We start from the raw sequence: 72,089 nt of genomic DNA on the forward strand, positions 1-72,089 counted from the left end.
ACATAATGAATGGGAAATTGCATACCTCGTTCTTTCCGGACTAGGACTCCACTTACCGCTACCTCTGATACTTCCAAATATAAGTAAAGTTGTTCGTCTGCCCTCGGTGTGTGAAGCAGCGGTGGGTTCAATAAGTACCGTTTAAGCTCTTCCAAGGCATGCTGGCATTCCGAGGTCCATGTGAAATTATTTTTCTTTTTTAGTAACGAGAAAAAATGGTGGCCTTTATCGGAGGATCTTGAGATGAATCGCCCCAGGGTGGCCATGCGCCCGGTTAACCTCTATACGGCCTTTACGCTATCTATCACCATGATGCCATCGATAGTTTTGATCTTGTCAGGATTAATCTCGGTTTCTCGGTTAGATACCATGAACCTGAGAAATTTTCCTAACCCGACCCCGAATGCACATTTTTTCGGGTTTAGCTTCATATTGTACTTCTTTAATATACTGAAAGTTTCCTGCAGGTGCTTTAAATGGTCCTCTGCTCACGGGGACTTAACTAGCATGTCATCAATGTAAACTTCGATAGATTTTCTTATTTGTTCTTTGAACATCCGATTTACTAGGCGTTGATAAGTGGCACTAGCATTCTTTAATCCAAATGGAATTACATTGTAGCAGTAGGTACCATACTTGGTGATAAACGAGGTCTTTTCTTGATCATCCGGGCTCATTTGTATTTAATTGTACCCGGAATAGGCATCAAAAAAATTGAGGATCTCGTGGTCGGTTGTGGCATCGATCATTCGATCGATATTAGGCAAAGAGAAAGAATCCTTGGGGCATGCTTTATTTAGATCCTTGTAATCTACCCACATTCTAAGCTTGTTTCCTCTTTTAGGGACTACTACTACGTTTGCTAACCATTCGGGGTATTTTACTTCATGGATTGACCATATTTTAATAAGTTTGGTTACCTCGTCTTTGACGAAAGCATGTTTGACCTCGGACTAGGGTCTTCTTTTTTGCTTCACCGGATGGGACTTCGGATCCAAGCTTAGTTTATGGGTGGTGATTTCCTTTAGGATCCATGTCATGTCAAGATGGGACCAAGCGAAACAATCCATGTTAGCTATAAGAAATTGAATAAGCTTTTTTCTCAGCTCGGGATTTAACCCCGTGCCTAGGTATACCTTTCGTTCAGGCAGTTGTTCTATTAGTGTGATTTGCTCCAGCTCTTCGACCGTTGATTTGGCAGCATCAGAATCATCGGGGACTATGAAGGGTCGAGGGATCCAATAATCATCATCTTTGTCAGACTCCTGTTTTTCTAGTTAGGTCAAGGCCAGCGTTTGTGATTGCTATTTGGTCTCCTCCTTCAAATTTGACCCCTTTGTCGATGAGAGTGATGATATCGGAATCACTTCGTCGACGACAAACATTTCCTTTGCGGCGGGTTGCTCCCCATAGATTGTTTTGATTCCCTCTGGTGTTGGGAATTTTAGAACCTGGTGAAGGGTAGAGGGTACTGCTCTCATGTTATGGATCCATGGTCTCCCGAATAGGGCGTTATACCTCATGTCTCCCTTGATCACGTGGAACTTCATTTGTTGGATAGTCCCGGCCACGTTTACTGGCAAAGTTATCTCGCCCTTAGTAGTTTCACATGCCATGTTGAATCCGTTTAGTACTAGGGTCGCGGGCACAACCTGGTCCTGTAGACCGAGTTGCTTTACGACCTTCGATTGAATGATGTTGGCCGAACTACCTGGATCAATTAACACACGCTTAACTTGAATCTTATTCATGAGTACATATATTACCAGTGCATCGTTATGGGGCTATATGATTCCTTTTGCGCCTTCGTCGTTGAAGGATAAGGTTCCTTTCGGTATGTAATCCTGAACTTGAGATCGCTTCTCCTTTACGATCGAGACCTTAGTGCGTTTAAATATTGGCCCTTGGGGAACATCGATCCCTCCGATAATCATGTGAATAATGTGTTTCGGTTCTTCTTGCTCATTTTTTCTATTGAACTCTCTGCTTTTGAACTGATTCTTGGCCCAATCACTTAAAAACTCCCTAAGGTTCCCTTCATTGAATAACCGGGCTACTTCCTCTCTCAATTTCCTGCATTCTTCTATTTTGTGGCCATGGGTGCCATGATACTTCCATACTTGATTGGTATTTCTTTGGGCTGGATCGGTCTGCAGAGGTTGAGGCCATTTACTATCTTTTATGCGTCCGATAGCTGATACGATGGCGGATGCATCAACATTGAATTTATACTCCGACAATCGCGGCGCTTCCTTAGGTCCGGTGTGCATGTCAAAACCATTATTGCTGATCAACCCTAGGGAGCCTTGACCTCGATCTCTTCTCCTCTTACCTCATATGGAGTTGTGCCCATGTCCATTTCCCCTACGATCTCTATTACACGACTGGTATCGATACATGTTCATCCTCAGTTCTCGATCGATGTCTCTTTTGGTAGCGGAACCAGAAGGCCCAGCTCGTCATCTTCGACCCTAATCTTTGATTGATATCGATTATGTATATCGGCTCAAGTAACAGCCGTGTACTCAATCAAGTTCTGCTTCAACTGTTGTGAAACCACTGAGCTTCATTCATTTAGTTCTTGAGTGAAAGCTTGAATGGCCTAATCATCTGTGACCGGTGGTAGATCCATTCGTTCCATTTGAAAACGAGATACAAACTCTCTTAGCATCTCGTTCTCTTTTTGCTTTACCTTGAAAAGGTCCGACTTCCTAGTCTCGACCTTTATGGCTCCGGCATGTGCTTTTAGAAAAGAATATGCAAGCATGGCAAAAGAATCGATTGAGTTAGGTGGTAAATTATGATACCATATCATTGCTCCCTTTGACAAGGTTTCCCCGAATTTCTTTAGTAATACAGATTCGATCTCATCATCCTCTAGATCGTTCCCTTTAATGTCACACGTGTAATAGGTGACATACTCGTTGGGGTTGGTCGTTCCATTATATTTAGGAATCTCGGGCATGCAGAACTTCTTGAGGATCGGTTTGGGAGATGCGCTCGGGGGGAAAGGCTTTTGTACGAACTTTTTGGAATCTAAACCCTTCAATTGGCGGTGCCCCCGGGATTTGATCAACCCTGGAGTTATAGTTTTCCACTTTCTTGTCGTTTGCTTAGATCCTTTTTTCCCCTGATTCTATCCTCTTTGTCAGTTCCTCGAGCATCTTTATAATTTTGGGGTTAGTCCCCGATTCTTGTTCATTTGACCTTACCACAACTGGATCCGTTCTGTGGGTGACTTCTTGGGGTGGACCGGGCTCGGCCCTGCTCGGTGCCTGGATTTGGCTCTGTAACTGAGCTATCGCCACCTGTTGAGCTTGCAGTATTTCGAAGATCATACGCAGATTGATCCCGTCTTCTCCAACATTTTGGGTATTTCGAACTGCAGATCGGATTCCGCCATGGATGCTATTTTCGGGACCAGAATGTTGGTTCGCTTCGATGGCCACATGCTCATTAACATCAATCGGATCCATGGCCCGAGTCTCAACGGGGTCAGTGGGTGGCCTTCCATCCCTTGGCGTCTCGTTGTTATTCTCCCCTTGATGGCCATATTCGTTGTCAATATGTAAGGGTATTAATCGAGAGTTCGTCATTTTTAGCATGAAATCAAAGATACTTCCAAGAGAAAATGTAAAATAATGTGTTTTACAAAGATTTGTATCAAATAACCACTATTATCCTTAGCCCCACGGTGGGCGCCAAACCGTTTAACCGAAAAACGAATAATCAATGAAATTTATACGTTGTTCTAAGGATATGTGGTATAATTCGGTACAAATTGAAAAACGTATATAAATGAATATCGAAATTAATTGTGAAAGAGATGAATGCAAACCGAATGGATTAATTAGCCTAAGCCTTCAAGTTTTATCACCCTCAAACTGAATGGAGAGTAACCGATAGAAGAACAAAATGACTAGATATCAAAACCAGAAGAAAGATAGTATATTGCTTTATGTTCTATGAATCTGAACGAATCTGCCTTATAATTCTCTGAGATTCTCGCCCAAATGCGGTTATTCTGGCTTTCTGTTTTTTGGCTCGATAAGCTTTCCTCGATCGAGGCCGATCTTGGCCTTGACCGGTCTCTATTTAGCCCGATCTCGATCTTGACCGGTCTCTATTTTGCTCGACCTTGATCTTGGCCGATCTCGATCTTGACCGGTCTCAAACTTGCTCGACCTTGATCTTAGCCGATCTCGATCTTGACCGGTCTCTATTTTGCTCGACCTTTGGGTCTCGAGAACAGTAACCTAGCTTCGCATCATGGCTTGATATTACACGAAGTTGAACCTTGATCTATCATATTCCAATCTCGATTATTCATACGGAGCGGTTTTGACCGAATACACAACTTTTATATTCTTCCTCCATGTTCTCTGTGTCCATGACCTGTACAAAAATTTCAGCCATCCACAACTTTAGCAAATCGGACACTGGAAATGTGTAGTCTTCTGGAAACAACCCCATGTAAACAAGGATAGACTTTAATTGATCTTCCAGATGGTCGTAGCTTGATCCTATTATCTTCATGCTTTGCTCTTCTAAAGCATGGGAACTTAAATCGTTTGCGACCTCAAACCATAAATAGGCTTGCCTTTTTCTCTGCAATAATTCCAGCAATCACAAGAGGTAATCCTTTGCAGTTTTTGGCAACTCGTTGTCCTGCTCTGAGTAGCTCGGGGGGACAGATCTCTCCTTGAAATACTTTCTTCTGAAGTAATTCCCAACTCTCATCCACCGTGAGAAATCTAAGAGAATATGGATTACTATGGTGCTTAAGCTGCCAACCTACTTCTTCATTTCGAGTTGTTAATCGAAAATCTTCCCATGCCTTAACTTCCCATATATCATCTAATACAATGAGGTATCTCTTGCGCATTAGACTCTTGCGCAACTTGTCAGGTATGTCTTCCTCTTTGATATCATCCAAATTGCCTATGACTTGTTTAAGAATCTCCGAGAACACCTTCGTCAAACTATATTCCTTAGATATAGAGCACCATGCTCGGACGTCAAAGTGTCTATTATCAATAAAATGATTGAACACCTTTCTAGCCAAAGTCGTTTTGCCTAATCCAGGCATTCCAACAATAGAGACGACGTCTAGTTCCTTTGTTCCTCCAGTCAATTGTTGAACTATACTATGTGCATCATTCTCAAAACCAACTACTTCATCATCAATTGATGGAAAACAACGTTGGGTGGAAGCCCTTGCATGAGCAGGAGTTCTTTCAATGTTATCCATGTCAATTAGCTCGTTATCTTTACAGCTGTTGGAAGTAAACATAACAATGTTAGAACTGATTGCTCGCCTTAGATTTAGATAGATTGCCAATTCTTGACCTACGAAAGTTTTTGTTTCAAGTTAACGAGGATTTCTCAGATATAACAGTCCAAATATGCATCTTTGTCCTGCAACTTTCAATTAACGTCTTTTAACTATGTTAGCAATATTAGACTCAATAGTAGGGGTACTCTGTAACACAGTTGTCCATACAAATTCACCAGAGGAAACCAATCTTTATATATAGAAAGAGAATCTAAGAAAACCTATCTTTTTTTCGTCCTTGTTCTTCTACATCAGAAGTACGAAGACCGAAACTACTTAAGAAAAAAAAATATTTATATATAGACAGCAAAACCCAAAAACAAAATGTCTAATTACCTTCAATTACGAGAGTGGTTGCAGATGATTAATTGTTGGGATAGGAAAGCTGGAGATGGTGTGGTGATGGCAATGTTGAATAGTGAAGAGTGATCAAATGATATAACTTTACTAGAATGCTCCATCTTAGAAAAAGTATACTATTTTACTTAAAGGTCTAAGGAGTTGTATAGAATAACTATACTAAAGTTATGGTTCACTTTAATCATTCAGTAATAACTTTTGTGCTGGACTCAAATTAGGAAATATCACTCTTTTTTTTAAACACATTTTCATCATACTTATCCAAAAAAAAATCACAAATGGATTCTGGACTCGCTTTTGAAATACCATATTTTTTCTCAAGACAAGTCTATTTTACGTTTACCTCACTTGTCCAATCACCTTCGCCTTCTTTGTATTATTCACCAGATGTCGTTTTACAAACATAGCTTTCTGCATACCTTTTGCATTATTGCTTACATACATATGTCTTGTCTTATCAAACTTGACACTTAGAAAGAAATTTATCCATTAAAATATTATGTGGCAGGTAAACTTGTTCTTTTTTTTAAAATTTTTTTATCGGTGTCAAAAATACACTGATTAAATTAGTTTGGATTCTCATAGTAAATATTCCCTCCGTATTTCGTATGTCCATTTATATTCTTACGCTTTATTGCGTTACGTGGTTTTGTTCGCCCCAAATATTGTATTCCATGTTATTATTATTTGTACCTACTTATCCTTTATCTCCCTCCTTTTCTTCTCTCTTCCTTTTCTTGCTTTTTCCCTTCTTCTTCTTCCTCTTCTCACCCTTTTTGTGGCGAGGGTCTATTGGAAATAATTTCTCGACCTTTATTAACTAGGGATAAGGTCTCCGTATAAACTACCCTCCCCAGTTCCCACCTGATGAGAATATACTGGATCGGTTGTTGTTATTGCAACATGATTTTTCTTGTGTAATTGACATGCCAATTGTAGAATATTTTTATAAACTCCGATTGGCCTGAATTTTCGTAGATCCATAGAAAACGACCTATTAAATAACACTCATTGCTTCCTCATGACTTTCGGATTCATTTTATGGCGCTTTATTATTATGCAATACAAATTTGTGATTATATACACTTTTTCAAGTGTATTACTACATGCTCATTTTTTGTAGAATTTTGTTGACGGTCTCTGGTTCGCCTGGAATTTCGTAGGTCCACGAGAAATGGTCTAATGACTAATACTTGTTGCTTCTCCATGACTTTCGGGTCCATTTTATAGTGTTTCGTGGTCATGCAATACGAATTTGTGATTATATCCACTTTTTCGTGTGTATTAGTACATGTTAATTTTGTAAAAAAAAATTGACGGATTTCGATTGGCCTGAATTTTGGTAGGTCCACAGGTAAAGGCCTACTGACCAATAATTATTGCTTCACTATGACCTTCGGGTTCATTTTATGGCGTTTTGCGGTCATATAATGTGAATTTATGATTATATTCATTTTTTCGTGTGTATTAGTATATGTTGATTTTATAGAATATTTTTTACGGACTCCGATTGGCCTGAATTTTCGTATGTCTTTAAGAAGGGGCCTGGTGACCAATATACATTGCTATCATGACTTTCATGTTCAATTTATAGGTGTTTTGAGGGTTATGCTACACAATTTTATGATTATATCAAATTTTTCCTGTGTATTAGTACATGCTGAATTTATTTTTGATCTTCCACCCTTAAGATCTGCATAATAGTTGAGTACTTACCGCCATAGCACAAGCTTTGGTGGTAATTAATTAAACATCCTAGTATGTATATCTTTCCAATTCATTTTTCAGTGCATGTGCAGTGAATTTGTTATAAAGAATAGTGTAGAAGGATGAGATGACAACATTTGATTGGTTAAGGAAAGAGAAAGAGTTTTGAAGAAAATGCCAAAAAATGGGAAGGCACGTGAATATGGAGTAAAAATAGAGAAGTGGGGACCACTTCCAATTTTCTTTTCTTGTTTTTCCATTCTTTGATTTCGTTCTTTCCCTTTTCGTTTTTTTTTTTTTTTGATATAATGAAATAAAATAAAAAAGCTCAAAAATATTACTATCTCCATTTCAAATTAGATGAGCTACTTTTACATTTATAAATTTAAAAATAACTCAACTTTAAACTCTTCATTTTACCTATTTTACCTTTAATAAAAAACTTTTATAACCACACAAATGTCATGACTCCATAAAACTTTTACCCCTTAAATTTTTAAAACCACAAATTTCAAAAATCATTCACTTTTTTTTAAATTCATGCCGAGTCACGCCAGGAGTAATACATCTAAGTTGAAAAGGGAGTAATAGCTAAAATCCTAGTACGGGACTTCTTCCTTTCTTCTTTTTGTTTTCTTCCCAAAAAAGTAAAGGATCTCCAAGAAGTAGAGAAGGTAGTAGCCATTATTCTAGTGTTCCTTCCACAGAAATTCTAGTCTTAGATTGAGCTAAAATGGAGCTTGAGGTTTCGTTGGTTCTTGATCATTGTCAAACCGACTGCAATCTTTTTCTATTTGTGAAGATACCACCATAGCGTTTTCTACTTCTAATGAGCCATGATCTAGATATTGGAACCATTCTCTCCAAGTTCATAAGGAGTAATTCAATTGCTTTCATTGGGTGCAGATAAAGAGCAAAGATCTTGAATTTAAAGAAGTATCATTTATCTCCCTTGTGCCTACATTCTTTTTAGTTTTTGGAATTCAGGCAGACCTAGCAAAAAATAGGGGACAACGGAAGAAAAAGGTTTAGAGTAATTGCTAATACTGAAGGGAGCCTTAGGACCAAAGGTTGCCTCCGTGTGACCGTCAAATCGTGGAATCAGCTACTTATGCAAGCATTAGTGTAGGCCGCCTGCATTACTCCTTCTTGGGTACGGCCCTTTCCCGAACTCTGTGTACCCGCTGGATACTTTGTGCATCAGGCAGTGGCGGAGCCACATGTAGCCAAGGGTGTCAACCGGCACCCATTCATCGGAAAATTATACTATGTAGCTGGGTAAATTTTAAAAAAAAAAATGTATATATACTATATATTGACACTCCTTGACTTATTGGTGAGTTTATTTCTTTATATTTTGACTCCCCTTAATGAAAATTCTGGTTCCGCCGTTGACACATGCCTGCCCTTTTTTTGGTAATTGCTAATACTAACGATTTTTGTGATCAAGAAAATGTGATTTGCAGATGAAGGGGAAACATGTAATAGTAAAAGAAAATGGAACTTCTCTACTATTTCTACTAGTAAAAGATAATGGGAATTATATACAGTTGAAAGTAATTACTGAGTTTACATCATTCTCCTTGTTCTGTGATTACTGTTTTAGAAGAGCTGCTAATTACAAAACTGAAAAGACACTGAATACAAGTATTAGTTTGCAGCCAACCTGACAATAATGCAGAATCTTTTCTTGTAAGAATGTTTCATAAGATAGACACAAGTGATGCATTCTATGTTGCTATTGTTCGATCGGCACATAATTTCCTAGATAGTAAAGGTTTAAAAACGATGAGAAACTAACAACATATTCATTGATCCATGATAGGAAATAGTTACAATAATGCAGAATCAAGCAACCAACAAATTAGGCAAAAACTCCTTTCGGCTCTGCATCTATACATGTGGCTATTGAGAAAAACAGATATAAGAATTGAGACGATATTAATTAATGGTATATAAAGTATAGCTGCTATGGATGTCTCTTGTATCTGAAGAACGTCATTATATAACAGCTGTTGGAAAAGCTATATCTGCAACTGAGAAATTGGAGGAGAAAATTTTTATGAAGAAAGAAAGCAAAATACAGAAAAACTCAAAGATGCTATGCCAAAACGTTATATGATGACTAATTTTCCTGAAGAGTGTATAATTCGATATGTATCACAGTGCACATAATGTAAAAGATTTGCTTCGTTTACGTTAACGATAACTATCTAAGAAGCCATCCAAAAGCATAAATGGTAATTTATGAAACTGTCTGAATTGCTATTTGCACTTTACTATGCTAAGAAATTACGAAAAATAATGTATATTCATGTCCAGAAAAACATAGGAAAGAGGTTATTCTTCTTGCATGCGTATCATAAATATGAAATCACTTACCATTATATTTTATATATGTACTGAGCATGAACTTGGAGACTATCACATCCTGTGATTTCTTCTACTTCTTTTTTAATGTCCAGAGCTGAATCCAGAACGTGACTTGCTGCAATAACCCAGTTTAATCAACTTCAGTGTTGGGATATCCACAAAGCTAGAAGGGATACCGTGAAGCGTGCATTCATGTATAACTAGTTTCTCAAGCACAGGGAAGGATGCCTCTGACGAGTGCCATACAATCATATGAACATTCTGTAATTTCAAGTATTTGAGTGCTTGGAACTTGTAATCACTGACATCCCAACATATGCTATATTTGCCATTGAAGTATATCCTACGCAGTTTGAGTCTCTCAAGGCTTGTCAATCTTGCAATATTTGAAACCATTTTCTCTGTTAGGAAAATGCTATGAAGGAACAAATATTTTAGATTTGAAGGGAATGCAAACCAACTGCCGAATCCAACGCCTTCGTGGTCTGTACTTGAAGGGTTTAAAGTATCTTATATTTATGTTTTGATGATCTAACAAACTTATTGTTAAGGAACCAGATAAAGGACCTGATGTACACTTGGTATATATCTCCATCAACGGACTCAAGCTAATGTGTGTTGTATGACTTTAGAGTTCAGACAGAAAAGAATCAACTCAGGGACCTGATCCCTTTGAGTTTCCCTAACAGCAGTACGAAGTCAACTCTACAGTTGGAAAGTGATTGCTTGCACTGTACATGCTACAGTGCAGCAGTCACTTCCCATTGGGAAGAGCTTTTTTACCAACCAAGTGTTTACATCATTCAAGCACTCAAGATCTGATAATCAAGCATTGAAGTCACAAGTGCATCAAGAACAAAGTACAACACTACTACGGACCAGTTCCTATAACAAGTCTTTTGTATTTCCTTAGTTGAGTTGTATCTTTGTATTAGTTTTTCATTATAATTCCTACTTTGCTTATTTAGAAGTTTTAACTAAGAACTTCCAAAAACTATTAACCCTTAGAGTTTGTGTCGTGACTAGAGTTAGTCATGAATTGAAGTCTTTGTAATAGGTGTATTGCAAAGTGGCTTGTAACAGGTGTATTATAAGTTAGTGAGGGATTAAGAGTTTAATTCCTAGGTTGTAATCTAAAGATTGCTCAAGTAGTGAAGTTGAAATCCTACAAGTGTAGGTCGTGATTTTTTATCTCCTTGAGCAGGGATATTTCTACATAAAATCTCCTGTGTCATTTACTTACTGGTTCATTAGCTATTTATGTGGGAACTGGTATAGGACCAAGTCTCTATACAGTTTGGTGGACTCATACATTCTATCAATTGGTATCAGATCAGGTTCTTTCTCAAAGGTTAACACCTAGAGAGGATCCTCACCATGGTTGCTCCACCAAACTTTGAGGAAGGACAATCAACCTATAGGCCCCCGAGATTCAACGACCAATACTATGGCTGGTGGAAAACTCAAATGCATGACTTCATAATAGCAGAAGACTCCGAGTTATGGGATGTTATTTTTGATGGTCCATACGTCCCAACATGGACCAAGTGATAAGGATGCCTGTCATAAGTGTGGTCCTTATCACTTTGATGTTATTTTATCACTCCGAGTTAGCAAACCAAAGAATTCTGACCTCTGTCATAAGTGTGGAAATCCAGGGTATTTCATCAAGGATTGTCCTCTTCTGAAGCAAGAACATTTCAAGCATAACTCTGATAAACCAGCCAAGAGGAACTCGGTTCCTAACAAACGCTTCAAAAGAAAAAACGCAGCTCACAATGTTGTGAAGCAAGCTCTTGCAGCATGGGGAGACTCCTCCAGTGAGTCTGAAGAAGAAAATGATGCAGGTGATAGCTCCATGTTGGCAGTTAAAAGTGAAGCAAATAAATATGATTCAATATTCACCTTGATGGCTTAGTCAGACGATGATGAAGACAATGACAATGATGAGGTAAATTTTAGGGATGTTCAGAGAAATTTGAAATCATATTCTCCTAAAAAACTCATGTCATTAGCTAATATATTGATTGATGCATATCATAGTCTGGTGAGTGATAAGGATGCCTTAACCATAGAGTTAGGAGATGCTGAGCAAACTAGAGATGACTTGGTTGTTTGTATAGTTGACCTGAAGGAAATCATAGAAAATCTAAAAAATAAAAAGGAGGTTCAAACAAAAATAATTGCTAATGTAGAACATGAAAGAGATGATTTGATGGTAGTTGTAGTTGACTTGAAATAAATCACTGAGAACCTTAGTAAAGAAAAGAATGCCTTAATGGAGAAAGTTTCTATCACTGAGAAAGAAAGAGATGATCTCCTAGTGGTGATTGCAGACCTAGAGGAAACAATTGAGGAACTTAAAGCACACTCTAGGCCTGAAAATTCTAAAAAAGGAAAGAAAATTGCTAGTGAGGTACCTATTAAACTTAAAAATGATCTGAATATTGTGAAAACTGGTTTATGTGCTGAGCTTGAGAAAAATAGGCAGCTTCAAGAAGAATTGGAAAAAGTAAAAAAATGAGCTTGAGAAATCTCTTAAGTGGACCTAGTCCTCATATGCTATTACTGCCATGTATTTTAACAATGGTAGAAACAAGCAGGGAATAGGGTTCCAAAGGGAGAAAGTTCCCTATAATCCTCATAGCAAGTATGTCATTGTACCTGATAACTGGCTTTGTACCCACTATGGGAATAATGGGCATTACAAGGAAAATTGCCAAGCCAAAGTCCAGTCTGTTAAGAAAAATAAAGTTTTTGCTGAAAAAGTAACTATTGTAAGAGGACCAGGTGCCACTCACAAAAAATGCATGTTACCTGCATGGACTAGAAGAGCTCTCATTCATCCCTTTTCTTATTACAAGGGACCCAAACTTATTTGGGTTCCTAAATCTAACCCTTGAATTCCTTGTGCAGGGAACACTGAGAGGAAGCAGTCAACAATGAATCATGGACAGCGGATGCTCTAAGCACATGACTGGGAATACCATGAACTTCCTTTCACTGAAAACCCTGCAAGGAGGGAATGTATCCTTTGAAAATGGAAAAAAGAGGTATATTTTTGTGTTGGAAAAATTGGAAATTCTCTCTCACACTCAATCAAGAGCATGTATTATGTCAATGGTCTGAAGTACAGTCTCTTGAGTGTTTCTCAAATTTGAGATAAGGGAAACAAAGTGGAGTTTTTTGTCAAAGATATGCACAGTTACTAATCTGGTAACTGGTGAAGTGGTACTTGTGGCCAAAAGATACAAGAACATCTACGTAGCTGATTTCGAGTCCCTACAAAGTTGTGACATGAGCTGCCTGAAAGTTATTGATGATGATGCCGAGCTGTGGCACAGAAAGCTGGGATATGCAAGCTTCTCTCTTCTGAACAAGCTGATACAGAAGGACCTGGTTCGTGGCTTGCCACATTCAAAGTTCAAAGAGCACAAAGTATGTGATGCATGTGCTAGAGGGAAGCATGTAAAATCTTCATTCAAGCCAAAGAAGGATGTTAGCACATCAAAGCCACTTGAACTACTTCATATGGATCTATGTGGCCCTATGAGAGTGCCAAGCAGGGGAGGAAAAAGATATATTTTTGTGATAGTGGATGACTACTCAAGATTCACTTGGACGTTGTTTCTCAGAACAAAGGATGAGACCTTCGAAGTATTTGTAGCCTTTGTGAAGAAATTTCAAGTGAAAATGGAATCAAAAGTGGCTTGCATCAAATCCGATCATGGAACTCCATTCAAGTTTGATGAATTCTGCAGTGAAAATGGCATCACCCACAACTTCTCAGCTCCAAGAACTCCACAATAAAATGGAGTTGTAGAAAGGAAGAACAGAACCCTTGAAGATATGGCCAGAACAATGCTTATTGACAGTGGGATAGCCAAAAACTTCTGGGCAGAAGCCATAAATACTGCCTGCTACTTGGTGAACATGTGCATGATCAGATCCTTCTTGAACAAAACTCCCTATGAGTTGCATCAATTTGAAACAAGCTTGATGAGCATGGAAACACTACAAGGAACAAGGCAAGGCTAGTTGTTCAAGGCTACAATCAGGAGGAAGGGATTGATTATGATGAGACCTTAGCTCCAGTTGCTCGTATGGAATCCATCAGAATTCTCATTGCCTTTGCATCACATATGGAATTCACCTTGTTCCAAATGGATGTCAAAAGTGCATTTCTGAATGGTTTTCTCAAGGAAGAAGTCTATGTTAAGCAACCTCCAGGTTTTGAATGTGATGAACATCCTAAATATGTGTTCAAATTGGACAAGGCACTGTATGGTTTGAAGCAGGCTCCTCGAGCTTGGTATGAAAGGTTGTCAAAGTTTCTCTTAGAAAATGGCTTTACAAGAGGAAAAATTGACAACACTCTATTTCTGAAGAAACGAGGAAGGAACCTGCTTATTGTTCAGGTATACGTTGATGATATTATCTTTGGGGAAACAACTGCCTCACTTTGTAAGGAATTTGTAAAACTCATGGGAAGTGAGTTTGAGATGAGCATGATGGGGGAACTGAACTTTTCCTTGGGTCTTCAAGTGAAGTAGTCCACGAAGGGAACCTGTATCAGTCAGCAGAAATACATTAAAGAGATTTTGAAGAGGTTCGATATGGAAGCATCAAAAGTGATCGACACTCCCATTGCCACTGCCACTCGATTGGACTTGGATGAATCTGGCTCTTCTGTAAATCAAACAATGTATCGAGGCATTATTGGATCTCTCCTCTATCTCACTACCAGTAGACCAGATATTGTATTCAGAGTGGGGCTATGTTCAAGGTTCCAGTCAAACCCCAAGGAATCTCACCTAAAGGCTGCCAAAAGGATTCTGAGATATCTTAAGGGAACATAGGACCTGGTTCTGTATTCAGGTGACAATTTTAATCTTGTTGGGTATGCTGATGCAGATTATGCAGGTTATCTGGTGGACAGGAAAAGCACATCCGGAATGGCTCACTTCCTAGGATCCTGTCTGATTTCATGGGGTACAAGGAAGTAAAACTCTATAGCTCTCTCAACAGCTGAAGCAGAATATGTTGTTGCAACTTCTTGTGTATCAAACAACAATTGGAGGATTTTAGAGTGTACACTGACTGTGTACCTCTTCTATGTGACAACACCAGTGCACTCAACATGGCAAAGAACCCGGTCCAGTACAAGAGAACCAAGCACATTGATGTGAGACATCATTTTCTCAGAGATAATGTGGAGAAGGGGCTTATTTGCATGAAGTTCTATAGTACAGAAGACCAAATTGCAGACATCTTCACCAAAGCTCATAGCAGGGAACATTTTGAGAAAAATAGGATGGCACTGGGGTTAATCAAGCCTAATTGAGAACCTGATTCCCTTCCACATGGCTATGAAAGTTACACTCAGGTAAATCTAGCTAAAGTGTTTTCCGGCCAAGCCTAACTCACTTCTATACCGTTGCAGGTAGACACGCATGATGATTATAGAAGCTGAAGAAACAATGCATGAGCGGTAAAATATAGTTGAAAAATCTTTTCCGAAAGACCGGTCAAGAACCTGGTTCTTGTACCATAGGTTAGTAATCTTGTGTTCTTTTCATGCATATCTCAAAAGAAACAAAATTAACTGCCACGTCATCCACTTTTTTAGACCATGTATATCACGTCTTTTCTTTCAAATCTTTTCACTTCCATATACAACGTTGCATCGTCCCACAAACCTACAGCCATTTCAGAACCCGTTTCTCTTCCCTCATAATTATCCTTTCCCTCCTTAAAACCCCTACACCTCCTAACCTTAAGTGATCATCATTCTGTCTTTCCACTCTTCCAGAACCTTCTACCCAACTATCTACCATGGCTGAAGAGCAAGCAAACCTACCCACCTCTGAAGAGAAAACCCTTGACTCATCCGCCATGTTAGAAACACCACCATACGTCCCCTCTTCCACTATTGCTGACCCAGAAACACCCAAACCTGATTCCCTTTCACCCCTTTATCTCTCTCATCACTCCCTTTGCCGATACTTCTTCCTTAAGTGTTGAGGACTCAGAAGCACCAAAAATAGATAGTGTTTCTTCTCTATTGCCTGATACTCTCAAAGAACATAACAAGGATGATGAAAAGGGTGAAACTCAACAAGGAAAGGGGGTGTCCAAGGAAGATACTGATCAGTGTGCTAGTCCTCTGGTTATTGCTGCTTTTATGGAACCTCAGGAAAAGGAGGCCATCAAAAACATGTTGGCCATTGCTGCCGAGAGACTGGTGAATGGGGTCACTTCTTCCATGCCTGAGTTTCAGGGGGAATGGACTCCGCTCTTAGGAGAAGAAGGAACAATGGTGCTCTTCGTATCTTCTCCACCTGAAGAAGCTACTGGGAATCCTGTTGATGAACCTAATCCCCAACCTGAGGAAACAGGTCAGGAATCATCTTCCCAGGTCAGCTTCGATCCTTCTCCATCTCCTTACTTTGATGTTGAACCGTTGGAGTCCATCCCTCCCGTTGTGAGATCTAGTGATGAGGATGAACATGATGATGTGGTTCTCAGTGCACACTTTAAGATTAGAAAGCACGTGGTCACTCCTGAGCCCCCTCCTAAGCGACCTACCACAAGGTTGCAACAGAATGAGGCTTTTGAGTCTGCCTTGAAGAAAAGCAAATGGAGTAGCAAGAAAAAGAATAAGAGGCTGGTGAAGGACGGGAAAATTATGTATTACAAAAGTATACCTTTAGTGGAAGTAGATGAGGATGCTCAAGAGGAACCAAGTTCCCTGGTTAAGAGATCTCAGAAAAAGAAATAATCTGTTGAGAGTGCTTAAAAGGAAGTTGTTGAAACATCAAGTAAAAAGTTTGTGAAAGTTAGTATCAAGTCTAAGCATGTTGTAGAGGAACAACCAGTGTCTGATGATGATATTCTGGTGAAATCAAGTAGCAAGGGTAAGTCCATTGAGAAGTCTGGTAAAAGAAAGTTGGAAACTGTTGGGGCACCTGGTTCTGTCAAAAGGGTAAAAGTGTAAGTGTGCTTGGGTAAGAAAGGTTGTGGTACCAGAAGGTAATGTAGGGTCGCACGTTTGACCCAGAGATTTCTGAAATGGCGGGTATGAGACAAATTCTTGAGATGGTGGAATTTCAGCAATGGGGCCATCTGTTCAAAGAGGATGTGCCCAGGGTGTATCAGGATGAGGTCCAAAGTTTCTGTGCTGAACTCTTCACTATTGAAGATGACCACATTTGTGTCCAAGTGAATGATGTGGTTATTGTTATAGATGCTACTATGTTGGGAAACACTCTCAGGGTTCCATCTGGAGGGTTGTCATCTTTAAGAGGCGCTTGTGGATCTAATTTTAAGCGCGCCATTGTGAAAGAGAAAGTTGTTCAGCATGGGGAACGGGTACACAAAAAGGCTCTGCTTCCTGTGTACCAACTGTTATTTGAGTTGGTTAATAAGGTTCTACTCCCTCGTGCTGAGAGAAGGTCCATTACATCCCGGTCTGATCTATACTTAATGGAAGTATTGGATGAGTTCCGCTCTATCAATTTACCTACCATTATGATTGAACATATGCAAAAAGTGGCAGCTTTCAAGGATGGGAACCATGGACTCCCTTATGGCTTTCTTCTCGCGCGTGTCTTCAAGTTCTTTAATGTGCCCTTAGGACAGCCCAAAATGGGAACCAGGAAACCGACCTTCTCAAAAATTACACTAGAGGAATGTGAATGTGTTTAAAAGGTTGGAGGAATGGGCAGCACTTCGGCGATCTCCCAACTGATCAATGCCCAGAATAGTGCTACAGAGGAGATCAGGAAGCTGAAGGCAAGGAATGCCATTCTCGAGACTCAGCTAAGTCAGGCTATAGGGGCACCAGGACCTTCCAGTTCATCAAGTGAAGAAGTTGCTCGTCTGTCAAAAGAAAATGCTGAGCTCTGGCAACAAGTGGAGAACCTGTGAGAGAAACAGCTCGTAGAGCAGATGTCCGCAAATGCTCGGATTGACCTTGTTCAAAATACTCTTGTGGCCTCCTCCAAGCCTTCATCCTCTAGTGCTCCCTAGGAATATCTTCCAGTGACCAGTGACCAGTGTCAAGTTTCTTTTTTTTGTTTTGATGACTTGTTGTAGTTGTTTTATTTTTTTGTGATGTGGATGGATTTCACCTTAACTGCTCTCGCTTTCAACAGTCCAAACTTGCCTCTACTTTCTTGGTAGAGGCTTATGTTTATAAATCATTGAAGACTCTCTTTTTACTCTTAAATGCTTGTGTTTTTCTGCTTCTCTTTTCTATCATGTTGTGTGCACACATGTGGCATGAGTTAGCTGGGCTAGACTTCTTTATGCTAATTACTTGCTTGTATATTTTAAATGATGCCAAAAGGGGGAAGATAAATTAAAGCAGGGGCATCTGAGTAAGGGGGAAGCATAGAGTCAGGGGGAACTTGTGAAATTCCAGGTACTTTATCTGGTTATTGTGTTCTACAAATGGTTTTCAATTTTTAAGTTGTCATCATCAAAAAGGGGGAAATTGATGGGTTTAAAGTATCTTAGATTTATGTTTTGATGATATAACAAACTTATTGTTAAGGAACCAGATAAAGGACCTGGTGTACACTTGGTATATATCTCTATCATCGGACTCAAGCTAATGCGTGCTGTATGACTTCAGACAGAAAAGAATCAACTCAGGGACCTGATCCCTTTGAGATTCCCTGACAACAGTACGAAGTCAACTCTATAATTGGAAAGTGACTGCCTGCACTTTACATGCTACAGTACAGAAACAGTGCAGCAGTCACTTCCCATTGGGAAGGGCTTTTTTACCAACCAAGTGTTTACATCATCCAAGTGATGTCATTCAAAGGATATTATTAAGAAGGATTACAACAAAACATCACTTGAACACTTGTGAAATAATTCAAGCACTCAAGATCTGATTATCAAGCATTGAAGTCACAAGTGCATCAAGAACAAAGTACAATACTACTACGGACCAGTTCGTACAACAAGTCTTTTGTATGTCCTTAGTTGAGTTGTATCTTTGTATTAGTTTTTCATTGTAATTCTTACTTTGCTTAATCTTTGTATTAGTTTTTCATTGTAATTCTTACTTTGCTTATTTAGAAGCTTTAACTAGGAACCTCCAAAAACCATAAGCCCTTAGAGTTTGTGTCGTGACTAGAGTTGGTCATGAGTTGAAGTCTTTATAATAGGTGTATTACAAAGTGTCTTGTAATAAGTGTATTACAAGTTAGTGAGGGATTAAGAGTTTAATTCGTAGGTTACAATAGGTTGTAATCTAAAGATTGCTCAAGTAGTGAAGTTGAAATCCTACAAGTGTAGGTCGTGATTTTTTATCCCCTTGAGCAGAGATTTTTTCACGTAAAATCTCCTGTGTCATTTACTTACTGGTTCATTAGCTATTTTTGTGGGAACTGGTATAGGACCAGGTCTCTACACAGTTTGGTGGACTCATACATTCCATCAGTACTCATCCTTAAGAAAGCTACTTCAAGAGATTGAAGTCGAAAATCTCCACCAGAACTCCGAAGTCCTATCAGCCAAGTATATGTAGCACCTCCCAAAAGTCTTCAAGTTCGGTAACACAATTTCTGAAGATTCCTTAAAAATTGATATATCATTGTCTTCCCATGTGAAGGAAAATCTGTCGATATCTATATGCCTTAGTTTCTGCATTTTCCATATAGCAGATGATGTCTCTAGTGGCATATATAGATGCCCTTTCCACACCACCCGCAAATATTGTAGATCGAGTAGGTATGATACCCACTGGAAATCAAATTCTTTAGCATAAATCGCAAGATACTTCAAATAAGGTACTGCTTGTGATGTGTGGCTATAATTCCATAGTTTCGTACATTATGTGCCTTGCATTTTACATGCTTTAATGATAAATTATACTTCATTTGTGCATAATGGAGTCTATTTTATGTGTAGGTGAATTGGAGATGAAAGTAGAGAAAAACGGATACTTAAACATCAAAGGTATGCTCGAGAATAGTGAAAAGGAGAGACCTGGTGAGGCCAGCCAAAGGCCATGCTGGACCAGGCTTTAGAATTTTTCCTTGTTTTGGTTTTGTTTTTAGGTACTAACAAGTTTGCAGGCGAGTTGGGCAAGTCGAATAGGGTTTCAGCATCACTTGACGGACAACAGGCGTTGGGGCTGGCGACGCCTGGCTAACGCCAGGGTCTGCCTGGCCTTAGGCTGGCAACGCCTGGCTAACGCCAGGATCTGCCTGGCCTTAGGCTGGCGATGCCTGGCTAATGCCAGGGTCTGCCTGGCCTTAGGCTGGCGACGCTTGGCTAACGCCAGGTACTGGGCCAGGCGACGCCAGGTAAGTTATTTCATCCCAGCTCACGTTATTTTAGTCGAACCTCCTCACATTACACCTCCCTTAAACACTGAACACAACACACACAACCCTAACCTCACTTAAACCAAAAACATATCAAGCTTTAGAAAAGAAATTCACACACACACACATCTTCTCATCAATGTTGCTCTCAACCAAACAAACTGCATGAATTGCCCTCACCCACAAACACTCAACAACACATTGCCATAGTGGTATCCCCCATCCCCATTGAAGTCAAGTTTAGTCTTGCTATTCTTTCACACTAGTGAGAAATTCTCAGGCAGCTTCTTCCACTTAAAAGCTTCAAAGGTATGATTTCACTTCTTCCCTTTGCAATTTCGACAGAGGTACATGTATAATATTACACACAAAAATTGGTGGTTGTTCTTCAGTGTGGTATTGAGTTTGTGTGCCCCAACCCCATGAAACCTCATAGGAATGGTGCTGCGATTATGAAAACATGTGGTAGTACGGAACCCCCGAACCGATTTGGGAGGATGAGGCAATCCTTCATGTCCATAAGAAATACCATGGCACTAATGCACGTTAAGTGTTTGATATAATGCCTTAATGGCATTCCTTGTCCCTATTAGAGCCCGAGTCTCCGGGATTAATAGACTAGTGTATTGAAGTCATACACCACGATAAAATCTTAAGTGTGGGGTGGTTCGCGGGTAGCCCATGTATTGTTCTTTGATTCTAATATTAAGGAAAGACGAGGTGAAGTCTGAGTAACCTCGGGAAGTCGGGAAAAATATTATGTGTGTAGTGTGTAATGCAGTTTTATCTTACTACTGCTTATTTGTGTAGGACTAAAGATGCCTCTCAGAAAAGACACCGGAAAAGCCAAGGCTACTTCCACTGCGCCGGCTAAAGTAAAGGCGACCTCAGCACCTCCCCCAAAGAAGAGAAAAAGGGGGGGGGGGATCTACCTCCAATCTAAGTGGAATACAAGTTGTGGCAGCTATAGCAGCTATGTGTCAAAAACCACAAGGCCAAAGGGAGTTTGGCATCAACAGCATACCACCGCACACTAAGGATTGGTACAGGCGTTGTAGGCCTAAACATGTACACCCGGAAGCAGCTATCTATGAACACAGCTTGAAAGCGAAGTATCAGGCAATTTGGAGGGGCATTCAGGATATGGGGTTGAGCTATGTATTCAAGAACATAGGGAACATTAATCTCAACTTAGTCCGAGAATTTTATGCAGGGTTTGATCCGCAGAGTACTGAACAACTAGTGCCGATTCGTGGACGATTGATAGATTTCTCACCCACGGCCATATGTAACTTTTTAGGTGCTCTGGATGTTCCTGTGAAGCCATTAGACCACTTCATTCGCCGGCCTACATACAGAGAGTTGAGACACATGCTTTGTGGTGCCGATTCTACGGCAGCATGGGTCCGGGATAAGATAACTAATCGGCATAAGAGGTTTCCCAAAAAGAAGATGAGGGCGGAGGCTCAAGTGTGGCTTAAACTGATAAATGCACGGCTCCTACCGTGCAATCATGACACACTCATTAGCCGTGAGAGGACCTGTGTACTCTACTTCCTCATGACGGGTCAAAGGGTAAATGTGGGTCATCTAATCCGCTACCAGATGTTTGTAGTCAGAACGAGTAAAATGATCGATCGAATGCCATTTGCCAATTTTCTAACTCAGTACTTAAGACACGAGGAGGTTGAGGAGGAGCCAGAGTTTGACCACACCATTGATCAGCCCCTACGACAAATGGACATCACTAGCCTCCGACTGAAAGAAGAGACTGCTATGACTTCATTGACAAGTACCGAGCGCAACGCTCGAGATGATAGTTTTATGGCCCATCTCTATGGGAAGATGGATTTACAGCTAAGGATAGGAGGTCGACAGGACATATCTGAGGAGAGGACTGAATTGGAGCATCGGTACCCGTTCAATGCTTATGCTCAGCAGCTGGTTGGGTTAGGAGATGGATATAGACTACCCAATGATGAGGATATCAACACACCGGAGCAGTCTGAAGCTGATCCAGAGCAGTCAGATGGTGAGGGAGAAGATGAGGAGGAGGAGGAAGAACATGATGAGGAGTGGAGAGCTTCAGAGGATGAAAAGGTTGCTTGATCAGGGAGTTTCTTCACACCCTACTCAGTTTTCGTGTTTTGTCATTTTTTGCATGCACTGAGGACATTGCATGATCTAAGTGTGGGGTGGGGACTTGTACATGGTTAATTTTAGTCATTTAGTTATTTAATGTTAATTGTGTTAGTATGTGTTTTTAGTAGTTTAGTAATTGGACTCATCCCGACGATGGATCTCCCAAATGGTTTTCTTGAGGGAAGTAAGTCAAAAGAAAATACCAAAAAGATTTTTTTTTTGTGTGCAGGTAGTGTAGTAATTCTCCCTTGGTTTTTCTTTGGGCCGCAGTTCTTTTCCAGGGGCTTTTAGTTGAACCGGGCATAGTTAGTTTTAATTTTTAGGAGTGGGAACCACGAAGCTATGCATTTAATTGTAGCAATATCTCTTAGCTTTGTTATGCCTTGAGAATAGTTAGTACTAAGGTTGTGACGCTTAGGCTCGGTTTTTGACTTTCGCATAAGTACCTTAAATTGTAGATTCCTAATTTTGCTTAGCTGCTTTGACTAGAATGTCGCGATGAAACCAATCTTGAGTTATTTATGTGCCATGCGTGTGTGAGTTTTGTATGTATTCTGTGCATTGCATTTGATGTCTAGAACTTTTCCTGTGTGTGTGCAAAGCGAAATAGTAGTCTTGTTCAGTCTGAGAAGTGATATAGGCATTTCTTTGTTAAGCCAGATATATATAGTTTACCTACCTAAAAGTTATGTAACGCAGTTAACCCCTTTGAGTCTGTAATCCTGTTTCTTTGGCAACCACCACACAACAAGCCTTACCCAATTGTTTGAATTAACCGTCTATTTGAACCGTTTCACCTCGAATGAGCACTTGAATTGTTATGAACTTTGTAAAAGTTAAAGTGTGGGGTGATTGGTTTGGTTTTTGAGTGGAACCAATGAAATAAGGAGAAAGGTGAACTGTTTTTAAAAAGTAAGAGTTGCTTGAATCGAAAAAGAAAAAAAAAGAAAATATTCGTTGAAAGTGGCGACTCTTAATGTAATTATGCTTAAAGAAATATGGGGTAATATAAATTGAAGTGAAGGTGGAATGTTTGGTTTGGCACAAGTATGGGATGTGTGTTAAAGTATATGTATTAAAGTGCTAAGGGAGGTATAGTCACTCATATCCAAATGTATCATACCTAACCCGCAACCTACATTACAACCAATGAAAGTCATACTTGATCTTAGACTGAATGAACTCGATTCGTAGAGTATTACACTACGGGCAAGCCTATGGTGCATCATTTGTAGCATATGAATGTTATTTCTGAGAGCGAGTGAATTTTGTCTATCTTGAGTTCCTATGTTCTTAAAACTTCATTGTGTGTGGAACTAAGCTCTTTGATTGGGTGAGGGCACATGACTCATAAAGGAAAGGTAATGTTGTTGATATCCATGTCAAAGTAAGTAAGTGAATTGTGAATAAGGCATGGTATTTGTGAGTCGAATCTTGAGGCGAAGATGTCACACTTGTGTGATAAAACTGTTTTAAAAATTCTTGGTATAATGAGTTAGGAGAATTGCTTTAAAAGGTCGTATCTATAAGTGTAGTTTGATTGCTCGAGGACGAGCAATGTTTAAGTGTGGGGTATTGATGTGTGGCTATAATTTCATAGTTTCGTACATTATGTGCCTTGCATTTTACATGCTTTAATGATAAATTACACTTTATTTGCGCATAATGGAGTCTATTTTATGTGTAGGTGAATTGGAGATGAAAGTAGAGCAAAACGAATACTTAAACATCAAAGGTGTGCTCGAGAACAGTGAAAAGGAGAGATTGGGTGAGGCCAGCCAAAGGCCAGGCTGGACCAGGCTTTAGCCTGGCGAGGCCAGCCTAAGGCCAGGCTGGACCAGGCTTTAGCCTGGCGAGGCCAGCCAAATTCCAGGCGTTAGGCTGGTGACGCCAGGCCTGAGGCCAGGTCCAATCCGAGTTTTGAAGACTTAATTCATTCCGGGTTTGACTAGGACTCGGCCCACACGTTTAGGGTTTCTTCTACACATATAAATAGACCTAAAACACCATTTGGAAGGACGTTTTTTGGCAGCTAGAGGCAAGAAGAGCTTGTGGAATCACTCCTTGGAGTTAGAATCATCATTTTTATATCTTTTCATCTTTACTCTCTATTTTAATTATGCAAAATATATGGGATACTGTTATTATGAGTATGAGTAGCTAAATTCCTAATCTAGGGTTTTGATGGAACCTATTGAAGGATGATTTTCTTGTTATGTTAATATAGATTTACCGTAGTATTTTCTCTATTTGTCCAACTATATTATTCTTGTGGTTGATTGAAAGGCCTTCAATTAGTTGTGCCTATTTAGTATGTATTACTCGGGAGAGAGTGTATATTTAGGTAGTTGTTGAACAACATCACTCCTAAACGTATATGAGGGATCAATACGGAAGTTTAAAGGTGGGTTTAGGGATAACGAAACCTTGGTGCGATCTGAGTGAGCTGTGCTTAATGCTAGCTAGTGTAATTCGGGAGAATATGTCTAGTAATTGTGGTAATTACTCGGGAGAAAGTTACGACAGTTAGAGTGCTCATGATCGGTAGAGAAGACTTAGGCAAACTTGTAGAAAACGTAGCGGAAAAGATTCTGACAATAGGGGAAATCACAACCTTAGGTCATTCCAATTCTTGTTTACAACTCGTTCGTAGTTAGTTGTTAATTATTACATTTTAATTACGTAATATTTAGTTAGTAAAAACCAATCTGTTACTTAAATCCTTCTGAAGATTGATTGTGTGAATTTGTGCGAGTCTAGTAGCTGTATTTGATAGGTTAATTCCTTGTGGGATTCGACTCCGGACTTATTAGCCGGAATATATTTGCAACGACCGCTTAATTCTTTTTATAAGGCATAGTTGGGCGTGATAAGCTTGCCATGTTCCAAGAACCTTCCAAATTGATATCCAGCAAATGCAACACGCGAACAAGTCTAAAGTTATCAAGTAAAGGGAAAAGACTTATCTGGTCCCATGCATAGAATTTTGGATGAGCAATGAACTCAAGAGACCTAACATGACATTGAGCAAAAGACTCCCTTTCCTTCAACCCTGCCAACATTGGAATCTTATCCAATGAATATTCGTACTGCACTAATTCTTGGACAAGATCGTCATGGACATACATGCATAACCGAGGTAATTCCTTTGCATATAAAGGTTGGTATGGAATGTATGGAACTATGAGCTGCATAAACTTATCTTTTATAAGTTTCCTCAAGCAAAACTCACGTACTACATCGTGAAGAGTGCAGTACTTTATTTCACCATTAGTTCTCCTTTTAGTAACCACTACAAGGCTTCTGTTTATTAGACCAGACAAGCAAATTTTAGATGCTTCCTCCATATTTTCTGTGTCCATGTTTTGTACACAACTTTAGCAAATCGGACACAGGAATTTTGTAGTCTTCCGGAAATAATCCCATGTAAAGAAGGCAAGGCTTTAAATGGTCTTCCAAATGGTCGTAACTTGATTCTATTGTCTTCATGCTTTGGTCTTCTAAAGCATGGGAACTTGAATCATTTGCAACCTGATGCCACAGAGAAACTTCCCTTTGCTTTCCAATAATTCCAGCAATCAAGACGATCACAAGAGGTAATCCTTTGCAGTTTTTGGCAACTCCTAATCCTGCTTTGAGTAGCTCTGGGGGACAGATCTCTTTTCGAAATACTTTCTTTCGAAGTAATTCCCAACTCTCATCCACCGTGAGAAATCTAAGAGAATATGGATTACTGTGGTGCTTAAGTTGCCTAGCCACTTCTTCATCTCTAGTTGTTACAACTATTCTGCTTCCATTTTCGTCCTGTGGGAAAGATAATCGAAAATCTTCCCATGCCTTAACTTCCCAAACATCATCTAATACAATAAGGTATCTCTTGCGCATTAGATTCTTACGCAACTTGTCAGGCATGTCTTCATCTTTGATATCATCCAAATTGCCTATAACTTGTTTAAGAATCTCTGCGAACACCTTCATAAAACTATATTCCTTAGATATAGAGCACCATGCTCGAACATCAAAGTGTTTATTATCAATAAAATGATTGAACACCTTTCTAGCCAAAGTTGTTTTGCCCAATCCGGGCATTCCAACAATCGAGACAATGTCTATTTCCTTTGTTCCTCCAGTCAATTGTTGAATTATACTTTTTGTATCAGCCTCAAAGCCGACTACTTCCTCGTTAATTGATGGAATATTAGTCAAATGTTGCATTATACTTTTCGCATCATCATCAAAACCAACTACTTCATCATCAATTGATGGAAGACTAGTCAATTGTTGAATTATACTTTCTGCATCATCCTCTAAACCAACTACTTCCTCGTCAACTGATGGAAGACTACGTTGTGTGGAAGCCGTTGCAGGAACATGAGTTTTTTCACCTGTGTACTCGTTGTCAATTAGCTTGGTCTCTTTACTGCTGTTGGAAGTAAATATAACTATGTTAAAATTGATTGCTTGTTACAAAATTAGATAGATTAGTCACAACATTAGATAGATTACATTGGCAAAGAAGTCAAAGTTTAATACTAATCTACTAGACATAGGGATTGAAAGAATAGAATCCAATACTGCAGAAACTTCTATTAAGATAAATATTTGTAAGAGAGTTTCCTTTTTCTTCAGAGAAAAGACCATAGTCGTAAGGTCTTTCCTAAAAAAGAAAGAGAATAATTAGTATGCATTATCAGTGGAAACTCACTTTACACGGACAGGTAAATTCCAAGGGTTACAACAGTGAACAATCAAGTATTATTCAACTCATAAAATTTTAAGAAAGACTTTAATCGGAGCTAGGTGGGCAGAAGGTTCGCAGAAAACTATACTGTGTATATAAGGTCAATTGTTTTTCATGTATATATATTAGAACGTTGCATCCCTTAGCTTTTCTGCGTGTTTGCTCTTTTAATTTTTTGAATCTCCTTAGCTAAAATCATGATTTCGCCACACTGCTCTAATCTAGTATGAAAATCACCAAGTACTAATGTAATAGATTTTTCATCTTAACACAAAAGAAATCAGTTCTTCAATGGAAGCTTACCTTGAATAGAAATCACCAACTTTGGCCATTTAATCAACAACTCAGGACATGCTCCGTCTGGCAAAAAACAAACAGGGAAATGGCGTAAGCTGCTGTGACTTCTCTTATGTAAAGCTTAACATTTTTGCTAGTCAATCACATTTAATTTACAGCTAAATAAGATACAAAGCAAAAAAAACGAAAAAGAAGTTGAAGACTGTCAATCTTCAACGTGTGTTACTGAGAGGAGGAGACAAATGGTTCTTTATTTTTATGGTTTTGGACTAGTCTAGACTCTAGAGAAACTGAAATGGAAGGAGCTAGGAATATGAAAGAATTTGGTGTAATTACATTTCTAAGAGTGAAGAGTGAGTTTTTGGCCAATATTGTCTCTTTGAGGTTAAGTCTATTTTGGTCCCTCAAATATAGTCATGAGCATATTTAATCTCTTAAGTATACTAAAGTGCAGCAACTTTAGTCTCACTGACACAATGTGTTCAAAAACTAACGATGTTACCCAACTCTTATTCATGAAGAAAATTTTCTGCTCTGAAGCAAAATATTTCCTCTCCTTTTATTGGATAACGCAAATTATCACTTTAATTTCTCATTTTTAGATAATGTCTTCTAAAATTTTGACCTTGAAAAATATCCCCTTCTGTGCCCGTTTTCAATGAGAAAATGACACTGTATAGCCGCTGTAAAAATAATAGCCGAAAAAATATATAAAATTTGTATTTTTATTTTTATTTTATTTTTGTATATTAATATACTAAAATTATACAAATTTTATATACTTTTTCCGCTACCAGATAAAAACAGTTTATGGCACAGGCTAAAAGTGATAATACAACCTGGTTATTCGTTTGGTTCAACCGAAAAGTGATAATATGCCTAGAAGTGATCCTGGCAGCTCTATTTTTTTCAAATTTTAAAAATTAACCGAAATTTTTAAATGTGTATATATATACAAATTTTATATTTTTTTTTGCTATTATTTTTACAGCGGTTATACAGTGTCATTTTCTCATTGAAAACTGGCACAGAAGGGGATATTTTAAAGGTTAAAATTTTAGAAGACATTATCTAAAAAAAGGAATTAAAGTGATAATTTGCGTTATCCAATAAAAGGAGAGGAAACGTTTTGCTTCATAGTAGAAGATTTGATTCATGAATCAGAATTGGGTAACACCGTTAGTTTTTGAACATATTGTGTCAGTGACACTAAATGTGCACCACTTTAGCATACTTAAGAGACTGAATATGCTCGGGGTTATATTTGAGGGACCAAAATAGACCTACCATCAAAGATAAAGGACAATATTTGTCAAAAACTCGCGAAGAGTCATAGTAATAAATAAATGTAGTGGGAGTAATATTAACTTGTAAATAAATAAACAAATATGTGTTGATCAAATATTTGTAGTATAATAACCTTATGAGTTGCACTGGTTCTAAAGATTTGTAAGTTTTTCGAGACAACTTTCTTTCAAACATCTTCACTTCCTATTGATTTACCCCTATGAGTCGGCGCATCTGTAGGGTTGGACGCAGAATATGATCATACCATCTCAACCGACCTTCTATTTATCATTGTTGCGTGCTACTTACACCTTCGGGCATATGTGATCATTTTCATTGTTATTAATCTTATATGACGGCACATTCATCTCACCATCCGCGTCCTTGCAACCCTCATCTTATGAATATATATGTTTGACTTTAGCAACCCAACATTTGCTGCCAAATAAATAATTAAATGATCAAACTTGAGTTCATATTTACGAAAATCGAAAGCTCTTCACATGGCTGTACGTAACCCAATGGTACGACTAGAATACAAAAATATTTGTGATATCTACTTTTGAATTTTTAAGAAAATCTGAATTCTCGATCCATGGAAAAGAGTACTTACAATTTTACTTAAGGAGTTTTATAGGTTAGTAATTTGAAATAATTTATGACTCAATGTTCCTTTGTCTTTGTCATTTAATAAACTTATGAGCTGGACTCAATTAGGTAAAATATTTTAAAGTGTTAATCTCAAAACCTTCGAGTTAAGTTTAATTTTCAGAAGAAACAATAGATATTATTAGTAAGGGCTATAACCTATAAAAGTTACTTAATACTCTCTCCGTCTTATATTAACAGTCGTGGTTATTAAAAATAGTTGTCTCAAATTATTTGTCATTTTAGAAGTTCAACACAAAACTGATTTTTTTTTCTTTTTTACCCTTAGTAATAATTATTCATGAAAATAAAAATAACACATAAATATAATAAATATTCAATGAAGAGAGATTATATCTTAATACATAAATAGCGATATAACAGTTAAATCTCTTTCCTAATTAATATTTCTTAAGAAGCAATGTAAAAGAGAAACACGATAAATAATATGAGACAGAGGGAGTAAGACCTCATTTGTTTGCACTTAATGCAGGTCTGAATCTTAATCATTCAAATCCCAGTCAATAAATGCGTTTGTTTTCAAAGTATGAATCTAAATTATTCAAATCTTAATCGTTAAGTGTGTTTGTTTTTTTTAATTCACAACCACTTAATGTGTCTGAATAGGTCTGTATCATTACGATCTATAACAGGGACTTAATTTCATTAAGATACTATCATCTATATTCATTATTAACTCCCGTCACCGCCTACCATTATCAACTACCACCATGCCACCCACCACCACCATCATCCTCAATCATAGCCGCCATCATTTTCGACTACCACCACCATCCCCACCACTCACACCACCATCTTTAATGACAACCAACACTCATCCACCTCAACTACCACAACTAACTATTCCATCACCATCAACAACCATAGATGGCACTGCACATCATTATAAACTACCACCACTCACCGCCATTTTTCTCAATCACAACAATCACTACCACCACCCGCCATTATTAAATATCACCACCCACCACCACCATCCTCAATCATAATAGCTACCACTACCAATCACCACTAGCTACTACCCTAAACTACCACTAACCACCGCTTTTAGTCGGCATTCATAAGCACTACCATTAGCCATCACCACCAGCAACTATCATATTTTAAAAAGCTATATATTTTAGTGATGTAATATTAGATTAATTAGTATTTTATTTGAATTTTATGATTATTAATTTACAAATAAACATAAATTTTATACATTCAGATGTTAAAAATCAAACAGTCTTAATCATTTAATATTCAGATCTTAATACATATCTTGACATTCACATGTGTATTCAGATTCGGATGTTTTAATCTTAATACACATTTTAATATTCAGACGTGTATTCATATTCAGACGTCTTAATCTTTAAAAAAAAAACAAATGAGGCCTAAGGCCTCATTTGTTTGCACTTAACGGAGGTCTGAATCTTAATAATTCAGATCTCAGTCATTAAGTGCGTTTGTTTTCAAAGTCTGAATCTAAATTATTCAGATCTTAATCGTTAAGTGTGTTTGTTTTTTTTAATTCACAATCACTTAATGTGTCTGAATAGGTCTGCATCATTACGATCTATAACATGGACTTAATTTCATTAAGATGCTATCATCCATATTCATTATTAACTCCCGCCACCGCCTACCATTATCAACTACCACCATGCCACCCACCACCACCATCATCCTCAATCATAGCCGCCACCATTTTCGACTACCACCCACAATCCCCACCACTCCCACCACCATCTTTAACGACAACCAACACCCATCTACCTCAACTACCACAACTAACCACCCCATCACCATCAACAACCATAGCTGGCACTGCCCATCATTATAAACTACCACCTTCTTCCTTAATCACAACTACTACCACCATCACCCGCCATTATTAACTATCATCACCCACCACCACCATCATCAATCATAATAGCTACCACTACCAATCACAACTAGCTACTACCCTAAACTACCACCATCAACCAAGTCTATCACCAACCACCGCTTTTAGTCGGCATTCACAAGCACTACCGTTAGCCATCACCACCAACAACTATCATATTTTAAAAAGCTATATATTTTAGTGATCGAATATTAGATTAATTAGTATTTTATTTGAATTTTATGTTTATTAATTTTTAAATAAACGTAAATTTTATACATTCAGATGTTAAAAATCAAACAGTCTTAATCATTTAGTATTCAGATCTTAATACACATCTTAACATTCAGATGTGTATTCAGATTCAGATGTCTTAATCTTAATACACATCTTGATATTCAGACGTGTATTCAGATTCAGACGTCTTAATCTTAAAAAAAAAAAAATGAGGCCTAAGGCCTAATTTGTTTTCACTTAATGGAGGTCTGAATCTTAATCATTAAGTGCGTTTGTTTTTAAAGTATGAATCTAAATTATTCAGATCTTAATCTTTAAGTGTGTTTATTTTTTTTAATTCACAACCACTTAATGTGTCAGAATAGATCTGTATCATTACGATCTATAACATGGACTTAATTTCATTAAGATGCTAGCATCCATATTCATTATTAACTCCTGCCACCGCCTACCATTATCAACTACTACAATGCCACCTACCACCACCATCATCCTCAATCATAGCCGCCACCATTTTTGACTACCACTCACAATCCCCACCACTACAACCATCATTCTTAATGACAACCAACACTCATCCACCTCAACTACCACCCCATCACCATCAACAACCATAGATGGCACTGCCCATCATTATAAACTACGACCATCCACCACCATCTTCCTGAATCACAACTACCATCACCATTACCCGCCATTATTAACTATCACCACCCACCACCACCATCCTCAATCATAATAGCTACCACTACCAATCACCACTAGCTACTATCATAAACTACCACCAACCATCACTTTTAGTCGGCATTCATAACCACTACCATTAGCTATCACCACCAACAACTATCATATTTTAAAAAGTTATATATTTTAGTGATGTAATATTAGATTAATAAGTATTTTATTTAAATTTTATGTTTATTAATTTTTAAATAAATGTAAACTTTATATATTCAGATGTTAAAAATCAAACAGTCTTAATCATTTAGTATTCAGATCTTAATACATATCTTGACATTCAGATGTGTATTCAGATTCGGATGTCTTAATCTCAATACACGTTTTAATATTCAGACGTGTATTCAGATTCAGACGTCTTAATCTTAAAAAAAATAAATGAGGCCTCATTTGTTTGCACTTAATGGAGGCCTGAATCTTAATCATTCAGATCTCAGTCATTAAGTGCGTTTGTTTTCAAAGTATGAATCTAAATTATTCAGATCTTAATCGTTAAGTGTGTTTGTTTTTTTTAATTCACAATCACTTAATGTATCTGAATAGGTCTGTATCATTACGATCTATAACAGAGACTTAATTTCATTAAGATGCTATCATCCATATTCATTATTAACTCCCGCCATCGCCTACCATTATCAACTACCACCATGCCACCCACCACCACCATTATCCTCAATCATAGCCGCCACCATTTTCGACTACCACCCACCATCCCCACCACTCCCACCAACATCTTTAACGACAACCAACACTCATCCACCTCAACTACCACAACTAACTACCCTATCACCATCAACAACCATAGATGGCACTACCCATCATTATAAACTACCACCACTCACCGCCATTTTTCTCAATCACAACAATCACTACCACCACCCGCCATTATTAAATATCACTACCCACCACCACCATCCTCAATCATAATAGCTACCACTACCAATCACCACTAGCTACTACCCTAAACTACCACTAACCACCGCTTTTAGTCGGCATTCATAAGCACTACCATTAGCCATCACCACCAGCAACTATCATATTTTAAAAAGCTATATATTTTAGTGATGTAATATTAGATTAATCGTATTTTATTTGAATTTTATGTTTATTAATTTTTAAATAAATATAAATTTTATACATTCAGATGTTAAAAATCAAACAGTCTTAATCATTTAGTATTTCGATCTTAATACATATCTTGACATTCAGATGTGTATTCAGATTCAAATGTCTTAATCTTAATACACATTTTGATATTTAGACGTGTATTCAGATTCATACGTCTTAATCTTAAAAAAAAAAACAAATGAGGCCTAAGTCTTATACAAACATCTTTACAACACATAGCATCCCGGAGAGATCTCTCAAACTCTAAAGATATATAGCTAAACGCATTACATTTGCTACTCGATTTTACCTAATTTATTTGGAGAGATTTAGATTACAAAGATTTTTTACAACCAAACATTCTTTAAGAGCTAATCTATGTATAACACGAATCTCGATAAATAATGAGTTCATCTCTCTATCCTTCTCGTTAAATATCATTTTTTGCCTATGACACATCTGAAACACGTGGTGTGCGCTTAGCATATCATGCGTTTCGCACTTATCATTAAACCAAAACCCTAAGGTGACATAGAAAAATTTATTACAAGCACTTAGAAAAAATTGAGACACACTGAAGCAAGAAGTGTCATCATCATAGTGAATCCATGTGAAGATAATCCTTATTTATTTCAGATGCATGTGCACGAACGAGATCTTAATATAACTACAAAGAAAAAACATAAATGCAAATAGAAATCCATATCGTCAACTTAAATTACAGAAAGCACATACAGTATACTATAATTTAACTTCAAATAAGTACTAGGTTGGTAGCCGACAGCTCTAATATTTAAAGTCATGGTCTGTTCATTCGATAATAATTAAATGCATCAATAATATGTTTGCTTGGATATGTTGGACAACACGGGCTCACGTGAATTATGAGTTGGACCAATATGTGAATCGAGCGAGATTAATTTGAAATTAAAAAAATTGAAATATTGTCCCTCATCTTTGAGAGTAAGTCTATTTTGGTCCTTCAAATATAACTCTGAGCATATTTAGTCCAAGTGGAGCACATTTAGTTTCACTGACACAATATATTCAAAAACTAACGGTGTTACCCTACTTTGATTCATGAAGCAAATCTTCTGCTTTGAAGCAAAACGTTTCATCTCCTTTTATTGGATAACGGAAATTATAACTCAATTACTCATTTTTAGATAATGTCTTCTAAAATTTTGACCTTAAAAATATCCCCTTTTATGCCAGTTTTCAATGAGAAAATGACATTGTATAGCCGCTGTAAAAATAATAGCCGAAAAAATATATAAAATTTATATATATTTTTGTATATATATATTTAAAATTTTCGGTTGATTTTTTCAAAAAGAAAAGTTAAATTTAAAAAACAAATAGAGCTACCAGGATCACTTCTAGGCATATTATTGAAGCAAACGAATACCAGGTTGTATTATCACTTTTAGCCCGTACTAGAAACTATTTACATTTGTTAGCGGAAAAAGTATATGAAATTTGTATAATTTTTGTACACACACACACACACACACACACACACACACACACACACACACACACACACACACACACACATATATATATATATATATATATATATATATATATATATATATATATATATATATAGCTTTTTTTTTTTTACAGCGGCTATACAGTGTCATTTTCTCATTGAAAACTTGCACAGAAGAGGATATTTTCAAGGTCAAAATTTTAGAAGACATTATCTAAAAATGAGGAATTAAAGTGATAATTTGCGTTATCCAATAAAAGGAGAGGAAACGTTTTGTTTCAGAGTAAAAGATTTGCTTCATGAATCAGAGTTGGGTAACATTGTTAGTTTTTTAACACATTGTGTTAGTGAGACTAAAGGTGCTCCACTTTAGCATACTTAAGGGACTAAATATGCTCAGAACTATATTTGAGGGACCAAAATAGACCTACCCTCAAAGTTAAAGGACAATATTAGCTAAAAAATTTAAAGTAGTCTTGGGACTATATATCCGATAAAACACAACTTGGAACAAGTTATTACTTAAAAAATAATAACTCAAATCACTAATGTAATTCAAATGTGCATTATCTTACTAGTGGTACCGAGCTTCCCAAGTTGGATGTCACTTCCCTCTCCGATCCCACATAATTCATTCTTCTATTGAGTCGGCTAACTGTAACTATAAGTTATATGCCTCGAACTCGTATAAAACGTTTTCCTCTAGGGCCTCCTTTCACCTTTTGTTAGCGACCCTTAAAGTGTAGGGAGAGACAAGTTAACACTACCGATCACTTCAAAGTGGTGGCATGGTATCATACCATCTCTTGTGATTAAACAAATTAACTTAACCAATGTAATGCACACTTGAGTAGATCAATGGTGTGAAGATGATCAAAGTGAGTAAATCAATACTTAACACCAAAGGTTGTGGTAGGATATAGAGTTTTTAGCGAAAATTGTCCTTTATGTTTGGGGGTAAGTTTAACTTTGTCCTTTATCTATTATCCTGAGCACTTATTATTCTTTAAGTTTGCTAAACTTGAGCAGGTTTAGTCCATTTAACAAAAGACCCAAAGGAGACCTAAAAATTAACAATGATTTATTTCACTGAGTCAACTCGGTAAAGAAACTTTCGATACTCAAATTTTGCAGAACCGATGTAGTGAACCTAGACCTGTTTAACGGGTCGGGTTGACTCGGTTCCGGACCGGCGTAGACCGGTAGTAAATCGGACCTGACCGGACCGGTGAAAGGGGGCCGGGTAGGGCTGGGTTTGAGGGGTTTGGAGGTTGATCCGTATATATTTTTTTATCGGTTAATCGGACCGATCAAACTCGATCAATAAAAATTACTATTGAACCAGTTAACTGGCCCGACCCGATTGAGATAAATAGTGACCGGTCAGTCTCCAATCCTGACCGGTTACTGAGTTTTTAAAATCGGGCTTAACGAGTACGGGCCCATCCGGTGAAAAATTAAACCGGAACGGTTCCGGGTCTAAGGGGTCGGCCCAACCCGGCCCACCCCTTTGCCACCTTTAAGATTGTAGAAACAAGTGTGATAATTAAAAAACCAATTTAAAAAATAGTCGTTGAATCAGGTCGGGCCGGTTAACTAGTTCAACAGTAATTTTTATTGATCGGATTTGACCGGTCCGATTAACTGGTAAGAAAATATATACGGACCAACTCCCTAACCCCCCAAACCCAGCCCTACCCGGTTTACTACCGGTCTAGGCCGGTCCGGAACCGGGTCAACCCGGCCCGTTAAACAGGTCTAGGTTCACTACATCGGTTCTGTAAAATTTGAGTATAGAAAGTTTCTTTACCCAGTTGACTCAGTGAAATAAATCACTGTTAGTTTTTAGGTCTCCTTTGGGTCTTTTGTTAAATTGACTAAACCTGCTCAAGTTTAGCAAATTTAAAGGATAATAAGTGCTTAGAGCAATAGATAAAGGATAAAGTTAGACTTACCCCCAAACATAAGGAATAATTTTGGCTAAAAACTCTAAAATATAAGTATCCCTTCATCATTAAAAGGCTCAGAGTGCCAACATTGGAATCTTAATTATCTGATGAATATTCATTCTGCACCATTTGTTCGGCAAGATCGTAATGGATATATATGCATAACCGCGGTTCCCTGCAATCTAAAGGTTGGTATGGATTGTATGGGGCTATGAGCTGCATAAAATTTTCTTTTGTAAGTTTTCTCAAGCAAAATTCACGCACTAAATCATGAACAGTACAATACTTAATCTCACCATTAGTTCTCCTGTTAGTAACCACTACTAGGCTTCTGTTCACTAGATCATTTAAACAAAATTTAGATGCTTCCTCCATGTTCTCTGTGTCCATGTCCTGTACAAAATTTTTAGCTATCCACAACCTTAGCAAATTGACACTAAGAATTTATAGTCTTCTGGAAACAATCCCATGTGTTAGGATCGGGAACTCGGGTATTGTGTAATTTAGTCAAATAATGTTATAATGACAATAACAAAGACAATGCAAGTTGATAATAACGACAATTAAAGTAGATAAATAAGACATCAATTTAACATGGTTCGGTCAATGTGACCTACGTCCACAAGCGAAGAAGAGCATTTTCACTATACCAATAAGAGTACAAAAGAGAGTATAAAATTAGAGTAAATACTCTAATTAATCCCAAATACCCTAAAGGAATAACCTCACAAGATCACTCCAAAAAAAGGGTTCACACAAGTGTTTCCTAACACTTAACTCTCATACAAAACACTCTTAGCAAAGGAGAAAAGGAAAAAACAAGAAATGAAGATTCAAGTCTTATTGGTGTGTCTAAAATGAACTAATGACCTTCCATTTTATAGGCAAAAAAGTTTTTACCTCTTAGGTGTAAAAGAAGAGATACAACTTGTGCAAATGATGTCCAACACACAATGCAATATTTTTGGGTCCCAAAAAATATTGTCAACAAAATCTACACTTTGCAAAAATACTTATGATTATGGAGATGGACTTCATTAGCCAAAATATTGGCCATAATTACACCATGTAAAGAAGGCAAGGCTTTAAATGGTCTTCCAAATTATCGTTATAACTTGATTCTATTATCTTCATGCTTTGTTCTCCTAAAGCATGGGAACTTAGATCATTTGCAACCTCAAGCCACAAAGAGGCTTGCCTTTTCTCTGCAATAATTCCAGCAATCAAGACGATCACAAGTGGTAATCCTTTGCAGTTTCCGGCAACTTGTTGTCCTGCTTCGACTAGCTCTGTAGGACAGATTCCACCTTGAAATACTTTCTTCTGAAGTAATTCCCAGCTCTCATCCACCGTTAGAAATCGAAGAGTCGCTGTGGTGCTTAACTATGGTAGAATCTCGTCATAGAATTAGATAATTGGCAAAGAAGTCAAAGTTTAATAGTCCACTAGACCTAGGAATTGAAAGAATAATATTTTCTACGATGATAGCGTCAGGGTAAACTTGAATGAAACTAAGACTACGTATATGTTACCTCCCACCAATACAGGTACTGGTTACTTTGTCCACTAAGGTTTAAGCAGAGAAAAGCGGTAGTGTCAGGGTCAGCTTGAATGAAACTAAGGTCAGGTATCTGTTATCTCCCACCAACATATGTACCGGGTTACTTTGTCCACTAAAATTTAGGCAGATGAAAACGGTGGTGTCAAGGTCAGCTTGAATGAAACTAAGGCCAGGCTTAGACAGATGAAGATGACCTAAAGTAGTATTTTTGTCTCCGCGGGAAGTTGAACTTGAAACCTGACTATTAGGCCACACCCTTGGGTGCGTACCAGGTATGAAATAATAGTCATCTGTCTGATGAAAACATCTATGACAATTTTTAGAGGATTTGAAGTATTTGAAGAAAACAACAATTTTTAGAAGATTAATGTGGTTGAATCAAAAAAGAAAAAGATAATTAGAGGACAAAATCTATGACTATCTCTGTAGATTGTAAAAGCAGTTAAATCTATCCTTGTTTTTATGTCAGTTGCAAATGTGTAATACTGGAAGACAGGAAATTAACTATTATGAATGTCTGAAAGTCAAACTTCTCTTCTGGGAAATATTTAACCTAATTTTAAGCTTTCTCCTGTTCTTGAAGCTATTAGCCTGTCACAAATTTGTATATTGCTGAGAAGACTTTAAGACGATCACTATTTTTATTGAAATCTTATGTCGAAAGAGGGAGTATTAGTAACATAGGATTTATTAACTAGAAAAGAAATGAAATTTGAAACACCTAATAATTGTTGTTAAGAAAATTAGAGTACCGAATAATGGTTGAATAATATAACAAAGTGCCTTTTATCTTCTTGTTTCATTGCAGCAGAACTTCAATTGTTGTCAAGATGTAGTTGATAGACTAATGTTACCGTTGTTTGACTTTATGGTTTTGGACTAAAAGATAATATTATACTACTATATTATAAGTGTGAAACACAAAGTTGAAAATTGAATTACCAAAATAATCTTATAAAATTGAGTGACTATAATATTCTTCAACATAATATTTTTTCAAATATAATTTTGTATAAAGGTGTAAATATATATTCTACGAAAATTAATTAAAAAGATAATATTTAATTGAAACAAAGACAAAGTTGACAACCTTTGATCTTCATCATTAAAAAGTAACCTCCTATTAAATGTTAAATAATTCTCCGCTAACATGAATGTGGTTAATTGAAAATCCTATTAAATGATGACTTATAACAACACATTCATTTCTGGTAAACCATAAAGTTTAAACGTTAATTACCTTGTATTTTCCATTTATTTTTGCTGCTAAATAATGAGCTAATAAGAATTATTTATGTCATTTGTAATCTATTGGTTAACTTTTATTTTTCAAAAATTAACTTCTTCTAACCTTCTATGCATGTATCACCATTTAAGAGCTAGCTTTTATAATTTCATAACCGGTTTACAAAAAAGCATAGTAGCAAACTTAATTACATTAACCAATGTTCTCTTCATTTCTGTAAAATATTTGGAGAATTTGAGGAGTCGCTTTGAATATTTTGTTTGCCTAATTTCATCCAACAACTTATTCCGTCACTATTCTCTTTTTCTCTTCCTCTAATTTCTATTTTCAAACTTTAAACACTCAAATATATTTTTCCAACAAATTACAAAATATTTGACTATTTGTGAGCAATCCATACTACTATGTGAAAACTAAAAATGAATTTCATGTTTTGAGATGCAAATCCAATTCCTGTTGCGCATTGCAAGCTATCTATTTACATTGATTGGTTCATTAAACATTTCAAGATATAATACTAAAAGTATCTCAATGAATTATTAGGCTCACTTTGAAGTAAGATAAGTTGAAATGTCCTTATGAATGCTTATTTTACCAATAAAATATTAAAAGCTTATTTTACCAATAAAATATTAAAAATTATTTATCTTTTCATTTTTAATTTATCAAAACCATTGTGCGCCTCCCTAAAAGAAAGCATTATGAATTCGAATTGGGCATAAATGCAAATGCATTTTGGTCCCTCTTCAATGTTCAAAACGACGATGTGGACTTGAGGAATATAACACAATTCCTCACTCTCGATTGGAACTCGAATACAAAAAATACTTCGTTTCTTTAATTTTATAAGATCAAATTTATATTTTTTAAGAATTTAATTACTTCTAATTTTATAACTCAAATACATTTTAATAATATAACGTTTTTTAATTTTGTCATTCATATGAATTACACGCGCATCATGCATGTCAAAAAACTAGTAAACTGAAATTGAGGAGCTGCGAATAGGAAAGGAGAGTGATAATTAGTACTCCACAATGGGAGTATTAATATGTAAATAAATATTTGTTTATCAAACTCAAGTTCAGATTTAACGAATTAAAACTCTCCATCACATGGTTGTACGTAGCCCAATGGTACGAGTATAATATAAAAAATAATTGCAATATGTGCTCTTTCAATATTTTTCGGAAAATTTGAATTCTCGATCCTTGAACTACTGTACATATTATTTTAACTAAGTAGTTATAAAGATTAATTTTAATCAACTTATGACTCAACGTTCCGTTGTCTTTTGTCATTTAATAAGCTTGTGAGCTGCAGGACTCAATTAGGTGACATATTTTAATATGTTAACAAAAGATGCTCAGGCTAATGAGGCTAGCTTTTGAGGTTATTTTGCTTAGCCAAAACACAATTAAATGCACAAGACATCCGCGTTCAAGCAGGATCCGAAAAAGGGTTGCACCCCAAGGTAATGATATAGACAATCTACACTTGTACAAATATTAGTAGCTGCTTTCAAGACTAGAACTAGTAACTTATATACCACACAAAGATAATTTTACCGTTGCTCTAAAACTCTCATTCAGCCAAAACACAATTGTTCCTTAAAATATTTGAAACGTAAGCACCAAAGAGTGGCAACTCAATACTATTCTTGCATTTTCTGGTGGAGCCTTCTCCGTGACAAAGTGCAAAAAGTTTGGCGGGGTTCTAATTATTTACAATAACAGCTTGACCATGTTTCTAGTACTATTTTACGCCCCTATAATAAAGATAGAGATCGTGAGAACTTAGCAAAAATGATATTTTTAAATTTCAAACCGAATATCTTCAGTATATTCGTTGTGTATTTTTTCACTTAGATTGTAAAGTGTCTATCACATCTGATATAGGTCGTAGCCCTAATGGTTGTGATTATTTAACTGTTACATGTCATTGGGTTGATCATCACTAGAACATGCAAAAACGTATTATTGGTTATAAATTTGTTGATTCAAAACACACTAGAGCATATATTGCAACTACTGTTCTACAAATTGTTGATTTTTATGGACTCATTGAAAAAATTTTAACTATCATCTTAGATAATGCTTCTGCTAACACAACTGCAGCAAGTAGCTTAAGAACTAGACTTTGTCCAATTAATCCAGTAATTTTTCATGTTAGATGTGCATGCCATATTTTTAACTTGGTTGTAAAAGATGGTATTGATTTATTTTCTGATGTTTGTAGTAAAGTACAATATGTTTGCAGCTATATTTTTCGTGCTAATAAAACGAGTATAATTCGTGAATTTTCTCAACAATGTGCTAGTGCTAACCTTCCATATAGAAAAGTTCCAAAAGATATTTGTACTAGGTGGAATTCTACTTATGAAATGCTTAAAGTTGCTTATGATTATCGGGTGCCTATACAAAAGGTATTTAATATGCATAATGGTATCTCCGCTGATCAAATTGTTGATTCTGATTGGGATTCTATCAAAGAGCTTACTAAATTTTTTAAAATTTTTTATTATGCTACAAAATAATTTTCTGGTATATATTATCCTACTATTACACAAATATTATGGTATATTTATGGAATTTTTATTGTATTTGGGAAGTATAAAACTAATCCAACTTATGCATTGGCCATTAATGAAATGATTGTAAAATTTAAGAAGTATTTTTTCCATATTCCCCAAGTTTATTTAATTTCTACTATACTTAACTCATCTTTAAAATTAAGAGGCGCAAATAGACTTGTTCGTAAAATTTATGATAATTTAGCAATTCAAGAAAATGAACAACCATCTCTCGAATACTGTCAAGCTAACATATATGCTTATGTTAGATCAATGTTTGATAAATATAAATCTATGGAAACAACATGTGGTGAAACTGCTCCTTCTACTTCTAAGTCTAGAGTAGAAGTTCTATGGGAAGATATGGATGATATAACAGGTTTTGATTCCTCTATTGATGATGAACTTGATTCTTATCTTAATCAAGGATTAGAAAGTATTAAAGACGAAGAAGGCAACGAACAACTTTTGGCATGGTGGAGGGAGTGTGGCAAGACTTTTCCAACACTTTCAATAATGGCTCGAGATATCCTTGCTATTCAAGCATCATCAGTAACATCGGAGAGTGCTTTTAGCGCGACAAAATTTCAAATCGGAGAGCATAGACATTCAATAGCGGAGGACAGCCTAGAGATTTCCGTATTATTCAGAGATTGGATTAATTCAGAAAGAAGAAATCTTGGTTTTGAAAAATCATAGGGAAGAAGAAGAAGAATACAATGAGATACTTAGCACTTGGAGCGATGACGACATGGAACTCATGGAACATCAATCAACATTGTCAATTCCAAAACAATGTCCGAGAGAAATTATAGATAAGTTACAACGAAATTATATAGGAGCTTACAAATATTAGTATGATAATTTGTAATTGGCTACTAAGAGGCCTAGTTCAAACAGAACTCTTCCTAGAAGGTGGCTGCTTAGATTAGGTGCTCTTCAAAAGAATTGTATTTGTACGTGAGATTTCTCTATTAATAAAATAAAAGGCTCTAAGCGTTGAATTTTTTTTATGAATTGTCTTACACTCTTATTTAGTTACTTAATGGCTTGAAATTATATTAAATAAATTATAACTCTATTATAAATTTATAATTACTAGAATATTTCATTACAAGTCTTTTGTTTTAATATTTTATAATTCTTTACTTAGTTTCCTAATTTCCGTTTAATTTTTAAGTTTATTAAATAAGTCAAAAAACTAGTTGTTGCAAACTTTTAAAACTTAGTCATTGTCAAAAGAATAGCCGTTGCCAAACTCAATGCTTAAATAATTTTATTTTTAAAACGGAACTCAAGGCCAGTGAACCCGTCCCGTCCCATCTCGTTTGTTAGCGGGACGGGATGGCCCTACCGTCCGTCCCGTTTGTTAGCGGGGCGGGATGAGCCTACCGTTTCGTCCCGTTTGTCCTGTTCCGTTTCATCCCGTCCCGCCACCGTGCCGGCTAAATGTCGTCCCGTCCCGTTAATTTTGTCCCGTCCCGTTGGACAGCCATAGTATAACCAAAAAAGCCATTTGCATATGAAAGGAAAACATCTAATACTAAAAGAAAATGGATCTTAATTACAAGAAAATGGGAATTCTTTACTATTGAAAGTATTTGAATGAGTTACAACATTCTCCCTGTTCTGTGATTATTGTGATGTTACATAACAATCAAGGTAAAGCTGTACTGAAATTGGATGTTAAACAATCAAAGGGATGAGTGGTTATACATAAAAAGGCAAGAAAGAAAGGCATTCCTCTTGAAAATTTTCAAATTCTATATATCAACAGCTTTTACCAAATGGCTTGTGCTTGTCACCTTTATATTCTTCTTGCCCATGCAATAAACTTTCGAAAGCTCTATCAAGCGCTTCCAAGACGCGCGCTTCCCAGACGTTCTTCAGCCATTTGTTTTGATTCATCGCTATCGTTCCAAAGGTCTTTCAATTCGCCTCTCACCAAACCCAGTACCACACATGTTCCTAGAGAATAAAGGTTTTGAAAACGATGAAAAACTTAACATCAACTTTAACTAAGTGGTCATTAGTTTGCCATACCTAATGTGCATGGCACGAGATACAGGAGAGCGGGTTGACCATGTCCGTCCATTAAATACAAGCCCAAGTAAGTCAAGCAAAGACCTGCACGGATTTTAGATTGATTAAGGAAAGGAATGAATGAAATGCAGCATTAGAAAATTTACAAGAATCAAGAAGGAAACAAAGTAAGAATGACAAATCATCAATATCGATTTACCTGTAAAAAAATAGAATTAATATACGAGGCACACAAACAATTTATGTGCAGACTAATAAGCAGAAGAAACATTGTTGTATTACAATAGTTGGAGGTTAGAGGCATTGAATGAAATAATTGTACGTTGGAGTGAGAATCTAAAGACGATCTGCATTATGGGAGCCGTACTCGGTAAAGAGAGACTTCTTTTTCTGAGTTTCGGTTATGTGCAGATTTCATTTTTTTGGATAACCTTGGTGTCCGGGACAGCATGCGTGCACCTCGATTAATTCTACCTGGTACTTGCTACCTCCCACTAGCACAGATACTGGGTAACTCTGTCCATTATGTTGAATACGTTTTTATCAGAGTATGTGCTTTTAAGTCTTAATTGTCATTTATACACAAATGAAAATCCACTCTGTTCAATGTGTCTCGGCAAATTTTCGGATAGACATGTGGGTCTTTTGATCTTTTCAAGGTTTTTATGGTCTCAAGCAACTAAGAGCAGCAGTAATGCATTACCAGAAGCAGATCTGGATTAACAAAATAAGAGCAGGTAAAAGCAGAAAGGACCAGAAAAACAAAAAATAAATAAAATAAAAAAGAAGAAAGAAAAGCGAAGTACCCACCGGTCCCATAACCAATCATCAGCCAAAGGAAGTATCCTTTTAGTACTCCCTTCCTTCTAGCTTCGTCAAATCTGCAAAAGAAGATTGAGGAGATCAACAAGAGGTCCGATTGTTTATGTTCTGGAAATGGGATAATTCATTAATTAAGAAGTCAAAACTGAATCGCCATCATTCTGTAGGAAAAAATGAGTGAATTTTGAAAAATAGCAGCTAAGCCATTACAATTTATATAGTCAATAATAGCCGTGGACTTGAAAACATCTCTGCAACAATTATCGTTGCAAGACGACTGAAGAGCTTATATTTCCTTTTAATAATTATCGTTGTAAGATGACTGAAGAGCAAAAATACCTGTACGTAAAGCAAATTAGCAAACCAGGGAAGAGAATATCCCCAAAGCCAAGCATATCAAAGCCATTATAAGGATCTGTTACTTTAGGAACTCTCAGAAGCATCGGGATTGATTCTCCACCAGCTTTCTTACCTTTAGCAACCTACAACAGGGGCCAAACCCGCCAACACAAAAACTTAATGACAGATACTGAAGAGCTAAACTATGTTCTGGTATGAAGTGCATGACAAAATTCGTGTTTCGATATAACCACACCATCCAATCCAGCTTAATAAAGAAAGCACCACCAATTAACCAATCAAAATAAAATTCAATTAACATATACCAAAAAGAAAAACAAAAGCAAATTTTAAACCATTAAAAGATAAAACATACATGTGTGCACATTTAAAATCACACAAGTGCATCTAATATGTTTTAAACAATCTGGATCAGCTTAATAAAAATAATCACCTAGTTCTGTGCAAATCAATAAAAAACTTTTGTTTCATTTTGTGAAATTTCCACAATCCACGTCAATCAGTTAAATACTCAAAGAGCCTCAAAAGAAGTTAAACGTATACTGCTACTTTGCACACATGCATGTTACATATGCTAAGCAATGACTAATTATAGATTAATTTTAGATTCTAAAATATACTATTTCTCAAAACTAAGAAAAATATAATTTTAGATTAATTTAACTTTTCTTCATTTTCTCATCCAAATCTTATCTCAAACCAACTCATGATATGATTTGAACACTTTCCGAACCAATATATCACTCAAGACATCCCCCAAAAAGGTCTGCGACACAGATAAGTTATATGCATCAGCGGTAGAGACTGAAACTGTAACTAAAGAGAAACTTACTGAAATCATAACACTATCATGGAATATAGTAGGAGATAGGAAAACCCAGAAGATGTCATAGACAAATGCGCAACACAGAAGCACTGTAGCGACCTAAAACGAGAAAGGAATGACACAAATGAGAAGTACATTAGTAAACATAGGTAAAGAAAAACAAGAAATACTGTTTTCACTAGTGAGTTTATAGAAGCTATCAACACACCTTTATATTAGGCAACTGAGCCAACTGCAGAACAGTGATCATCAAAGCAATTCCCTGGCAAAAATAAAGTTCTCTTTTATTTTAAACAGTTTTCAGCTGGTGTAAATATCTAGAAGAGTGAGACTTGGTGATATGGATGCATTAAACTCTATTATCCTAGAAATCATATAGCAGATTTAAGGAGATCACTCAACGAATAACACAAATAAATATCCAACTGCAAAGGTCTATCACACAAACGACAACATGAAATAGTTTAGGAAGAAATTATAGATTAGCTTACAAGAATGTCTTGACCAATCCAAGAGTATGATTCTTTCCTGTTTACTGCCCAGAAGATGGCGAACGCCACACAAAGTACTAGGACAACTAGAGACAGAATAGTGACCTCCCCAAGAAGCGGCAAATTCAGTGTTTTCTTTCCACAACCTCTACATTTGCTGCTTAAAAGATTGTAGGAAGCATAGTTGAAGATCTAATCAGAAATTCTACACATAAATATGACACAGACATCATGGGTCAATAGAGAATACCTTAGTATGAGCGACACTATGCAGTTATGCAGTCCCTGAGAAGGAAACAATTAAAGAATAAAAGTTCAACAAGCAGAAAAAAATGCTGACCAAGAGCAAACAAGATTAAGTTTTGCTCAGCCAAAAACGTAGAATGTGCATATGATCATGATATAATTGCATATGTTGCACAAATCAAGCGTCAAAATCAAATGTATGCTAATAATTTGAAAGTGAATGAGTAGTCAGAAAATAGGTAACCCAACCTCCCAAGCACCATAGATATGGACTTGAGCACGTCAACTAAGAAAAAGTGAAAGCTAACTAAAGCATTTGGATCTGTAAGTTCACATATTACAATTACATCTATAAGCAGATGGAAAGGTTAACCTTTCAGAAGATTATGACAGGCACAATTATCATGGAAAAATGCTTGTATCACACAAAACGTTGGATAAATTTACCGTTCCTAAGATCTCAAGTGGAAAGCATAGATAACTTAAGGTCTTTGATGCAACCAGAAAATTAAGCCTAAATACACCTAATCAGCCCCAGCACTCCCTTGACTTTGTGGTTAAGAAAGCATAGCTCCATGACAATGTAACCAACAATGATCTCCTACCATAAGATAACATGAAAGTGAAAGTATAAACCAGGGATACTAGGCACAAATGAGGTGTTTTGAATAAATACAACTCCAAAGCTACTAATTCACTTTTCATGCCCAAAAAGAAAACTGGCCTGGTGATTGAAGAGCACCTTATAGAGGAAAATTCAACAATTTAAGCAACCAGGTCACAGAAATGCATGAATTTCGCATATCAAGAAACGTTTAACATTTGTAGTACGATTCAAGAGTCCAGCGATTGATTTGAACCATTAAACTGATAAGGGCATTTAATTGTAACTATTTTAACCTTGTAACCTGGCACAAGTGAATAGAAAATGCAATCCACTCATCTGAAATGCCTCTTTTTCAGTAATGTGTGAACCATGTAAATCTCCATGGAAATTGGGTGGGCCTACGTAGGATGTTGTCCCAGTGTGTTGTGCCAAAATGTGAGGACTTTCGCGTCTTTGCACTACTACAATATGGAAAAGAGAGCAAAAACTGGACAGTAACCCTTTAATGGTCACTTTGGACCTTTTGGTTGGAAACATTAGAAAAACCTTTTTAAGGAGAGGAATACCTTTAGTAAATTCAAGTCTAGTTCTATCCCCAAGCTCTACCTTTGATGTCCGGGAAGCAATGTTCACTAGTGAAGACTCGGGACTTCCTTAGATATGCTCAAACAATTGCTTCGTAGGATCTACTTTTGTTAATCCTTACGGTATATGATTGTACACATCATACAGGACTAGCACTCCCTGTCCCAGAAATCTCTTTGAATATTTTTATCAAGGTTCTAAGGCCGGGGAGTGGGAGCATGACAAAATATTTGTCCACTTGAACGCTCGATTTGACCAGCTATGAAACAGTTACTACCAAAGCACAAAGTCGTATCATTTCCCTGATTATTTTGTAGGTAGAGAACTAGATTAACAGGAAAAACTTCTATATGCACTGAAAATATTGCAAGGAGGAATATTATAGTTCAGTAACATAATAATTCATAGATCCATCATAGTATAAGTTATTAGGCATTGACAAACACATTCTTATAAAAATCTTTAGAACTTCAAGTTTATCTTCCATTTTCTTTGCGTAACATACGAACAGATGCATGATATCATTATCTTGCTCATCTGTAAGATACTAAATGCATGGCCCCAGACTATCAACTAATTCAACAGTTTTAAAAAAAAAATGAGATGGTTTTATCAGACCAAATTGTATTGGCTTAGAGGAAAGTCAAGATGGAGAAAGACCGAACTTGAATACCTCAATTCCACCGATACAGAAAAGTATTATCAGCAGCCAGACAAACCACGTCGACATGAAAAAGTAAAGTAGCACCAGAAATGTGGATGCTGAGATGACAAACCCAATAGCAGTCCATGCAGTAATGTGCAGAATTTCACTGTCATCATCCTCCTTGGCTGCTACATCATCATCCTGTAACGAAAGCATACCAATTTTTTAAGACATTACAGACAAGGCATCAGTAGGTGTTATCCAAATTTGACACACACTACAAGTAGGAAAACTAAAGGAGACATGTTCACAGTATGCTCATAACACATAAATATAGAGCATACGTCAAATTCAGTTATAGATGCATGTGTGTGTTTGCGCGCGCATCAACTGAGGTTATATATGAATCTTCGGTTCCATTCCGCTCTATTCAGGTATATTTCATTCCAATACTAAATAATTTGTATATTAACACAAATGAGGAGTTCTCCAAACTATATTTGGAAAAGCAACGATCAGAAACAAAAATATCCACAGAGCAAGTATGTATCAAGAATGAATTATTTGGAAAAGCAAATGGCAGAGTAGTGAAAAAATTACACAGAACATATCAACCTTGGTCAACTCATATGTATGTCAACTTTCTGCGCAGCTCTTCTGATGCAAGTAGCTAAATTTTTAAAGACCAACAACTATAACCTAATTGTGTAACCCAAAATCCAACAGCCAGGGTAATCTAAATAACTAGATCAACTTCAAGATTCAGTAATGGCAATTTTATCAAAGTAGCCGCAGACAAAAGCAAAGATGGGATTGCTGCTAACTGAATTTAATAGAATGTTAGAAGCTTAGCATGTCAAATGTGAAGAAGAGCTTCTCATTTTGTGTGTGTGTGTATTTGTTTTTTTAGTTCACAGTCATCACTTTCCTTAGATTGAGTAAATCTTTTCCAAAGAGCTGCACAGATAATTGTTCCAACAGCCATCAACCATATGAACGACACCGAGTAGTCCACAATAGGGCGATCTGGCGAATATAACAGCAGCTCCACTGGATTAAGTAAAAGAAACACACATATCATAAGTATTCCAAGTGAAATAAAACAAACAAGAAATAAAAAGATTAGCAAAAAGATATATAAAAAGCCATTTACTCTAGTCAACACAGCTTAGCAATCATTCCTTAATGGTAGTTATTAAACTCATCAAGCCAGTGCAACCCTTTCTTTTTAGCAAGAATCAAGCCAGTATAACCTTTGAGAGTCATACACTCAACCTCTTTTTTTTATATATATATTAATATGAAAGTCATATACTCAATCTATGTTGTAGCTGTTAGCATCCAATACAGATTGTGTATAAGTTGTAGTCTCCTTATAATAGTCTTGGACAATTCATACATCTTGAGAGAGCTTTTGAGTGTTGGAATTAGGCCCAATGTCCTTTCTAACATGCTATTAGAGTTGGACTCATCCCAATGTCAGGCCAACCATATTATGTTACACCCCAGTCCCCACTCCAGATGTCAACCATGGGCTTCTGGGGGAGGGGATGTTGGAAGTTTCACATCAGTTAAAACTATGAGTTATAGACATCCCTTTCGAGCTAGCTTTTAGGTGTTTATAGACATCACATCCATTTCCCTGGTGGTAATTGTTCTTTCCTGGAACATGCCCTGAATCTACTCAATACATTAACAGAATGTGAAATGTCAAGATGAGCGTAAACCATCTTATACATGATACTCATCTCTTCATCTGTTAACTGACATGTCTGGAGATACATGAAACGTGCAGCAATGTATGGTTATAAGTTGTGCATTGTTCATGTTGAAACGCTGAAAAAACTTCTTGATATAGGCATGTTGACCTCTATCCCATAAACTTTCATCTCAAACTCATCGCGTAACTGCTTTTTCAAAGTATTAACCTGTGACATGCTTTTGCAACGAATGTACATCACCCGTACACAACAATTAATTGACTATCATCTAAAAGCTTTCAATAATACGCATAACTTTCATATGATTTCCTATGGAATACACCAATAATCTATGCAACAATGATCTCTTGGTTGCACCAAAAGTTAACAAGAAAGATATGGGATTATATTTTCATACTTATCGCAAAAACTGTATAATATGTAATACGAGAAACGTGCATTTCATCATAAGCTACTCAACCTCTTAACAATCAAATTTAGAATCCAAAGAAAAGCTAATCCTTGACAAAATATTTAAGCAATATAGATGACGCCAGGGCTTTACCTCTCTTTCCTGCAGCTATGTATTTATCAATAATGTTTCCCCCATCATTTGAAATTGAAACGACGGGAACGGTTACATTAGATACGGTAGAATTGTTGGGACACGCAATCTCCAGAGGACCTAAATAATGCAGGAAGTGGTGTCATTCAGAAAGAGATGAGAGGAAACATAACTAAATAGATCTTGAGACCTAAGATGACAAAGTGAGTCAGGGTTACAACCTCCTTCAGTATTTATTAGCACAACCCCTGATGCACCTCCTGCTTGGGCAACCGTAGCCTTGATTAGAAAATCGCATTCACCGCGACGAGCTAGTGCAATAGAGCCTGATAACTAGAACAATTGATATCTCTGCATTATTTAATGTAAAACTAACACTACAACTATTTTTTCGTTTTCGTAGGACAATGCCAAAACTATTTTTTGCAACAGCCAAACTGAAATGAAAAATTAGACTTCTTTGTTATTTCAAAGTAAAAACAGTTTGTAACAAACATTATAGATTACAAATGAGCCAACGTAGTTATACTTAATTTCTGACAGATCTTAGTGGTAACCCTTTCAGGTTATTTTATAACTGAAACTCTTCCACACTAGTATGTGATTCAATTTCTGCAAAATCTAGGAGTCTATATCCATCGTTGTTTTCATGATAGGAAAGTTCTTGTTTATAGGAACTAAAAATTTAATCTTATCCTTTCGAAAGTAATATTTGAACTCAAAAGAATTGGTGGAGTTTGAGGGCTTCTTCAAATCTTAAAATCTATGCTCTAAACACAAAAAGGGTACTTTTCGTCCACAAACACCACTAGTATATGTATCTCTAAAACCAACACAAGCTCAATGAAAGAAAAAGCAAAGACAATTGCAACTTTAGAAGACTCACAAATTGTTAGTAAGGGAAATTTCTGCAATTGGACCATTATATGATTACTTTTAGCAAAGAGTACCTTTTGGATTTTCACACTTGAAACTTACTCTTTAAGTTTTTCATATGCTGAAATAAGTTGTTTTATGCAGACTCTAGAAGCTTGATTTTAGTTAACTACCTGATGCTTAAATGCATGCTTAACCTATAGACGTTGTCACCTAAGTTTATGTATTGCATGTAAAACAAACTTTGTTGTCACCTAAGTTTATGTATTGCATGTAAAAGAAAAAGTTTCTTTAGGCAATTTGTTGCTCTTAAGGTAGGACTTCTATCATTCTCCAATATTCTCAAATCAGCAAATGACGGGTGCAAGATCATCAACAAAGATCAAAGAAACAAAATTGGGCAGTCAAAGAACTACGACTATTATTTAAGCAAGCATCACCTTGGACTATCAAAATTGGGCACTAAGCTCCCGCTATGAGCGGGAGCTTAGTGCACCGGGCTGCCCTTTAAGCAGCACCTGAACGGGAGCTTAGTGCACCGTCTGCCCTTTAAGCAGCACCTTGGACTATATTTCCGGTATCCACCTAAAAGTAAAGGTGTGTAAGGAATGTGGGGTAAATACCTTAGTGGAGGAAGCAGAACAGCTATTCGACGGTTGAGTATAAACAGCAGGCAATCTGGGGGCATGTTTAGTATCAGTGGGTAATACAGATCCAAATGACACACTCAAGCCAACTATTGAATCTTTCTCAGCACCATTAACCCACAACTTCACCAGAATCTTTGAAAAAAAGGAAGAAAAAGAATTAAATACAATAACATCAGTAAGTTTCCATATGTGCTGAACATAACTAAAACAGAGAATACTTCTAGACCAACTAAAAAATGGACCAAACCAATCTTATCTATGTTGTTAAATTCCATCTCTTCGAGATATGATCAGATTGCAGTTTTCTTAATTCCTGAATAAATCTTTATACAGTAACATCCCAAAACAAACACCAGAACCTCAGAATTATTACATTATTTATTTAAGCCCCAAGGCATAGCTCAAGTGTCAAAAGTTGAAACACTTGTGACTTAGGTCACGGGCTCACAGGTTCGAGCATTGCACCATAAGAACTAAGCTTGGTATTTAAGAGGAGAAAGAGAGGCGGGCCCATTATCTCCGAGTTTCGAAGTCCACAGTTGGTCCTGAGGGTTGGCTCCAGATGAATTTCTAAATCATCAAAAATATTTAATTTCAGAATCAAATGTCACTTGTTGCTGTCACATGATTAGGAGGTCACGGGTTCGAGCTGTGGAAGCAGCCTGTTATAGAAATGCAAGGTAAGGCTGCGTACAATAGTTTCTTGTGGTCCGGCCCTTCCCCGAATCACGCGCATAGCAGGAGCTTAATGCATCGGGCTGCCCTTTTTAATCAAATGTCACTTGTGGGATTATATTGTTGTTGTTGTAGAATCAAATCCCTCCAAATTCATTAACCCAAAGGCAAAGCCTCCTCACCCATTCAAAAATCATCTCATTACAACATCACAAAAAAAGTTCTTAACTTTAGAAACCCCACAAAAGAAAATAATAAAATTCATAACCCCATCATAATTTTCCACATAATTACTACCCAAGATAAACAAAATGAAGGTTAAGTTATCCTAATATGTTCTTGCCAATACTCATCATGAGCTAACTTTTTGGAGTTGTTAGGCTCAGCATCCATTTTTATTAATGAAAACCATAAAATGAAATTAAAAATAATACAAAGACATGACATTTTCCACAAAATTACCACCCAAAAACCAAACCCACAATTCTTTTTGCTCTAAAAATAACATATGCAAAACGAGTTTGGAAATAATTTACCATATTGATATCATTGCTGCAGGAGCTATGGACATTGGTAGTAGGGGCAGCATGTCCTGCTATTATTGATGATGATAAAATCAGAACGAAAAGGCTCATTTGTCCATAATTGAAATGCAATGAAGAAACTGCCATAATTTAATTTCCCCCCTTTTTTCCTTCCTTTATTTATTTTTTGTTCCTATAATATATCTGGTGATATATTCTTCTTCGCCTATTTCTGCATTGATGAAAAAATTTTGAGGGGGAAGGAAGGAAGAAGGGATCACGTTGGCACGTTTTGACGTTTACGGTTTTAACGTTAATAAAAGGAAACGAATTTTATTCAGTATCCAACGGTGATACAGAGGGGCATTACTGTAAATTGGTAAATGATTTTGATTGCAAACACGATTGCGCTGTGTAATGTAGGGGCGTTCAAAACCGAACCGAAACCGAAACTTAATGGTTTATTGGTATCGGGTTAATGGTTTAACGGACGGGGAACGGATTGAAATATTTTTATTAACGGCTTATCGGTTTGGGGGCGGATTATTCAATTTTCTTAACGGATAATCCGTTAACCCGTTAAGAATATATATATATATATATATATATATATATATATATATATATATATATATATAATATTAAATATCAAAAACCCTTCCACTTCTTCCAGTACTCAATCTCTAAGTTCTAACTTCTAACGCCTAATTCCTAAATAATCAGAACCGTTACGTACTATGCATCAGAATATCCCAGGCTTGGCTTAGCTTAGCTTATTCTCCCACCCTACAACAAGATTGTTTAAGATGTTGTCTATGGTTCACCTCTGCTTTTGTTTTTTAAAACTAATGCATGTTGTCTATGTTTAATAGAAGAACAACAGTGTTGTGCCACAACTCTTTTCACTCTACAACACATGACACACTACATCATTCTTATGTAGGCGTTAACAGACATGTATGTCTGGACTCAATGTGTAATTTCCTATTCTAAATTTGTATGCTAGGCGGTCAACAAACAATTAATGAACGCCATATAGATTGAATTAGGCCGATAAACCGCCCAATAACCGCCCGATAAGAGCTAAACCGTTATCAATCCGCCCGATATCTTATCGGATGGCTAGCGGATTAATACATTTAAAAGCCGATAACCGTTAAGCCAAACCGTTAAGAGTAATTAACCGCTCAATCCGCCCAATAAGCAGTCCTAGTGTAATCGCGTTAGTTAATTACGTTTTACTAGTGTTAGGGTAGCTAAGACGTACGCGTTTTGTGCGTGTACCCATATTAATTGATACATAATTTTATAAAATTACGTAAAACATATTTAAAAATGTATTTGAATTATAAAATAAAAACTTTAAAAAGTATAAGCTTGAAAATAATGAATCACATTTAGCTAGCACTATAACATAAAATCATATCCTACAAAAGTTCTTAGAAGTTATACCGTGATTCTCAAGATTTCCCGTGGGAATATCTTATAAAAGTTATAAGTATTTCTATGAGAAAAGCAAAAGGTCACAAAAAAAAAAATCACAAATTTTTAAAGATTTATCAAATAACACAAATTAAAAAAAAAAATTCTTAGTCTTTTAGTGATTCAGGAATATAGTATTGACTATATAAAATTTAAAAATGACTAATATTATTGAGTTAATAGTTTAAGACAAATAAATTAATATGTAAAAAATATAGGGAACTGTCATTGGAATATATGCAACAACAATAATAACAACATACACAGTGTAATCCCACACAGTGGGCAATAATGGAATGTATGCGGAAAAGAAAAAAAATAAATGACAATTAATATGTCATCTTCCAAGGTTTCATCCTTACTGCTTCAAGTCTCGCTCTTTTGTCTAGTTTCTTTTACCGTCATATTATTCTTATGAAAATAAATTTATGTAGTTTAAGAGTTTTGTCAACTTAATATTTTTACTTATTTGATGAATTTGGAGTATAACTGAATTGAGTTTTTTGTTAATAATTAATTTAAGAACTTAATTATTTATTCTCAACATTAAAAAACCAATTTAATTTTTGTTGATTCATTTTTAATAGTTAATATTAAACCCTCCCAAGTGTAAAATATTTTTCCGTAACATGGAAAAAATAAAATTACATTACTCAATAAAAATTAAATTTTTAATGGATCTTAAATTACCAAATGTTACGTTGCTCATATATGTGGCTAAAGTGAACTTTTTTATAAATTTGCAGCGATGGTGTTTGGATATTTTCCAAACGTGATAAAGGATGTTCCCAACTGACATATGACATGGTTGAAGAATTTGTATATAGTAGTAATGACATTAAGCTAGCGATTATTGTTGAACTGACATGTATCACTTCCGCTTCTATGTTATCTAAGGATTTATCTTGTTCAAAAAAATTAACATAGTTACTAAATTAGACAAAAAATAGAAAAAGAATAAAACTATGTACTACATATGTACTACAACGTGCAATATCAATGACAATTTGTTGAACGAAAGTGATGAAATACCGCATGGATCGTAATACGAATTAATTTCTAGCAAATTACCTTGGCTTCACTCGTTGAAATGTGAAAAAACGATGCCAACGAAAACAGGTCTCCTTCATATAATGGGTTTTCTACTTTGCTAGATAACTTAGTATGAATAGGAGACCTTGCATAAAAAGTAATTAACTTCATTATATAAAACTTAACATAAAGGTATTGATGAATATAAGGAAATAATAAAGTTGTCATAGGTTAAAGATATAATGTAGTTGCAAATTAGGAATCCTACATATTTAAATAAAAAAGATTTAATAACCAAAATTTAGCATAGCTAAAGAAATCAAATAAAGTTTCATTGTTCATAGCCATCTTGTCACGACCCCAAATTCCCTCCGTAGGAGGTCATGATGACACCTAGTCTCTAAGACTAGATAAGCCTATCAATGCAGAATAATAATAAATATCTGAAGTAAATAAACTACAATTCAAACAATTTCAACTCCCAAAACCCGGTAGAAATAAATCACATGCTTCTAAGAATTTATTCTCAATGTCTCTATATGTCAAAGTCTAAATAAAATATAAGGAAGCAACATAAAATGATAGAAGGGGACTCCGGAGTCTGTGGACGCTGGCAGATATACCTCGAAGTCTCTGTGCGCAGGTAACTCACTGACGTCTAGGCTGGTAAAATATACCTGGATCTGCACAAAAAGATGTGCAGAAGTATAGTATGAGTACACCACAGCGGTACCCAGTAAGTGCCAAGCCTAACCTCGGTAGAGTAGTTACGAGGTCAGGTGAGGCCCTACTGGAATATAATAATGGCAGGGTAAAATATTTATCAATATAGTAAAATAAAATGACATTGGAAATGAATCAAATAGTATGTCACATTTAATGACACCAAATAATTGCAAATAATATCTCGTGGAATCAAAACATAATTTCCTTCAACTTTATGAAAATCACAACAATTAATCGAAAGCAACTATGGCCATAAATCAATATCAACAAGGGCACTACCGAGGTACCGCCTCGTAGTCCCAAATTATAAATAATTTTACAATATCTCATTTCCTTATATCACCGCGGGAGCCTTCACAATTTATTTAAAGAAAATATTTTTTTCGAAATAGCATCCCGCGTTTTAGCCACCGTTATTACACTGCATGACTTCTAGTAGTCACCCCTACTAGCCACGCGTATCAAGCCACCCTTATCTCACCGCATGCGTTTCAACACCCAGACCTTATACCACCGCATGCTTATCAATATCACAATATATCACAATTTGCACCTCAAGTACCCAATATTCCAATTTTCCACAAAAGAATCATCAACAATATTTTTCAATAATAAAGAGCTCACGGCTTATGCCAGAATAATCCAAAAGAAAATCTTATGAAAATATTCAAGAATAAATAATTCAGAAAAATAATATTTCAAAATTTTAATACGTTGCTTCAATATCAAAATTAAAAATGTCAAATATTTCATATTAATAATATTTAATTTAAAGAAAATCAACCTTCAAATAATGCACAGTATAAAAGAAACCAAGTTTCAATTAAACAGGTAAAATAATTAGCAGGAAAAAGGAAAACAAATTTAAAATATATATCACATATCAATGATGAAGAATATAACAAGATAAAATAATTTAATAAATGCGCAACAATGATCTACACAATTTAAAAATATAATTTTTCACACTTAGCCCGTGTACACACTCGTCACCTCATGTACACGACTTTCAACACATTTCAATAATCACATTAATATCAATTCTAGGGGAAAATTTCCCCCACACAAGGTTAGACAAGTCACTTACCTCGACTTGCTCCAATTTAATCAAGTATTATGCTTTTTCCTCGATTTTCCGACTGCGATCGACTCGTATCTAGTCATAATTAATTCGATACAGTCAACAAAAATTATAGAAATCAATTTCATAAGAAAATATTATATTTTTTTCAATAAAATCCGAAAATAACTCAAAATTTGCCCGTGGGGCCCATATTTTAGAATCCGGCGAAAATTATGAAATACGAACGTCCATTCAACTACGAGTCTAACCATACTAAAATGACTAAATTCCAATAACGATTCGACCCTCAAATTCACAAATCTATCCAAGAGGGTTTTCAATTTTTTCCCAACTTAAATCACCAATTAAATGTTAAAAATAATGATGGATTCGGGTAATCTAACCAAGATTGAGTTAAGAACACTTACTCCAATGTTTTTCCTTGAAGATATATAAAAAAAAATCGCCTATGCTCAAGCTCCAAGTTGTTAAAAATGGCGAATGGGACGAAACCCTCTTGTTTTTATAACTTACGGATCTGTCCAAGCTGACCTCGATCATGGAGTCCGATCCTGGACCTCGATCATGAGAGTCCGATCTTGGACCTCGATCATGGGAGTCCGATCATGGGGAGTCTGATCATGACCCTCAACCCTGGGGCTCGATCACAGTCGTCGATCCTGGCTATCAATCATAGCTTCGATCTTTATGGCCTTCGATCACTGGCCTTGGTCATAAACCTCGATCCCGGGCCTTCGATCATGGATCTCGAGCCTACCTTCTGTCACGACCCCAAATTCCCTCCGTAGGATGTCGTGATGGCACCTAATCTCTAAGACTAGGTAAGCCTATCAATGCGGAATAATAATAAATATCTGAAATAAATAAACTACAATTCAAACAATTTCAACTCCCAAAACACGGTAGAAATAAGTCACAAGCTTCTAAGAATTTATTCTTTATGTCTCTATACATCAGAGTCTAAAGCAAATAAGGAAGACAACATAGTAAAATAGAAGGGGACTCCGGAGTCTGCGTACGCTGGCAGATATACCTCGAAGTCTCCTCGTATATCTAGTTTACTGATGCGTGGTCTGATAAGATGTACCTGGATCTGCACAAAAAGATGTGCAGAAGCGTAGTATGAGTACACCACAGCGGTACCCAGTAAGTGCCAAGCCTAACCTCGGTAGAGTAGTGACGAGATCAGGTCAGGCCCTACTGGAAAATAAATAATGGCATGGTAAAATGTTTAAACAATATTATAAGATAAAATGACAATGAAAATGAATCAAGTAGTATGTCACATTTAATTACATCAAATAATGGCAAATAAATACCTCGTTGAAACAAAACAGAATTCTTTTCAACTTTAAGAAAATCACAACAATAATCAAAGGCAACTACGACCATAAATCAATATCAACAAGGGCACTCCCGAGGTACCGCCTCGTAGTCCCAAATCATAAATAAATTCACAATATCTCATTTCCTTATATCACCGCGGGAGCCTTCACAATTTATTTAAAGAAAATATTTTTTTCCGAAATAGCATCCCGCGTTTTAGCCACCCTTATCACACCGCATGACTTCTAGTAGTTCCCCTACTAGCCACGCGTATCAAGCCACCCTTATCTCACCGCATGCGTTTCAACACTCAGACCTTATACCACCGCATGCGTATCAATATCACAATATATCACAATTTGCACCTCAAGTGCTCAAATAATTTAACTTGCCAAAATAATTCAACAATAATATTTTTCCACAATAAAGAGCTCACGGCTCATGCCAAAATAAATCATCAATAATAATTTGCCACAATAAAGAGCTCACGGCTCATGTCAAAATAATTCATCAATAATATTTTTCCACAATAAAGAGCTCACGGCTCATGTCAAAATAATTCAACAATACTATTCTTCCAAAATAAAGAGCTCACGGCTCCCTCACAATGAGTATAAAAATATTAAGGAGTAAATAATTTAGGAAAATAATATTTCAAAATCTTTACTACGTTGCTTCAATATCAAATTTAAAAATGTCAAATACTTCATATTAATAATATTTACTTTAAAGAAAATCAACCTTCAAATAATGCACATAATAAAAGAAACCGAGTTTCAACTAAACAGGTAAAACAACTAGTAAGAAAAGATCAAACAAATTTGAAGTATATATCTCAGATCAATGATGAAGAATATAACAAGATAAAATAATTTAATAAATGCGCAACAGTGGTCTACACAATTTAAAAATATAATCTTTCGCAATTTAGCCCGTGTACACACTCGTCACCTCGTGCACACGACTTTCAACACATTTCAATAATCACATCAATACCAATCCTAGGGGAAATTTCCCCCACACAAGGTTAAACAAGTCACTTACCTCGACTTGCTCCAATTTAACCAAGTATTATGCTTTTTCCTCGAATTTCTGACTCCAATCGACTCGTATCTAGTCATAATTAATTCGATACAGTCAACAAAAATTATAGTAATCAATTTCATAAGAAAATATTACATTTTCATTAAAATCTAAAATTAGCTTAAAATTTACTCGTGGGCCCACATCTCGGAATCCGGCGAAACTTATAAAATCCGACAACCCATTCAATTACGAGTCCACCCATACTAATTTTACCAAAATCCGATAACAACTCGACCTCCAAATCTTAAATTTTCATTTTTAGAAGATTTTGCAAAAATCTTGATTTCTTCCATTTAAATCCGAAATTAATGATGAATATGACCATGGATTTATGAAATATAATCACATTTGGATATAGGACACTTATCCAAGTTGAAGTCTTGAAGAAATCCTCAAAATGGCCTAAGAACCGTGCTCCAAAACTCCAAAACGAAATGAAGGAAATGACAATTTTTGGTCCTTAAGTTTCTGCCCCAAAAACACTATTCCGGTCACTAAAAGTCCAATCTCGTCGCTAAAAGTGTCACATCTAGTCGCTAAAGGTTCACACCAGGACTATTTACACCAGCAGTTGTATTTCACTAAAAAGGCTCTAACTCCATCATACGAACTCTGAATTCGACGATTCTTGTTCCTATGAGTCACAAATAAAACTATGAACCCATTCGTTTAATCGAAACTCAATTCGGAGCTCATTTGCTCAATGTGATACCAATTTCGCTCGTTAAAAATTAACTCATATTTCGCGCTTAAAACTCAATCGCGACTTGATGAAATTAGACCAAACTTTCCAAATCACTCCTATAATTCATTATCAAAATGTCGAAAGTCTCAAAATCGAATTTCGATCTCTAGAACTAAAAATGGACTTTTGGATCATTACATGCTTATGTTGAAAACATCAAACTCTTCCTCGACAGCCTATAGTGTATCAATCATAACTTCTTGTACTCAACTCCAACTGCCAAACGGTTTAAAGTTCTGCAAACTAGATACAAAGTACTACAACTTTTATGTTTTTCTCATCACCCAACACCTTATAGATTGTGAGATATAAGCTCCCAAAGTCAGCCTTGTGCAGCAGATATTTCTGGCGATGCACACTGCTGTAGCCAAAATCTGCAGTACCAGCTTCAGTCAATCAATCATAACATTTTGTATAAATGTCTGAATGATAAATGGTTTATCATTCTGGAAACTAGAATCAAAGGGCTACAACTTTCATGTTTTGATAATGTTCAGATTCCTTATAGGTTTCGAGATATAAGTTTCCAAAGTCAGCTCTGTGATTGCATCGGTTGTTGTCCAAAAATAGCTTCTGCAGCAGAAATATTCCAGCAGTTCCTTTTTGTCCGAAATCCATTCCGTTAACCTTCCAAAATCCACCCGAGGCCCTCGGGACCTTAACCAAATATACCAACATGTCTCAAAATACAATATGAACTTAGTTGAGGCTTCAAACCATGCCAAACAATGCCGAAATTACGAATCGCGCATCGAATCGAATTATGAGTTTTCAAATCTTTCAACTTCTATATTTTGCGCCGAAACATATCAAATCAATTCCGATTGACCTCAAATTTTGCACACAAGTCATAAATGATATAATAAATTTATAAAAATTTTCAGAATTAGATTTCGACCCCGATATCAAAAAGTCAACCCCTCGGACAAACTTCCCAAAAAATCAACTTTCTGCATTTCAAGCCTAATTCCACTACGGACTTCCAAATAAAATTTCGATCACGCTCCTAAGTCCAAAATTACCATACGGAGCTGTTGGAATCATCAAAATTCTATTCTGGGGTCATTTGCACATAATTCGACATCCGGTCACTATTTGAACTTAAACTTTAAATTTTTCATCAAAATTCCATATCTCGGGCTAGGGATCTCGAAATTTGATTCCGGGCATACGCCTAAGTCCCAAATAACGATACGGACCTACCGGAACTGTCAAAATACTTATCCGAGTCTGTTTGCTCAAAATGTTGACCAAAGTCAACTCTGTTGAGTTTTAAAGCTCTAATTCACATTTTAATCCATTTTTCACCTGAAAACTTTTCCGAAAAATTTTACAGACTGCGCACGCAAGTTGAGGAATGATAAATAGTGCTTTAGAGGTCTTAGAACACAAAATTAACTATTAAATTTGAAGATGACATTTTGGGTCATCACATTCTTCACCTCTAAAACAAACGTTCGTTCTCGAACGGAGTTAGAAAAAGTACCTAAGCTGGTGAATAAGTGTGGATAACAGTTGCGCATATCATGCTCGGTCTCCCAAGTCACCTCTTCGACTGGATGACCCGTCCACTGAACCTTCACGGAAGCAATATTCTTTGACCTCAGCTTTCGATCCTGCCTATCCAAAATAGTCATTGGTTCCTCAACATAAGATAGATCTTTGTCCAACTGAACCGAACTGAAGTCTAACACATGAGACGGATCGCCGTGATATTTCCGAAGTATAGAAACATGGAATACCGGATGAACCCCAGAGAGACTAGGTGGTAGTGCAAGCTTGTAAGCCATCTCTCCAACTCTCTCAAGAATCTCAAATGGCCCAATATACCTAGGGCTCAACTTGCCTTTCTTCCCGAACCTCATCACAACCTTCATAGGCGAAACCCGGAGTAATACCCGCTCACCAACCATGAATGCAATATCGTGAACCTTCTGATTCGCATAACTCTTCTGTCTAGATTGGGCTGTACGAAGTCAATCCTGAATCAACTTAACCTTTTCCAAGGCATCCTGAACCAAGTCTATACCCAATAGCGTAGCCTAGCCTCGCCCGGTTCTAACCAACCCACTGGGGACTGGCACCACCTACCATACAAGGCCTCATACGGAGCCATCTGAATGCTTGACTGACAACTGTTGTTGTAAGCAAACTACGCAAGTGGTAAGAACTGATCCCAAGCACCCCCAAAATCTATCACACACGCACGAAGCATACCCTCTAGTATTTGAATAGTGCGTTCGGACTGGCCGTCCATCTGAGGGTGAAATGTTGTACTCAACTCCACACGAGTACCTAACCCTCTATGTAAAGCCCTCCAAAACCGTGAGGTAAACTGTGTACCCCGGTCAAAGATGATGGATACCGGTACACCGTGAAGTCTGACAATCTCGCGAATATATACCTGAGCCAGCTGCTCTAAAGAGTAAGTAGTAATCACAGGATTGCAATGAGCTTACTTGATCAATCTATCCACAATCACCCAAGCTGCATGGAACTTCCTCTGAGTCCGTGAGAGCCCAACAACGAAATCCATAGTGATCCTCTCCCATTTCCATTCTGGAATCACTAACTTCTGAAGCAATCCACTCGGTCGTTGATGCTCATATTTCACTTGTTGACAATTTAGACACCGAGCTACATACTCCACTATGTCTTTCTTCATCTTCCTCCACCAATAATGTTGCCTCAAGTCCTGCTACATCTTCGCAGCACCCGGATATATGGAGTACCGCGAACTGTGAGCCTCATGGAGAATCAATTCACGAAAACCATCTACATTAGGCACACATAGCCTGCCTTGCATCCGTAATACATCGTCATCTCCAATTGTGACTTCTTTGGCATCACCGTGCTGAACTGTATCCTTAAGGTCAAGAAAATGGGGGTCATCATACTGACGCTCCCTGATACGATCATAAAGAGAAGACTAAGAAACCACACAAGCCAAAACTCGACTCGATTCGGAAACATCCAATCTGACAAACTGGTTGGCCAAGGCCTGAATATCCAAGGCCAAATGCCTCTCTACTACCGGTAAATATGCTAAGCTGCCCAAACTCTCCACCTTACGACTCAAGGCATCGGCCACTACATTGGCCTTCCCAAGATGATAGAGAATGGTGATATCATAATCCTTAAGCAACTCCAACCATCTTCGCTGCCGCAAATTAAGATCCTTCTGTTTAAACATATGTTGTAGACTTCGGTGATCGATGTAGACCTCACAATGGACACCGTACAAATAATGCCGCCAAATTCTTCAAGGCACGAACAATAGCTGCTAACTTAAGGTCGTGGACCGAATTTTTTGTTTTGTTTTTTTCTTTGTACCTTTAACTGTCTAGACGCGTAGGCAATAACCCTACCGTCTTGCATCAACATCGCGCCGAGACCAATACGCGACGCGTCACAATACACAGTATAAGACCTTAAACATGTAAGTAATACCAACGTTTGTGTCGGAGTCAAAGTGATCTTGAGCTTCTGAAAGCTTAACTCACACTCGTCTGACCCTGTAAATGGGGCACCCTCTTGGATCAATTTGGTCTTAATAGTTATTCATAATCAATTATAGAATCGTCATTTAACCTCATGTTAACAAAAATATCATTGCAAACCTTCACAATACTGATAACTATATGCGAGGCATGAAGACTTCATAATTATTTACCTGAATTAACGAGTCACATTTAACGCCACCTAGGTGGGCACCTACCTCGTAGGTTAGAAATTAATAATTACAACATGAATTTGACAACTATGCACAGAAAATTTCATATAAGAATTTTCAAATAAGCCTAACAGGCATGACTCCCTATTAGTACTATAGTACAAATTTAATTTCACAAGGGAGAACTTAAACACAAGAATTTTTCTCACAAGGATCTCGTCCTTATATAAATTCCACCGCAGCTCGTAGCCCGGTTTAAACATATCAATTTATATAAAAATGTGATGATCTCGTCCTCAATTCTGAATCACAAGTAATATGCACATCGTGCCAATTGAAAATTTCTATTTTCTCCTTTTAAATAATTTCGGTTACACCAAATCACAACACATAATGAACCCCACACCGGTAGGGCATATAATTCATAATTTGCAATTAATTATTCGAAATTTACATCAAATTTACCGAAATGAGTAACAGAAAAGCCACATTTAGCCTCGCAGCTCTTATTAGTGACCAACATGAAATGATAGGCGTAGTTATCTCCATAAAATCTCCCAACATGGGTAAACACATAAGTAAATTATAGAATTAAGAAGCTCACTCATAAGTGGAGCACAATAGGAAGACTCGTTTCGATATTGAAAACCGAATCAACTTAAGGAAATAATTCCTTTATATTATATCAAGGTCGTACCTGTAACGACATCAACTGATGTAGCGACCTCCGCCATACCATAAAAGAAATATATCAATGGCTGGGTCTTCATCTCTAGGACGCCTTTTACCCATCTGTCCTCCACCCCTAACTGGTCGTGTGGGTGGTGTAGTAACTGCAATGGGGCACGTAGCCTGAGTGATTTAATGAAATAAGTCTCTCCCGAGTTTGGGAAAATTTTCTCCTGATGTTCCAGTATCACCGTATTCATAATAACCCCTTTGCGGGTTAGGCTGCTCATATTGAGTTTGTGCCAGATAACTGGAATAACCATTGTAGGAACTCATGTCGGTGGTGCATTAAAAGAACTTACTAGAGCACCCCTAGTAATCCGATGTGTGGACTGGGCTGGACGACTGCCTGAGCCAAGTGGGCGGTGTTGCATTGGCTGGCCTGCCCTCTTCATAGGCTTACCACGAACACTGGTGGAGAATTATCTCTCCCAAGGCAAATTTCTTCTTTTGTTATGCTGACTCAACACTGTTGAGCTCACCCATTTCTTAACATACTCTTTGATTCTTCTTTGGGGTAACCCTTACCCCTATTTATACACAACGATCACAAAAGTAGAGCTCCATACAGATAAATCTTGTCACGAACCACATAGTCCAGACTCTCGTCAACAAGTGTACTTACTCCAAAGCACCCCAAAATCCGCAACAGTGACGTCCACGCTGAGTAGACCTTCTATAAATTTAGAGTTGTTTCTATAACTCCTTTGGTATTGAAGTATATGATTATTAAGGAGGCGGACATACCGCAAGTCCCAACCTTATCCTCTATAAAATCTCAGGTCTTAAATATGTGTAAATTTTAGTGAACCTTTTAGTACCACATATATACATTTCAGGCCAAAACTGATATAATACATGACCCGCAATCCACCCATTGGTAGTGGACTCCCCCTACTCAGCGCGAAGTCATAGGTCACAACGTCCGATGATCCACAATAATAATCTTCACAGCTTGTATAAATCAACCAGACGCCAACGTCCGTTGCACCCCCACATGATTCATTAGGTGATCTCTCAATACGTCCGCATCTTCAATCGGAACCACACGTTGAGGCAATGTTTGAGCATCTCTGACTCCCTCATAGTCCATCTACGGCATCACGAACCGTCGACGCACAACTGATACCGAGTGCGCAATGTCATACACGAGTGGATACAAAGGAATATAAGATATATGTTTCAAGCTAAATCAATGCCGCACGATAAGGAGTCAAAGAAGTGAATATTTTCTAACAGTTCCATAGCCTCTCGAAGATGAGTACAGACGTCTCCGTACCGATCTGCAAGACTCTACTAAACCTGCTTGTGACTCATGACACCTATGAACCTAGTGCTCTGATACCAACTTGTCACGACCCCAAATTCCCTTCGTAGGATGTCGTGATGGCACCTAATCTCTAAGACTAGGTAAGCCTATCAATGCGGAATAATAATAAATATCTGAAATAAATAAACTACAATTCAAATAATTTCAACTCCCAAAACCCGGTAGAAATAAGTCACAAGCTTCAAAGAATTTATTCTTTATGTCTCTATACATCAGAGTCTAAAGCAAATAAGGAAGACAACATAGTAAGATAGAAGTAGTATGTCACATTTAATTACATCAAATAATGGCAAATAAATACCTCGTTGAAACAAAACATAATTCTTTTCAACTTTAAGAAAATCACAACAATAATCAAAGGCAACTACGACCATAAATCAATATCAACAAGGGCACTCCCGAGGTACCGCCTCATAGTCCCAAATCATAAATAAATTCACAATATTTTATTTCCTTATATCACCGCGGGAGCCTTCACAATTTATTTAAAGAAAATATTTTTTTTCCGAAATAACATCCCGCGTTTTAGCCACCCTTATCACACCGCATGACTTCTAATAGTTCTCCTACTAGCCACGCGTATCAAGCCACCCGTATCTCACCGCATGCGTTTCAAAACCCAGACCTTATACCACCGCATGAGTATCAATATCACAATATATCACAATTTGCACCTCAAGTGCTCAAATAATTTAACTTGCCAAAATAATTCAACAAAAATATTTTTTTCACAATAAAGAGCTCACGGCTCATGCCAAAATAAATCATCAATAATAATTTTCCACAATAAAGAGCTCACGGCTCATGTCAAAATAATTCATCAATAATATTTTTCCACAATAAAGAGCTCACGGCTCATGTCAAAATAATTCAACAATACTATTCTTCCAAAATAAAGAGCTCACGGCTCCCTCACAATGAGTATAAAAATATTAAGGAGTAAATAATTTAGGAAAATAATATTTCAAAATCTTTACTACGTTGCTTCAATATCAAGTTTAAAAATGTCAAATACTTCATATTAATAATATTTAATTTAAAGAAAATCAACCTTCAAATAATGCACAGAATAAAAGAAACCAAGTTTCAACTAAACAGGTAAAACAATTAGTAAGAAAAGATCAAACAAATTTGAAGTATATATCTCAGATCAATGATGAAGAATATAACAAGATAAAATAATTTAATAAATGCGCAACAGTGATCTACACAATTTAAAAATATAATCTTTCGCAATTTAGCCCGTGTACACACTCGTCACCTCGTACATACGACTTCCAACACATTTCAATAATCACATCAATTTAACCAAGTATTATATTTTTCCTCAAATTTCCGACTCCGATCGACTCGTATCTAGTCATAATTAATTCGATACAGTCAACAAAATTATAGTAATCAATTTCATAAGAAAATATTACATTTTCATTAACATTCAAAATTAACTCAAAATTTGCCTGTGGGGCCCACATCTCGGAATCCGACGAAACTTACAAAATTCGATAACTCATTCAATTACGAGTCCACCCATATTAATTTTACCAAAATCCGATAACAACTCGACCTCCAAATCTTAAATTTTCGTTTTTGGAAGATTTTGCAAAAATCTTGATTTCTTCCATTTAAATCCGAAATTAATGATGAATATGACCATGGATTTATGAAATATAATCACATTTGGATATAGGACACTTAACCAAGTTGAAGTCTTGAAGAAATCCTCAAAATCGCCCAAGAACCGTGCTCCAAAACTCCAAAACGAAATGAAGGAAATGACCATTTTTGGTCCTTAAGTTTCTGCCCAAAAACACTATTCCGGCCGCTAAAAGTCCAATCCCGTCGCTAAAAGTGTCACATCTGGTCGCTAAAGGTGCACACCAGGACTATTTACACCAGCAGTTTTATTTCACTAAAAAGGCTCTAACTCCATCATACGAACTCGGAATTCGACGATTCTTATTCCTATGAGTCACAAATAAAACTATGAACCCATTCGTTCAATCGAAACTCAATTCGGAGCTCATTTGATCAATGTGATACCAGTTTCGCTCGTTAAATAATTAACTCATATTTCGCTCTTAAAACTCAATCGCGACTTGATGAAATTAGACCAAACTTTCCAGATCACTCCTATAATTCATTATCAAAATGTCGAAAGTCTCAAAATCGAATTTCGATCTCTAGAACTAAAAATGGACTTTTGGATCATTACATGCTTATGTTGAAAACATCAAACTCTTCCTCGAACAGCCTGTAGTGTATCAATCATAACTTCTTGTACTCAACTCCAACTGCCAAACGGTTTAAAGTTCTGCAAACTAGATACAAAGTACTACAACTTTTATGTTTTTCTCATCGCCCAACTCCTTATAGATTGCGAGATATAAGCTCCCAAAGTCAGTCCTGTGCAGCAGAAATTTCTGACGATGCACACTGCTGTAGCCAAAATCTGCAGTATCAGCTTCAGTCAATCGATCATAACATTTTGTATAAATGTCTGAATGATAAATGGTTTATCATTCTGGAAACTAGAATCAAAGGGCTACAACTTTCATGGTTTGATAATGTTCAGATTCCTTATAGGTTTCGAGATATAAGCTTCCAAAGTCAGCTCTGCGATTGCACCGGTTGCTGTCCAAAAATAGCTTCTGCAACAGAAATATTCCAGCAGTTCCTTTTTGTCCGAAATTCATTCCGTTAACCTTCCGAAATCCACCCCAGGCCCTCGGGACCTTAACCAAATATACCAATATGTCCCAAAATACAATATGAACTTAGTTGAGGCTTCAAACCATGCCAAACAACGCCGAAATTACGAATCGCGCATCGAATCGAATTATGAGCTTTCAAATATTCCAACTTCTATATTTTCAAATAAGCCTAACAGGCATGACTCCCTATTAGTACTATAGTACAAATTTAATTTCACAAGGGAGAACTTAAACACAAAAATTTTTCTCACAAGGATCTCGTCCTTATATAACTTCCACCGCAGCTCGTAGCCCGGTTTAAACATATCAATTTATATAAAAATGTGATGATCTCGTCCTCAAATATGAATCACAAGTAATATGCACATCGTGCCAATTGAAAATTTCTATTTTCTCCTTTTAAATAATTTCGATTACACCAAATCACAACACATAATGAACCCCACACCGGTAGGGCATATAATTCATAATTTGCAATTAATTATTCGAAATTTACATCAAATTTACCGAAATGAGTAACAGAAAGCCACATTTAGCCTCGCAGCTCTTATTAGTGACCAACACGAAATGATAGGCGTAGTTATCTCCATAAAATCTCCCAACATGGGTAAACACATAAGTAAATTATAGAATTAAGAAGCTCACTCATAAGTGGAGCACAATAGGAAGACTCGTTTCGATATTGAAAACCGAATCAACTTAAGGAAATAATTCCTTTATATTATATCAAGGTCGTACCTGTAACGACATCAACTAATGTAGCGACCTCCGCCATACCATAAAAGAAATATATCAATGGCTGGGTCTTCACCTCTAGGACGCCTTTTACCCGTCTGTCCTCCACCCCTAACTGGTCGTGTGGGTGGTGTAGTAACTGCAATGGGGCACGTAGCCTGAGTGATTTAATGAAATAAGTCTCTCCCAAGTTTGGGAAATTTTTCTCCTGATATTCCAGTATCACCGTATTCATAATAACCCCTTTGCGGGTTAGGCTGCTCATATTGAGTTTGTGCCAGATAACTGGAATAACCATTGTAGGAACTCATGTCGGTGGTGCATTAAAAGAACTTACTAGAGCACCCCTAGTAATCCGATGTGTGGACTGGGCTGGACGACTGCCTGAGCCAAGTGGGCGGTGTTGCATTGGCTGGCCTGCCCTCTTCATAGGCTTACCACGAACACTGGTGGAGAATTATCTCTCCCAAGGCAAATTTCTTCTTTTGTTATGCTGACTCAACACTGTTGAGCTCACCCATTTCTTAACATACTCTTTGATTCTTCTTTGGGGTAACCCTTACCCCTATTTATACACAACGATCACAAAAGTAGAGCTCCATACAGATAAATCTTGTCACGAACCACATAGTCCAGACTCTCGTCAACAAGTGTACTTACTCCGAAGCATCCCCAAAATCCGCAACAGTGATGTCCACGCTGAGTAGACCTTCTATAAATTTAGAGTTATTTCTATAACTCCTTTGGTATTAAAGTATATGATTATTAAGGAGGCGGACATACCGCAAGTCCCAACCTTATCCTCTATAAAATCTCAGGTCTTAAATATGTGTAAATTTTAGTGAACCTTTTAGTACCACATATATACATTTCAGGCCAAAACTGATATAATACATGACCCGCAATCCACCCATTGGTAGTGGACTCCCCCTACTCAGCGCGAAGTCATAGGTCACAACGTCCGATGATCCACAATAATAATCTTCACAGCTTGTATAAATCAACCAGACGCCAACGTCCGTTGCACCCCCACATGATTCACTAGGTGATCTCTCAATACGTCCGCATTTTCAATCGGAACCACACGTTGAGGCAATGTTTGAGCATCTCTGACTCCCTCATAGTCCATCTACGGCATCACGAACCGTCGACGCACAACTGATACCGAGTGCGCAATGTCATACACGAGTGGATACAAAGGAATATAAGATATATGTTTCAAGCTAAATCAATGCCGCACGATAAGGAGTCAAAGAAGTGAATATTTTCTAACAGTTCCATAGCCTCTCGAAGATGAGTACAGACGTCTCCGTACCGATCTGCAAGACTCTACTAAACCTGCTTGTGACTCATGACACCTATGAACCTAGTGCTCTGATAACAACTTGTCACGACCCCAAATTCCCTTCGTAGGATGTCGTGATGGCACCTAATCTCTAAGACTAGGTAAGCCTATCAATGCGGAATAATAATAAATATCTGAAATAAATAAACTACAATTCAAACAATTTCGACTCCCAAAACCCGGTAGAAATAAGTCACAAGCTTCTAAGAATTTATTCTTTATGTCTCTATACATCAGAGTCTAAAGCAAATAAGGAAGACAACATAGTAAGATAGAAGTAGTATGTCACATTTAATTACATCAAATAATGGCAAATAAATACCTCGTTGAAACAAAACAGAATTCTTTTCAACTTTAAGAAAATCACAACAATAATCAAAGGCAACTACGACCATAAATCAATATCAAAAAGGGCACTCCCGAGGTACCGCCTCGTAGTC

At 36.8% G+C, this 72,089-nt stretch overlaps 3 protein-coding genes across 4 annotated transcripts in view; all 3 read right to left on the reverse strand.

Moving 5' to 3' along the window:
- LOC142168650 (putative late blight resistance protein homolog R1A-3) overlaps nucleotides 1-5,911 on the reverse strand; it is a 15,116-nt gene extending 9,205 nt beyond the window's left edge. The window contains exons 1-2 of one of the 2 annotated variants that reach the window (XM_075229183.1): nucleotides 5,672-5,911; nucleotides 2,860-5,276 (exon numbers count right to left, since the gene is read on the reverse strand). In XM_075229183.1, coding sequence (XP_075085284.1) covers nucleotides 4,580-5,251 — 672 coding nt within the window. In that variant the 5' untranslated portion in view covers nucleotides 5,252-5,276; nucleotides 5,672-5,911 and the 3' untranslated portion in view covers nucleotides 2,860-4,579. Of the gene's footprint in view, nucleotides 1-2,859; nucleotides 5,277-5,671 lie in introns of those variants that run through there. The other variant, XR_012698490.1, reaches the window with a different exon arrangement.
- Nucleotides 5,912-25,461: 19,550 nt separating this feature from the next.
- Nucleotides 25,462-27,528, reverse strand: LOC142169115 (putative late blight resistance protein homolog R1B-12). The gene is made up of 2 exons (XM_075230350.1): nucleotides 27,308-27,528; nucleotides 25,462-26,686 (listed from the first exon to the last, which is right to left on the reverse strand). The coding sequence occupies exons 1-2, from the start codon at nucleotides 27,334-27,336 to the stop codon at nucleotides 25,594-25,596; spliced, it is 1,122 nt and encodes a 373-aa protein (XP_075086451.1). The 5' UTR covers nucleotides 27,337-27,528; the 3' UTR covers nucleotides 25,462-25,593.
- Nucleotides 27,529-43,593: 16,065 nt separating this feature from the next.
- On the reverse strand, nucleotides 43,594-53,948 carry LOC142168651 (signal peptide peptidase-like 5). Its single transcript, XM_075229190.1, has 14 exons — nucleotides 53,658-53,948; nucleotides 52,420-52,578; nucleotides 51,142-51,253; nucleotides 50,921-51,040; nucleotides 49,582-49,705; nucleotides 48,683-48,854; nucleotides 46,822-46,856; nucleotides 46,572-46,728; nucleotides 46,289-46,342; nucleotides 46,087-46,179; nucleotides 45,234-45,376; nucleotides 44,883-44,953; nucleotides 44,073-44,156; nucleotides 43,594-43,997 (listed from the first exon to the last, which is right to left on the reverse strand). The coding sequence occupies exons 1-14, from the start codon at nucleotides 53,790-53,792 to the stop codon at nucleotides 43,879-43,881; spliced, it is 1,578 nt and encodes a 525-aa protein (XP_075085291.1). The 5' UTR covers nucleotides 53,793-53,948; the 3' UTR covers nucleotides 43,594-43,878.
- Nucleotides 53,949-72,089: the final 18,141 nt, after the last annotated feature.

This window comes from Nicotiana tabacum, chromosome 14 (assembly GCF_000715075.1).
Source record: "Nicotiana tabacum cultivar K326 chromosome 14, ASM71507v2, whole genome shotgun sequence".
NCBI classification, from domain to species: Eukaryota; Viridiplantae; Streptophyta; class Magnoliopsida; order Solanales; family Solanaceae; genus Nicotiana; species Nicotiana tabacum.

Bases quoted from the DNA above. Each gene is read 5' to 3' on its own strand.
- LOC142169115 (XM_075230350.1), bottom strand. From the start codon at position 27,336: ATGGCCAAAGTTGGTGATTTCTATTCAAG. The intron at 26,687-27,307 runs GTAAGCTTCCAT...TACTTCCAACAG, and splicing joins GTTGGTGATTTCTATTCAAG to CAGTAAAGAGACCAAGCTAA.
- LOC142168651 (XM_075229190.1), bottom strand. From the start codon at position 53,792: ATGGCAGTTTCTTCATTGCATTTCAATTATGGACAAATGAGCCTTTTC. The intron at 52,579-53,657 runs GTAAATTATTTC...TTTTTTTCAAAG, and splicing joins GCAGCAATGATATCAATATG to ATTCTGGTGAAGTTGTGGGT. The intron at 45,377-46,086 runs GTAAGTTTCTCT...CCCCTGTTGTAG, and splicing joins ATGATAGTGTTATGATTTCA to GTTGCTAAAGGTAAGAAAGC.